A 72,089-nucleotide genomic window follows, 5' to 3' on the forward strand; every position below is an offset into this window, starting at 1 on the left:
CTCTCCTTGCATGCCATGCATTATTTTTATACTCTCGCAACAAAGTTGCTTAGGAGAGTATTATAGTTTTTTTCACATAACGGTTGTTTGTAAGTCCTAAAACTAAAAGAGTCAGATTTAGGGTTATATATACCAAAGTGATCAGGGTGACGAGTAGAGTTGAAATCCGGATGTCTGTCTGTCCGTCCGTCCGTGCAAGCTGTAACTTGAGTAAAAATTGAGATATCATGATGAAACTTGGTACGCGTATTTCTTGGCTCCATAAGAAGGTTAAGTTCGAAGATGGGCAAAATCGGCCCACTGCCACGCCCACAAAATGGCGGAAACCGAAAACTTATAAAGTGTCATAACTAAGCCATAAATAAAGATATTAAAGTGAAATTTAGCACAAAGGATCGCATTAGGGAGGGGCATATTTGGACGCAATTTTTTTGGAAAAGTGGGCGTGGCCCCGCCCCTACCAAGTTTTTTGTACATATCTCGGAAACTACTATAGCTATGTCAACCAAACTCTGCATAGTCGTTTTCTGCAGGCATTTCCATATACAGTTCAAAAATGGAAGAAATCGGATAATAACTACGCCCACCTCCCATACAAAGGTTATGTTGAAAATCACTAAAAGTGCGTTAACCGACTAACAAAAAACGTCAGAAACACTAAATTTTACGGAAGAAATTGCAGAAAGAAGCGTGGCCTCGCCCACTTATGGACCAAAAACCATATCTCAGGAACTACTAGACCGATTTCAATGAAATTCGGTATAAACTATTTTCTTAACACCCTGATGACATGTGCGAAATATGGGTGAAATCGGTTCACAACCACGCCTTCTTCCAATATAACGCTATTTTGAATTCCATCTGATGCCTTTTCTGTATAATATATAGTACATTAGGAACCAATGATGATAGCGGAATAAAACTTTATGCAAATACGGTATTTGAAAAATATGTAAATGACGGATAATGAAATCTCGATTATCACTTTATCATGCGAGAGTATAAAATGTTCGGTGACACCCGAAAATAGCCCTTCCTTACTTTTTGTATTTTGTTTTAACTGCCATGTTTTCAAATCCTGCTTTCTTGCTCACTTTCATACACTTCACTATTTTTGAACAATGCCATTGGAGGATTTTTGTTTTTTGTAAATTTTACTTTTTATTTATATAAACAACTAGCTGTTACCCTGTGCGTTTCGCTACACCTAAATCGATTAAAACTCTTAAGGGTTTTTACTTTGTGTTTTATTTATTGTTGTAAAACTGTTACTTATTTATAAAACATTTATAAAATATATTGGTATACAACATTTTTTGTTTTTCCACCTGTCGCGTAAATGAATAAGCACCTTGGTGTTGCCACTCTCGAGCATGCGACGAACAATTGGCCGTGGGAGAAGCACGGTTCTTCCAAATTGACGCCGCACACTTGAAACGTTTGCCCTTGCGATTTGTTGATGGTCATCGCAAAGGCAAGACGTACTGGGAATTGCAAGCGCTTAAATTCAAACGGCATGTCCGTTGGAATCATGGGAATGCGTGGTAAGAGTACAACTTCACCTGCTGCCTTGCCATTTAGTATTGTTGCTTCAATCAAATTTGGCCACAATTTTTTGACTGAAAGTCTTGTGCCATTACACTACACAGATTTCGTAGAAGTATAATGGGTGAACCGACTTTCAGGACCAAACGTAGCGGTGGCAGACCGGGGGGATTCAAAGAATTCAAGAATTCATTTGGATAATTGACTACTTCATCTTGATCTTCTCCTGGCAGTTTTTCTTGAATGGCAAAATTGATTTCGTTGACGTGTACATTTTTCAGTGCCAATATTGCGCGTTCACTTAAATAATCGTGGTGTTGATAGTGTTGAACAATATTCGGAAATACACTTTCAATCAATTCTTTTTCGATTGTAAAAGTGTACAAAAGTTGTTCGGCAATGTGATCAAACCGGTATCATCGATTGGTATTTTGCCTTCGCCAATGTCCAACAATTGCTTCGAAAACGCCGCTGCGGATCGATCATTTTGCAATTGGACTCGCATTTTGATGGTAAGAGTCAGCCTTTGAACGTGTCTCCACAAAATTGACGATTTTAAACATATGTTTATTTCGTCGGCAGGAGTTGATCGAGGAATGGCTGACAAAGTTTGCCGAAAATCGCCGGATAATAAGATTAATGCTCCGCCAAAAATTTGTTACTTTTGGCGTAAATCTTGCATTGTTCTATTGAATGCTTCTAATGACTTTTTGTTAGCCATTGGGCACTCATCCCATAGAACTATTCCAGCTCCTCGCAAAACTTTTGCCATTGTTGAATTCCTCGATATGTTGCACGTTGGTGTTTCAACGACTTGTATGTTCAACGGTAATTTCAACGCAGAATGTGCAGTTCGGCCGCCATCAAGTAGAGTAGCAGCGATGTCTGACGGAGCAATTGCCAGCGCAATTTTCTGCTGTGACCGTATAGTAGCAAGAATCAAAGAGATCAGAAACGTTTTCCCTGTACCACCGGGCGCATCAAGAAAGTAGAATCCACCGGCGTTATTGTCAACCGCTCGTATAATCTTATCATAAGCATTTTTCTGCTGAATATTCAATTTGGTAATGTTAGCTTGTATGAAAGCACGCAATTCATTGCAATCGTATTGTTGTTCACGTTGAAGCTCATGGTCAATGACTGGGCGCAGTAATGCCAAGTTGCGCTAATGCCTTATTCGCAATTGTAAGGCACAGATCTTCAACCAATATCAAAGCAGAATTATACATTTGTAATGTATATGGAAAGTCTGCGTCCGATGCTCGATTACGCGCCAAAATTAATAAGTCCTCGGTCATGCAGTCTTTGTACTTATTCCACAGTTATTGCGGATTTGACGGAAGGCATGTAGATATTATTATGGCGAATAGTACGCGTATTTGTTTTGGATGAGATGTGAGTGATGCGTCATGAAGTGCGGTGTCCCAATGCATATCATCTTCTAACAAATGCTATCTCTGACATGCTTCACGATACGTCGCACACAACTGACCGTCAACAGTTTTCATATCATCAAATGATCTTGGTCCGCGCACGTTGACTAATAGCAGACGCAAATAAAAACATTCGGCGTTGTTCGGATGGATGGTGTAAATGCGTCTTATGGCATCGGTTTTACGCGCATTTGGATAACCGTCAACACGCTCCCCTTGCTTTCGTCGTTGAAATGTTTTAGATGATGGATTCCAAGTGAAATATTGCGGTATTTCGGAATATAGCAATGTTCTTGCAAATTCATCGTTTTCAGACAACTCGAAAAAGGTAGTTAGTGTTGTCTCCGGTGGTCGTGCTAGAGTATGCATATTTGAAGTACATAAATAAAAATCGGAAAAATTAACCTAAAAACAAAGTCTCCGGTGGTCGTGCTAGAGTATGCATATTTGAAGTACATAAATAAAATCGGAAAAATTAACCTAAAACTACATCTTAAACTATGTATTTTACCCTCACACGCATATGCAATAAGACCCACCAACAGTGTATTTGCGAACCGCATGGAACTTGCTTTGTGTGTGTTGCACGGTCAGCAGAAAACACAAAATCGGTTCGAATAAATGTAGCAAATCGATGGAATTAAATCTGGAAAAAACACACAATGTTGAAACACTTTTTTTTACATACACCGCGCATTTTCAAGCGACAATCGAACCGCATGGCATTACATATGAAACAACAACAATACTCACTTGCTTTGTGTTGTACGCAGAATGTTAATCACGTTGAAATCTGAGAAAAATGCACACAATGTTGAAACATTTTTTTTGATACACTCAGTGCATTCGGAACAATTACGTTCTGCATGTCTTGTTAGCTTGACAGTCATCCATTGTAACGAAGCTTTTTTCTGCCCCTGCTTCTTACAAGTATGAATTGCTGAGGTATACTCGCCGTGTCCAGGGTTCGTTACAATAAATTTGTAAATATTGGGGCTCTTCTGCGAATCGTACTTTATTTCATTCAACTTATATTAATATGTAATATATATTAATCTATGTTGCAAAATTGTCTCCTGCGTTGTACTGTCGTCGCCCGAGGACCACGCTGTCAGGGTAACGGTTCTGTGTGGCCCGTTAGGACAATACCGTTTCCCGCTCTGTTGCGCTCCTGGGTGCTAGACGACTTACTGCTCTGTACCGCGACGATCACACGCGGCTACTTCTGCCGGCGCTCGCGTTGGCTTCGCTGACACTATCCTCTGATGTACGTTGACGCTCCCGTGTAGCCTCCTTGCGTACACGTTGACACTCCTCTGTTACGACGACTGCGCCCGGCTGTTTCTGCCAGCGCTCCTGTAAACTTCGATGACGATGTCCTGGCTTATATGTACGTTGACGCTCGCGTGCTACGACGACTACGCTCAGCTACTTCTGCCGGCGCTCGTGTAGGCTTCGATGACGCTGTCCTGATGTACACGTTAGCACTCGCGTGCTACGACGGCTACGTCGGGCTACTTCTGCCGACGCTCGTTCAATAACGCTGCACTGTTATACCCGTTTACGCTCCTCTGCTACGCTGGAGAGGTTCTTTCAATTACTTTGCCGCGTAAAGATCCCGGATCACGGAAGACTGCGTTAGCGACCGCGATGTTAAAGGTTGAGTTGGTCAGAGGATAAACTCACTACCAAGCTCACCCTTAACAGACGGCGTTCACAAGTCAGGGTACCAAGACTAGCCAGAGGATAAACTCACTGCGTAGTCTGATGCCAAACGTGCGTACGCTGTCACAGTCCCGTGCTGACTCCCTGATCATCGATCACCTAACTCCCCAGCAAGCCTGTGCTGCGTGCTAGAACATTCGCAACATGTTGCGTTGGGATGGCGTGTGTTGCTGGGACGGCGTATGTTGCTGGCAGTGGCGTGGTTTTACCGCTGCGTATGCATGCTTGTTGTTGTTTTATCTGCTTGTTTGATTTTTCCGTCTTCGTGGTATCCCGCTGTATTGCTTGCGTGGCGTGGTTTTACCGCTGCATATGCATTGTTGTTGTCATTTCATCTGCATGTCTGGTTTCTCAATCTTCTTGTGTTTCTAGAAGTGGCGTGGTTTTCCCGTTGAGTTGTGAACAATAGGGTGTGCCTTTATGGGTTGTGTGGGCTAAATTCTGTATAGATATTTAGTTCTCACACCATAGAAAGAACGAATGACAGGCAAAAACGATCAACATGCGATGTCAATGTTTTTTATTATTTGTAAACATCCGCCAGTTGTTTCGTTTTTTGTTTTTTTTTTGCACAACGTGCAATGATACACACATTAAATTTCTTATGTGCACCCTCCAAACAGACCCCAATCACCCCTGAAAATTTCATTGAAATCGGGCAAGCCGTCTAGGAGGAGTATGCGAACAGGAAGTTTTGCCACTTAATTTTATATATACAGATTTTAATATTAATTTTTTTTTTGTTTCTTTTGAGTGTGCTTAATTGTACGCTGTGCTGCGAATTGCATTGTTTTTCGAAAAGTTTCAAACAACGGTGGAAATTGCAGGCGTAGCGTTCCAGCAGTGCGGTTGTTTTTAGCCGCAACACAAACTAAAGTTTTTTTTTACGGCAATTCGCTTTAGTTAACCCTTGCTGTGAGCAATTGAAATTTTTAAGCTCTTTCCATATAATGCTAAATATATGTATATATGTACAGTACGTGATAAATATTCATAAGTATGTGTGATGTGTTGATGTGCGGCAAGTTGTGGCCAGCCTACGCCACAACGTTTTAAGGGGGTACTCCCATGTGATCGCATATATTTTACCACTTTTTAGGAAATTTTTTTTTATGCGACAACAAAATTCAGTCATTTTACTTTTTAATATATTTTTATTTGTATTTTGAAATGTACAAAAAAAAATTTTTCGGTTTTTGCATTTTTAATATATTTTTTTTTTTTAAATCAAAGTAGTCCCCAACAAAAAAAGTAGTTCACTGGTCATGGTGATAGCGGCTGTTCATGTTGTCTGAAATAAAAAAATCGAATGGATTATTATTCAGTAGTTCTGCGGCTATCGTCCCTACCAAATATAATCAATTTCATAAAAAAAAATGTCGAACTTCAAAAAAAAGTCTTGTTTTTTTCGTTAAAAATCGTTTCAAAAAATATTAAATTATTATTTTCGAAAGTAAACAATTCTGGACGATAACTATAAATGAGTAGAATAACATATGTAAATTTTCCTTTTTTTAGGACCATGACAGTTTCAGAAAATGATGATTCGACAGTCGCTTAAAACACGTCGGCGACTATGAGCTGTAACTTATCAAATACTATGAATTTCGGTCTGAATTTTTCACAGCATGTTTTCAATAGGTTTTACTGTCAAAATATAAAAAAAAAATCGAATTTTCGAAGTGATTACATGAGAATAGCCCCTTAAAATTATTTTATAGAAAGCAAAATTAAAGGTTTATTGGAACTTTTTTAATGCGAAGAAAATACGCGAATATTGCAGCATGAGCGTTATCCGTTTTAGTGATACCAGTTTGAGCATGCCGCGATGTCTGAATTTGGTATCCCCGCAAATCTAATACGGCTGTGTAAACTGACGTTGAGTAACACCAAAAGCTCCGTCAGGATCGGGACGACCGAGCCGTTCGATACCAAACGAGGTTTCAGACAAGGCGATTCCCTATCGTGCGACTTTTTCAACCTGCTTTTGGAGAAAATAGTTCGAGCCGCAGAACTAAATAGAGAAGGTACCATCTTCTATAAGAGTGTACAGCTGCTGGCGTATGCCGATGATATTGATATCATCGGCCTCAACACCCGCGCCGTTAGTTCTGCTTTCTCCAGGGTGGACAAGGAAGCACAGAAAATGGGTCTGGCAGTGAACGAGGGCAAGACGAAATATCTTCTGTCATCACACAAACAGTCGTCGCACTCGCGACTTGGCACTCACGTCACTGTTGACAGTCATAACTTTCAAGTCGTAGATAATTTCGTCTATCTTGGAACCAGCGTAAAAAAAAGTCAGGACAAAACGTTTTTTTTTTTCGAAAATAAGCAATTCTGGTAGGGACGATAATTATACTATAAATGAGTAGAAGAACATACATATGTAAATTTTAAAGCAATCGGTTGAATACTTTTTTTTTAGGACCATGACAGTTTCAGAAAATGATGATTCGAGAAAAATGCGTTTAGAAACGTAGCAGCTGCAGACTTGCCATGGCGCCTGGTAGGCAGTGCCAAAGGCACCTCACTTCCGCCCCCAAACCTTCACTGACGCAGCACACGCGCCGACGTTTGCTTGCAACACCCAGACTTCACTTCCGCTCCCAAGCTTTTGCTAACGCAGCACACGCGCCAACGTTCTGGCAGCGATCAGAAGGGAGTTCTAGGAATCCGATCACCAGGCAAGACAGGTGACCGGATCAGTTAAGGCTAGTTTAAGCTTACATTTAAGTTTGATAATTGTAATTATGGCAGTCCGTTTTTAGACTCGAATAAAGACGGCCAGAGCTCGTGCTCTGACCAAAATAAAAATACATTTTTTTTTATTTTTCCCGCGTAGGGGAAATTAACTGGCGCCCGAGCAGGGACCGCTCGCGAAAAAAGTTTACGCGGCCGGTTAAAGAGTCCTCTAAAAAAAGGACAATTAAAACAAGTAAGGAAGAGCTAAGTTCGGGTGTCACCGAACATTTTATACTCTCGCACAATAAAGTGATAATCGAGATTTCATTATCAGTCATTTACATATTTTTCAAATACCGTATTTGTGTAAAGTTTTATTCCGCTATCATCATTGGTTCCTAATGTATATATTATACAGAGACGGCATCAGATGGAACTCAAAATAGCGTTATATTAAAAGAAGCCGTGGTTGTGAACCCATTTCACCCATATTTCGTACATGTTTAGAAATTTAGTGTTTCTGACGTTTTTTGTTAGTCGGTTAACGCACTTTTAGTGATTTTCAACATAACCTTTGTATGGGAGGTGGGCGTGGTTAATATCCGATTTCTTCCATTTTTGAACTGTATATGGAAATGCCTGAAGGAAACGACTCTATAGAGTTTGGTTGACATAGCTAAAGTAGTTTCTGAGATATGTACAAAAAACTTAGTAGGGGGCGGGGCCACTCCCAATTTTCCAAAAAATTGTGTCCAAATATGCCACTCCCTAATGCGATCCATTGTGCCAAATTCACTTTAATATCTTTATTTATGGCTTAGTTATGACACTTTATAAGTTTTCGGTTTCCGCCATTTTGTGGGCGTGGCAGTGGGCCGATTTTGCCCATCTTCGAACTTAACCTTTTTGTGGAGCCAATAAATCCGTGTACCAAGTTTCATGACGATATCTAAATTTTTACTCAAGTTACAGCTTGCACGGACGGACGGACGGACGGACGGACGGACAGACGGACGGACGGACAGACAGACATCCGGATTTCAACTCTACTCGTCACCCTGATCACTTTGGTATATATAACCCTATATCTGACTCTTTTAGTCTTAGGACTTACAAACAACCGTTATGTGAACAAAACTATAATACTCTCCTTAGCAACTTTGTTGCGAGAGTATAAATATAAAGTGCAAGTGCAATCTGGTGAAAAGTTGAAGTTACAAATTTCAGCATTTGCAATAGCTGAAAAATGAATGAAATTTTTTTACAAAGTTGAACTAACTCAAGCTAAATAAATAATATTTAGACAGAATTAAGCAGTTATTCAATCGCAATTATCGAAGCGCAGTGCAACAAAAATTTAAACAAATTATTGAAGAAAATAGTACGCACACAATAAAGTGTATTTTTGCATATATTGAGCGCGAACGCAGAACAAACAGAAAGTTATAAGCGAAAATTTAAAAGTGCATAAAAGTAATTCACAAACTAACGGCAGTTGGAGAATTATAAAAGTGAAACAAAAATACAGCGTTTTACATAAACCTAAATGACTTATGAGTGCATCGCTGAACGCTAAGAAATTTATAAGAAAGACAGTGAATGAAAATATTTAAGCTTGTAATTTAAAAATTTACAAAGGGAAAACCAAAATTTTGAATACAATTGGATGTGCTTCCTCGTACATGTGCAAATATTGCCGCAAAGTTCGTGTATCTAACTAAGGCAGAAACAAAAAGAAACCAGTAACTGTAAATCATCAAAAGTGCTTGTGTGCATTGTGTGCAGAAATAAAGCTGATCTGCCGAAACCCAATCGCAATATTAGCGAAAAATAGCAAGCAGAATATCCACAAGAAGACTCCTCAACCCACGCTTGGAAGAGGACGACGAGGAGCGTGCGACTAGGAAGATCCCAAGTAGCCAGCAGGAGGAAAAGGAGCAATCTCCAGCGTCACCTCGTCATGCTTCACAGGATTTTTACGTAGCTATACATTTTTATTTATACCACATATACAATATTATAAATAAGGAGATATTTTTTGTATTAGAAAGAAAGAGATACTAGTATTAAGAAGATTAAAAAAAAACAAAATTATAAACAACGGCTTGTAAAATAACAGAAATCTAACAATATTTTATAATACAAATGCTCGATTCCTACCCCTCCAGAATAATTTGGAAAGGGTAAAAATAAAAACAAATAAAACATAAAAAAAGAGGTATCACATATAAAAATAAAATGTCGAACCCGAATAATTTGATACGCCCGCCTGTTCTACAGGGCACGACAGCAGGTTCTCAAGAGGGCCCCTCGACCTCAGAGGCCGCCCATAGAGTAGGATTAGGAGCCAATCAGGACCAATTGACTGCAGCAGTCATGGGTGTGGTCCAAAATATTTTTCAAACGCACGGCAAGCGTCTTGTGCAAAACGCACTAAATCCGAATTCTAATTTTGCCGATTTCTCCGATCAAGGAATCGACCCGGTATATAGAAATAACTTGACTGACATTGATAAAATTCCGGACGTAGTCCGTTGCCTTCGAGAGTTCTCTGGTCAACCAGGAGAATTTAACTCGTGGAAGAAATCCGTGGACAGGATTCTCCAAATTTACGAACCCATTAGGGGAACACCTAAATATTATGGAATATTAAGCGTTATTCGCAACAAAATAGTAGGGAACGCGGATATTGCCCTTGAGTCGTACAATACTCCTATAGAATGGAGAGCCATTTCAAAGTGTTTAACTCTACATTACGCCGATAAGAGGGACCTAGGAACGCTAGAGTACCAAATGATCTCTATGGTACAGGGTAACAGTAAGGTACAGGACTTTTACCAAAGAGTATACTCACACTTGTCACTAATACTTAATAAGATAGGATGCATGGACGTAAGTGTCGAATCGCTACACCTACTGACGCAGACCTACCGTGAGAAAGCGCTAGATACGTTTATTAGAGGTCTTAGAGGCGACCTACCCCGCCTTCTCAGTATGAGAGAACCCGCAGACTTACCACAGGAACGTCACTTGTGCCTCAAGCTGGAAAATCAGAATTTCCGTTCACATTATGCACATTATACGCAGAACGCTCCAAGAACCTTTAATACCTATCCACCAGCAGTGCCACCAAGAAGGAACGCCCAACCTTCAGCATTCTACCCAGAGCTGGCCTACATGCCACAAGCTCATGGTTATGTCCCCCGGCCGAGAGCATATAATCCCCTAGACAAGCCATTTAACTCAGCTCAACAGACGTATAGACACAACCAAAATATTAGTAACACTTCTCAGCAACAAGCTGCTCCACCACGCCCGTTCGGACCGAAGCCTCAACCTAGGCCAGAACCAATGGACGTTGACCAATCACTTCACTCCAGAAGAGTTAATTACATGAACAGGCCACGACAGAATGACTATACTGGCAAAAGGCCACCCCAAACACTTGGACCGCAGAATAAAAAGGCCCATCTGACTCATTTCATTAACCCAGCACCGATACTTGACGACGAACAAATCGATGCTAACTGCGACTCAGAAATTGAACTACCAGGAGAAATGCCTGACGTGCATTTTTTAGCTTAACGAGCTCTTCGCTTCCCTACTTACAGACTAAAGCGAAGAGCGGTGAAATTCTTAAATTTCTAATTGACACGGGGTCAAACAGGAATTACGTACACCCTCGACTAGCATTAAAACGAATAAAGAACGATACCCCATTTTTTGCCAAATCCATCGCAGGAAACGTACAAATCGAAGAACATACTTACATTAATTTTTTTAACATGGATACAAATTTCAAATTTTATTTGCTACCCTCATTGAAGACATTCGACGGAATTATAGGGAATGACTCACTTCGACAAATGGGAGCAATCATTTATACGAAAGAGAGTTTCATAAAATTCGAAAACGGAAAAAAAGTTGCATTAAGACAACTTTCTTGCCCCACAGTTAACACGATTAACATAGAGGCTAAGCATATGAGCCTTACCCAAAGGGAAGGTACGAGTAAATTAGTAAAAAAATTTCCAGGATTATTTTCGGAACCAGAAGAAAAGCTAACATACACTACCAGAGTTGTTGGTGAAATCCGAACAAAAACCGACGCACCGGTCTATACAATATTTTACCCCTACCCCGTCGCCCTGAAAACAGAGGTCGACTCCCAAATAAAGAAATTGTTAGATGACGGTATCATAAGACCGTCTAGATCCCCATACAATTCCCCGGTTTGGATCGTGCCGAAAAAAGCAGATTCGGCAGGGAACAAACAATACAGGGTAGTCATAGATTACCGTAAACTCAACGCGCTGACAATAGCGGACAGACATCCGATACCGGAAATTAACGAAGTGCTAGCACAATTAGGAGAAAAGAAGTACTTCTCCGTGCTCGACCTTAAAAGCGGATTCCATCAGATCCCACTAAGAGAATGTGATATTGAGAAAACGGCATTCTCAATTAAAAACGGTAAATACGAATTTACCCGACTGCCTTTTGGGCTAAAAAACGCGCCGTCCATTTTTCAAAGGACACCAGATGACATATTGAGCGAACATATCAGCAAAATATGCTATGAGTTATGCGCCAGCATTTAAAATCATGCTCGTTTTTATTTCCTTTTTAAAATCGTATTTGAAAATTTATTTTCTTCATAATTTTTTTTCGGAAAATTTTCCAGAATTTTCTTAATTATTCTCCTTGTTTGGGCGGAGACCTGTCCGAATTGGTGGTAATCACCGAAATCGGTCCAGGCGTTCTCCAGTTATAAGCGTAGTAACTAACGTCACTTTCTTTTACATGTATGTATATATAGATGAACAATAATTCAAATAAATTTCAAGAAAGTAATTATTTTTGAACTTCAGTTTGGGTATTGCTGCACATAGTTCGACCCTCAAGCCATCGACCTCATATTAGTGTCTCTATAAAGAGTACTTACATAAGACCCCATGTAAAGGTCGGTAAAAAGAGTACCCATGCTAAGGGTAATTAAGGACGAAAAATTATTCATTATAATTATAAAATAATAAAAATTACAACGGATAAATTAAAGTTTATTTAATTTCTTGCTGTTATTAACTTATTCTAAAACGTTTTTTTAAATCTATTTTCATTATAGCTGAAATTTTTATACTCTCGCAACAATGTTGCTAACGAGAGTATTATAGTTTTGTTCACATAACGGTTGTTTGTAAGTCCTAAAACTAAAAGAGTCAGATATAGGGTTATATATACCAAAGTGATCAGGGCGACGAGTAGAGTCGAAATCCGGATGTCTGTCTGTCCGTCCGTCTGTCCGTCTGTCCGTCCGTCTGTCCGTCCGTCCGTGCAAGCTGTAACTTGAGTAAAAATTGAGATATCATGATGAAACTTGGTACACGTATTCCTTGGCTCCATAAGAAGGTTAAGTTCGAAGATGGGCAAAATCGGCCCACTGCCACGCCCACAAAATGGCGGAAACCGAAAACATATAAACTGTCATAACTAAGCCATAAATAAAGATATTAAAGTGAAATTTGGCACAAAGGATCGCATTAGGGAGGGGCATATTTGGACGCAATTGTTTTGGAAAAGTGGGCGTGGCCCCGCCCCCTACTAAGTTTTTTGTACATATCTCGGAAACTACTATAGCTATGTCAACCAAAGTCTACAGAGTCGTTTTCTTCAGGTATTTCTATATACAGTTCAAAAATGGAAGAAATCGGATAATAACCACGCCCACCTCCCATACAAAGGTTATGTTCAAAATCACTAAAAGTGCGTTAACCGACTAACAAAAAACGTCAGAAACACTAAATTTTACGGAAGAAGTGGCAGAAGGAAGCTGCACCCAGGCTTTTTTTAAAAATTGAAAATGGGCGTGGCGCCGCCCACTTATGGACCAAGAACCATATCTCAGGAGCTACTAGACCGATTTCAATGAAATTCAGTATATAATATTTTCTTAACACCCTGATGACATGTACGAAATATGGGTGAAATCGGTTCACAACCACGCCTTCTTCCAATATAAAGCTATTTTGAATTCCATCTGATGCCTTCTCTGTATAATATATACATTAGGAACCAATGATGATAGCGGAATAAAACTTTACAAAAATACGGTATTTGAAAAATATGTAAATGACGTATAATGAAATCTCGATTATCACTTTACCATGCGAGAGTATAAAATGTTCGGTGGCACCCGAACTTAGCCCTTCCTTACTTGTTTAAGTTGGGCTTCTTCTAAAGCTGCGACGCCTTTTTTAACTGATCCTTTACTGGTCCAGTTCTTGGGACTAAATTTATTGTATCTGGGGATAAAAAATATTAGAAAATGCATATCAGCTTAAACCAAGAAAAATAGTAAAATTCGGCTGCACCGAAGCAAATGAGAAGTTTCCTTACAAGCCCTTGATTCTGATCGTTCGGTTTGTATGGCAGCTATATGCTATAGCGAGCCGATCTGAGCAATTTCTTCCGATATTACGTTATTTCTATGAACAATAACTCATACCAAATTTCGTGAAGATACCACTTCAAATAAAGGAGTTTCCCATGCAAACATTTGATTCTGATCATTCAGTTTGTAAGGCAGCTTTATGCTATAGTTAAAAATTCTGAAAAATTTCTTCAGAGATTTCATTGATGTCTTTCCAACTAAAATCTATACCAAATTTCGTGAATATATCTTGTCAAATGTGAAAGTTTTCCATACAAGAACTTGATTCCGATCGTTCAGTTTGTATGGCAGCTATATGTTATAGTGGTCCGATGTTACAAACTTCCTGTCAAACTTTATATACCCTCTTCAGGATATAATGAATAATTTTCAACAATTGCAACTAAATTCACTACACAAAGCTGCAATTAATTCACTAGTTTCACCACCGAAAAAATTTATTTTATCTTTTAAGGCAGCTTTCTTTTGAACCTCATCGATATTATACGCCAAAACTACTGGATTGGTTTTAAAGATTTGTTTAAAATTTCGGCATCGGTTATAATGTTTTTATTGAATCAATCTGTGAACAAAATAAATGAGAAATTCAAGAACAATTTTAACAGAAGTAGTGCTCTCGATTACTGGTGTTTGTTATACTCTCGCAACAATGTTGCTAAGGGGGGTATTATAGTTTTGTTCACATAACGGTTGTTTGTAAGTCCTAAAACTAAAAGAGTCAGATATAGGGTTATATATACCAAAGTGATCAGGGTGACGAGTAGAGTCGAAATCCGGATGTCTGTCTGTCCGTCCGTCCATCTGTCCGTCCGTCTGTCCGTTCGTCCGACCGTGCAAGCTGTAACTTGAGTAAAAATTGAGATATCATGATGAAACTTGGTACACGTATTCCTTGGCTCCATAAGAAGGTTAAGTTCGAAGATGGGCAAAATCGGCCAACTGCCACGCCCACAAAATGGCGGAAACCGAAAACCTATAATGTGTCATAACTAAGCCATAAATAAAGATATTAAAGTGAAATTTGGCGCAAGGGATCGCATTAGGAAGGGGCATATTTGGACGTAATTTTTTTGGAAAAGTGGGCGTGGCCCCGCCCCCTACTAAGTTTTTTGTACGTATCTCGGAAACTACTATAGCTATGTCAACCAAACTCTACAGAGTCGTTTTCCTCAGGCATTTCCATATACAGTTCAAAAATGGAAGAAATCGGATAATAACCACGCCCACCTCCCATACAAAGGTTATGTTGAAAATCACTAAAAGTGCGTTAACGGACTAACGAAAAACGTCAGAAACACTAAATTTTACGGAAGAAATGGCGGAAATCGGTTCACAACCACGCCTTCTTCCAATATAACGCTATTTCGAATTCCATCTGATGCCTTCTCTGTATAATACATATGTATATGTATACATTAGGAACCAATGATGATAGCGGAATAAAACTTTACAAAAATACGGTATTTGAAAAATATATAAATGACGTATAATGAAATCTCGATTATCACTTTATCATGCGAGGGTATAAAATGTTCGGTGACATCCGAACTTAGCCCTTCCTTACATGTTTCATTTAACTTTCTAAAATCCATCCATCCAAATGCCATCTTTCTTCGATACCAGCACCACTGGTGACGCGTACTCTGAATTGCTTGGTTGAATTATGCCATCCTTCAACCACTCAGTCACCTGGGAATCTATCACTCGTTGATCTGCATATGACATTCTTCTTGGGGTTTGGTAGATAGGCAAATCATCACTCAAGATGATTTTCATTTCAACTGGTGATTGGGATTGTTTTACCGGAGAGTATTGAGTAACCATATCAATTATAGGCGAGCGATAGTCTACAGTCAAATGAGTTAAGTTCAAAAGTAGATTGTCCTCAACTTTTTCTAAACTATTCTCTAGGCAAAGAGACGTAAATTCTGATAAGAGAGTGATGCATTCCGCATCGAGTGCTTTCTTACTACCAGTATCCTCTTTTTCTCTACTTCGATGGATTTCTTCTCTTTCTATCTCAACTGCCCTGGTTTTGTTTTGAGTTTTTTCTTTAAACTCTACATTACCCTCTGAAAATATAACGTCCGCAAACTTTAAAATATCATTCCCGAGAACCGCTTCATATCTCAAGTCATTACTTGTGGTAATATGGAAAGTGACCTGTGTTGTAACCGTATCTAATTCAATATTTTCTGTAAAACTGCCTATAGTGTTCAACTCGCTTTCTTTAATGCCCACTAATCGTCGTTTTTCGAAACTTGATAGAGGACAATTAAATTTTTTGAAAATATCATACCTAAGCAAGCTTAGGTCAGACCCGGTGTCAACCATAGCATCAACTTGTACGCCTCTCATCTTGATCTTTTTGAAAATTAGTCCACTACATTTACTATATGGACAATCAAGCATCACATTAACTGTACCCCTCTCGGTTTTTATCTGCCTACCTATGTTGCTGCCACACTCAAAACTGCGATGTCCCATTTGACCACACTTAAAACATTTATATTGCTTGTTATCTATACCACAATCTTTCGCTAGATGGGAGATACTTCCACACTTGTAACATTTCCTTACTGTCCCACTATTTCCTTGCCCATCAGAGGCCTTTCGCGGATTTTGTTCACATTGAGTTCTGTTCGAATACTGTCGCACACCATAAACTCGTTCGTAAACTTTCAAATTTTCCTTTAAATCTTTAATTGTCTGTACCTGGTACAGTATAGTTTTATTAGGCTTAGAGTCGGGAATACCTTCCACAAAATACCCTATTAAACTCATTTCGTCTAAATTAATTGGCTTAGCTATATCCATCAAAACGTATAAGTATTCCCTAAAAGATTCGCTACTCTTTTTACGGCGATTTTGTAACATCCTATGAATCTCTAATGCAGATAATTTGGTGCCAAACTCATCAACGATAGCATTTTTTAACGAAGACCAATTTTTTATGCCCACCTGACTGCGCAAGAACAACTTAGCAGCTCCTTTAAGCAGTTGCTTTGCATACACATACTTTTGAAGCTCATTCCAACCCAAAGTAACAGCATTATCTTCGAACTCTTGTAACCATTCACTAGCTTCAAAGGAATCAGTTCCACTAAAAGAGGGTAAACTGCCTTCGATATCCTTTAAGGTAAAGTTGGATCTGACCATGACGGTGTCCACTGAGGGATTAACTATATCTTCATAAGTACTTTCATTTTCACTCCCCTCGTCATCACTTTGTATGAGTTCGTAATGTCGCAAAAGTCTATCTCTCAGCTCACTCTTTCGTCCTGTCTGGTTTAGTCCAACTCGTTTTAATTCTTCTCTCAAAGCCGTTACCGTCATTGCTAAAATCGTCTGACTGTCCATGTTTTACAATATGTTACAAGTAATAGGTATAGTAAAATACAATGTTTTCAAATTAATTAAGTGATAAGATATGTGTACTTAAACATAAATATTAATATACATTAGATATTGTTCTTTCGTATTCGTGTTTTTTTAAGGTAAGCTTTAAACGTTTGTTATGTTTTCACAGTAGAAAAATTAAATCAATACTGCAATACAAATGTTACATACATTTATTCCAATTGGCCTCTAATACATTGCTACATACATTTACTCCAACTGGCCTTTAACACATTGCAAACGTGCTTATTTGTACGAATAAGTATGGTTATGTTCTAATATTCTGTGAATCTGTGAAATGAATACATTAAAAATTATTATTGTTTGATTAAAGTAGATAGTAATATTAGGTAATAGAAATATAATAGCAATTAGTCTTTCAAAATATGCTTCAAAATTTATTTACTTTTTGTTTTGACTACAGCTTTCTTACAAAAATGACCAGCTTTACTAAGCCACGAACAATAGTAAAGAATTCTTTCTTCCTTTTATTTTTCTACTTGGATTTGGATTTGTTTTTCAGTTTTAACTTGCTTAACGTGCTATATCGCTTAAATCTAATACGAATACCTGCTCCCACTGCTGTTTTTCAATACGTCGCTGTGCTGCGAATCCTAAATCGATTTCTTAAGCAATTCTGCTAAAATTTTAAATTTTTCTGGTACTAGTTGAATGCTGCTGTTTATTTCGTTTTCTTCTCCGTAAGTTGCTGTGCTGCAAATACTGCTCCGATTTCAAATTTCACGTTAACTTGTTGATTTCTGTTGTCTCTTCTCAACTCTACTCGGTATATTCCTGTGCGGCGAAATATATACTTTAAATTCAAATTTCTAGTTAACTCTTGACCTCTGCTGTTTCTTTTCCTCGCTACTCAGTGTGTCTGCTGTGCTGTCTCGTTGATTTCTGGTGTCATCATTCTTTTCAGTTCAGTATATTGCTATGCGGCGAATTATACCTCAACTTTAAATTCCTTGTTTATTTCTGTCTTTTTCCTACTTTAGTCACTATTTCGTTTTGCAGCGAATTACACTTCCATTTTAAACTTAAAATCACTCGTTGATTTTTGGCGTCTCTTTTCTATTCTTTTCAGTATATTGCTATACTGCCAATACTACTTCTATTTTAAAATTCAAATTAGCTCGTTGTTTTTATTAACTGTTGCTGATCTCCTTTAACATATGTATTTATTGTCTTCAAGGTTTCAAAATTTCGTATGTAACCGTCACTTTACCAAATTTGAAAGTTCTAGAAAAATCGTATGTTCCCGATGCAATAAGTTCGTATCAACGCACATACTCCAACATTTACATATTATTTTTCATTAATACTCTCTTTATTTTTTCAAATTTCCACCTTTTCACGGCCTCTTTGTACACAACCCCATTCAATACACATTACAATTTTAATTTTTAAACTTTAAAAATTTTCTCTTAAGCGAGTCAATTCTGTTGCCTGCACTTACACGCACCCAAACACAAGTTTTCAAATCAATCAAGTTTATATTATTTGCAATCGCACCACCAAAACAGTTTTTTACGCTCAAAACTCTTAAATTTTAAAACCTCGTTTCGGCTGAGCCCCCAAATTTGTAGGAATTATTTCCTTATATGAAATGAAACACTTGCTTAATTGGTGCAACGGCACGTCTTTCCTTTATTAATTACAATTTGCAACTGTACGTTCTCGTTCAGCGTCAGTAAGCGTTCTGCTTATTCGGAGTTGCATTTTATTCAGAGTTGCATTTAATAGGTCTGTCCGGATCGTGCTGTCCGCAATTCTCCTACATGTATGATCTGTGTTCGAATTGTTTGCTCCAGCACAAATCAAGATACCGAAGAACGAATAAATTTCGGGTATCGTAACGGGCTTCCATTGATGCTGTGAGCTTGGATGGTTAGCATTGTACTCTTGGAAAATTGTTTCAGCTTTTTTATTAGTGTGACGGACGATTATGTCAACCATTTCGTAGGTAAAAATTTGTTTGAAAGTCTCGCTAATTGACAACGTTTCCGTACTGCGATGATTCCCACTCCGATGGCGTACAACATTATGAGCTGCGGTCTGATGCTGAGTTGGTGGAGTTTTGTTCCACACTGTTTTATCTTTGGCAATAAAACACCCAGATAGTTCTTGAGCTTTTCCTAAAATAATAATAACATTTATTAAATATTTAAGAAAAATAATTATTATTTCAATCATTGCTAAGAACAAATATTTTACTACATTCAGGCTCAGCATCCTCACTGTCGCTACTCTCAAATTCGTCTTCTTCTCCTTCCACTGCTGATTTCTCTTCAGCGATTTCTTCTGTGTCTTCAGAATCTTCTAGATCGTTACGCACTAAATTATCTCGTTGATTTTGATGCTTACCTCTATTTACTGGAATCCAGTCTTCGTCATCGCTATCAGAAACCCTACTCGAATCACTGTCGAGTTCTCCAAGTAGTTTCCTCAAGTACTCATTCCTTTCAGTTGCACTTAACCTAATAAATTAAATATTATGTGATATACGTCGTACATAATTATATTACACAAAATTCTAATTAATATATCTACAAATGTTAAATATATGTAACGCTTACTTACCGAGCATAGTAAGCTCTCGATAATTGTTCCATAGCTTTATTTTTCACAGTCAAGAGAACACCAAATGAAACACGTCTGATCTCACCAAAAATCTGTTATGTACGTACTAAAAAATTCTCGAATATAGTGCGCGAAAGAAAACTTAGAAATAACCTTGAGCTTTTCCGGCATCTTCTCGGCTACGAACAATAAAAACCGGCCGACTACCTGGGGTTTCCCAAAAAGGTTTCAGATGTTATTCACGATTCTACGTTGTTATTATTTTTTGTTTCTTTAAATTGTCACCGACTAATAATATTTGCAGAAGACATTTTTTTAGAAAGTTTTAGAAAACTTTTTTTTAAATAAAACAAACAAAATTTGTAATACTCATATTCTGGGTACCCCGGTACCCGGTTGCTAAACGCCGTTGGTAAAGTTGGTTACTAACATAAGGGTTAACCAAGCTATGCATGATCTGGTAAGCTGTATCACAAGCTTGTATGACAAGGAAGAAAGGCAAGATAATCCGTCGAAAAGAGTTATGGTAGGAAAAGCATCGCAGGTATCCCCTATCCAAAGTGATAAAAATGCCCCAAAGAGATCTCGCGAGATATTGGGATATTTGCCACCAACGAAAATGCCGCAAAACATGAGTCATAAAGTGCAAGCAACATATAGTGAGGTCACTGAATGCATGCACAAAGTCAGGTTGGGAGACAAGCCTGCAGTCGAAAAATGGATAAACATTGTTAGAAAGAAGAAACCGATCAAGAAGAGAATAAGATCGAAACCAGACGATATTATCTTAACAAACAAGGAGGGAGCGTCGTATACAGATATCCTGAAAAAAATAAAATGTGACAGAGGCCTTGAAGAACTTTGTTTAAACGTGAGGCTTCAAGTGATTTCTTATGTGCCATTGTGCACTCATCCCAAACAATGAGCTTGCATTACATCAACAATTTTCCCATTGCACTGGATCGGGAAATATTGCATGTTGGAGTATCAATTGTGTTTAACTTAAGCGTAGAATGTGCAATTCCAGATGATGCTAACGCCAAAGCTATGTCACATCTTGATCGAATAGTGGCCAAAATCAATGAAATGACAAATGTTTGCCCTGTTCCTCCAGGTGCGTCCAGGAAGAATAGGCCACCGGTACTACTGTCCACCGCTTGCATTAATGTCTCGTATACTTGTTTTTGCTGTTCATTCATTAATATAATTAATGTAATATTATAAATAAATATTAATAACTTCAAATTAAAAAAGAAAAATAAAGTTGCAAATTTGATAAAGCAAGGTGGACTAAAAAATCTCCAGTTAAAATCAATTCATTGCCGTTTGCAAAAAAAACTAAGTTAAAGCAACATTTTTATAATTTTTAATTTGTTTAAAATCATTTTATTACTAATTTTACATAGTTATTCTAAAAGAATAAATAATGCTTAACTAAATACATACATTTTTTAATTTTTATTTTTACTTTATTTTCTTTTCTTTTGCGTTTTATTTTCATATAATTCTAGTAGGGTTTTACAATTTCATTCTTAATTCAAAATTTGGTTTCATACTTTCAATACCCACATTGAATGTGTTTTGTTTTGGGTTTATGCCTGTATTTCCGAAAATAAAGAACATATGTATATTAACATACAATATATTAAAGTGATTTCTTCTCATTTCCTCTCACTCTGTGAGATATTTGCCTAACTGGGAGCCAACATTATTATCTTTTATTTCAAACAATCTTTGTTGATCACGCTCTTGTCCTTGTAATAAGGAGCTTTACGATTTTTCATTTACTTTGTATAAGTTAGTTTCAGCTATGGAAGCGTACCTGTCCTAAGCTACTCTAACCAGGGCACAAAATAAACAAAATTCACGATAAAGAAATATAACAGGTTGCAATGAAATTAATTATACAAGTATTCTAATGTTTTTCGAGAAGATTAATATCATATTCAGACAGACTGCTACACTTGTGCGCCTAATGGTTTGCCATGTATCCATTACTCGTACCTCTAGTGTCTGAGGTGATAGGCGTGATCAGGCCCCCGCCACATGCGACATAATATCAGTTTGCCACATGGTAACTCGCTTAGATCTTAGCCAAATTCCCGATGACTCCTCGTGCAACACTAAATCTTTGCAAGCGTGTGCGCGATGCAGCAGAGTTTCTCCAAATTACACTCAATGTGACGCTTTAGTTGAGTCGTCGTTGTGATGTGCGCCAATGCAGCAATGACGATGTCAAACTACCGTCGGGATCCCATGACAAATGGAACAGTTCGGTCCAAACTAAACGGAACGCATTTTTACCCGGGTGTCCGTCGCCGGTGTATTGTATCAGGACCGGAACCGAGAGCACCCAGATCTACATCGGAGGGTATAGACAGATCACGTGCTAACGAAATGTTTTCCGGACACATTATAAAGCGAGGTTCGAGTCGCCCGTCGAGATATATCTCAATTTAAGCGCTCTCATAGGTGGGATCACCGAAGCGCAGCTCTTCAAGATTCAACCATAGATGGCGCTGTGCCGCTACTTTCTGTTTCCAAATGAACTTTTCGCGACGATAATGATGCTGAGGCACAACGCTGCCTGCCTGTCGCAATCGCCAATGCATTCTTTTACGGAAACACCAACTCACCATCAGGCGAGGGCGCTAATGCTATGGGACTACATAGCGGACCGTGAGGAAACTCATAAGACGCCTCGAATAGTGGATTGGGATTCTTGAAATAGGACGTGATGGCATGTTGACCCTGTACGATCCTTTCCAGGTTCATCTGATCTGCAATTTCTATCGCTCCTCCAAAATGACCAGCTTGTCAACACGTTTTTCATGACAACGCGTGCAGGTATTGTTATTGTACATACATGTAATTTCGATTACTGTGCGTGCATATAGTCGACGATCAGTCACGAACTATTATTGGCAGCTTACGTCAGAGCTACCGGTGCGTTTGAAGATTAAAGAATTCATTGGTGAGTGTATGCCGAAGCATGTATTATTGAAGAAGTTATAATGCGCCCAATAATAGAGCGATGAGCCACTATAGGATCTTGTTTTCGAATCGAATTGTTCGTACAGCGAAGGACTAATGCTCATGAAGTCCACCTTCTCTATGGGGTGTGAAAATGTATAGCAGAAGGTTTTGATAATACGCGCCGGATCGGGACGACCTGAATCGGAAATGGTCAGGGATTCAGCGTCATATTTGAGTTTTCGTCATATTTGAGTATCTGTGACTCGATTCGATTAATGCGAAAGCTGCAGAGAAGAAAAAAATACAAAATTAGCTGGGGTTAGGAAGAAGAGAGCAAAATGTTTTTCGTTAAGAAATATCTAAATAGAGTGTACTGATTATGTAGCGGTGGGCAATAATGGAAAAGAAATACGAGGTAAGGCGAATGTAAAGCATCAAAGAGATGCTAGCATATGTATCAGTGGAGTCATTGGGCTATGCCAAATCAGGCAGGCTTTCTTTCTACCCAATATGTACCACGAGTTTTCGAAATTTTATATTATAGAATTTTATGGAATTATACTTAAATTGTAGAGAAGAGTAGAAGGTGAGGTGAACAGGGACACAGGATACGGATCTATACGGATGTACCCGAACTATATAAGCGTCCGTCCGCATAATTTCCACTTGGTTAACACTGCAAAAGCCATTTAGCAAGACCGAACGTTAAGGGGGGGGGGGGGGGGTTAAGGTTTGAAAACTTTTTTTTTCCATTTTTTTTTATTTTTTATTTTCTGAACCATCAACATCTCAAGAATATTGTGTTAAAGCTTTAGGTCATTCGGAGAAAAACTAATGAAGTTACAGCAGGTTGAATAACGGTACCTCTAACTACCTGCGCTGAGTGTACAAAACTTTGAATCGATTTTCCCAAATATGTCATTTTTAAAGTCGATGACCAGCCTACAGAAAAAACTACTCCATCGATCGTTTTGAAATTTTGTACAAATATTCTACTTATATATAGCTCTCGAATGACGTCGAGTTTTTCCAAAAATTTTAATTTCTAAGAATTTTACAATAGCAAATAGGACGATTTTTTCGTCCAAAATCGTCATTTTGGCTTGAAAATGGTACCAAAAATTGAAAAATTGAAAAATTAAAAAAAAAAACTCGACGTCAATTGAAAGATAAACTAATAAACTAAAGAAAGCATTTTAACTTTTTGGTTTCAGATGATCCAGTGATGCTGTAGGCTGGTCACCGCACAACAACTTTTTTTCGAAGTGCCTGCAGAGATCGACGATAAATCCGTTATTCCTCGCTATTTTTCGATAAAACTTTTTTTTAAGTATCCTTCAAATGTTGTATTTTCATTTAATAATAAGTAAAATAAACCTACAGCAATAATTTTTTCTAAAAAAATTCACGAAGAAAGGTCTTTTTTCGACGAAACAAACCTTAACCCCCCCCCCCCCCCCCCTAAAGTGTTAAGGATGTGGTGTGTGTTGAGGAAGCGTAAGGAGGAAATTTATATATGTATGTATAAGCATGTACATAAGTCGGAAGTTGGCTTGCGGCATAATGATCATTTGCGTTTGCAGCACAAAATTACATTTATACATTTTGTTTAAGCCTTAGCGGTACGTGTGGAATATTTGAAATACGCATATTTTGTGACCACTAATTTGAGCGCCATGGGATAAATCTAATTTTTTAACGTTTTTAACAATAATTCTCTTAGGTGGAACAGCTGCATCTTTCGAAATAATTGTGTTATAAAAGAAATTTTATTAACAATATTATTTCTGAATCTGAATTTGAACAACACCGAGAAGACACGAATGGAATTTTAGAAACAATTATATATTGTCTTGAAATTTGTTCCGAGTAGGAAAGAATGGGATTATAGAAACTTTTGCATTTTTTATGAGAATAAGTTTTCGTTGACATTTCACTTTATACGTAAAATTAAATTTTAAATTTATTATTTTAATTTATAGTAAAAGTAAATACTTGGTGCATAGGAATATGTAAGCATATACATATTACCTATATCCTAATATCATTATTACCATATCTTTATTTACGAGTGGTTCCATTAAAATCTCTCTCAAAGCCGATCACAGAATATTTTTCGTTTGAGTAATCGTAAGTATGAAATAAATAAAATGTGAAACACGTAGGACAAGACTTATAGTATACGCGAATTTAAAACAGATCAGTTCACTGAACTTTTTTCAATCAATAAGTCTATTTGAACTTGCATTACGTGCATTTTAGCTTTGTTTTTTATTTTATATTTTGGCATATTTGGATACTTCCATAAGCTTAGGCATGAAATTGAAGCGCATAATAAAATATTATGTCAGATTTTGTTAGGCAACGATATGTAATTGTATGAATGCCTGTTCCCACAGCTACATTACCCCATTCACCGCAAACATTCGCAAAGGCTTGCAGAATACGAGGCATTTTTACAAATGTGCGGGTGTTACGGAACATTGCTTGAGCTTCGGTTGTATTGGCTTACGAAATATGACATTTTTGTGGTTGACTACTAGTCTACCTTGCTAGCCTGTCCTCATTACCGTGGATCACCCGCAGAAATTGGTTTAAACTAAGTTACTTTTATTTTTATTACTTTTATTTCATTACGTTTACTAGTTCCATTTCGTGCCATTTTTATCTGCATTGTGATTACGTTTTTTCAGTTATTTAGTTAGGTTAGCTTGAGTTTTCCGCACAGCAGACTACCTTTTTCTAGGGCATTGGTAGTCTCGAGCTCGTTCTCTTAAAAACTTCCTGTTACACCTGCCACATGTGGCATATATTATATAATACACGTGCCGTATACATACGCATATGTATACTCTCAGATGTATACGTGGTCCAAGGATTTGGCTGCAAGTCTGCTCCATAATGACTACATAACTACAAGCGACAACTTCTTTCCTCCATTGCTTTATCCGTCCCTAGTACTCTCGTTTGACTTCCATGCTCGCAATTGAAAAAGTCTTTGTCATCTGAATTACTGAGTTGTACCGTTCGCTGTTCACATACCCGCATACAAGTGGATTTTCAAAGTTCTGACTTTATTTTGTGACGCTTCAATGCAGTTTTGCTAATAATAGACTTCGAATTTTCTATATACCGTACGTAAGTATATTATATTTATGATATTTTTCTATTTGGAATTTGTAGTAATATGCGAAATCACATTCCCCATTTTTCAATATTTTTTGTGTTGAACACGAAAAGGAAAAGATGAAATTCAGAAAAAAATTCTTTGTAGGCAATTACAGAATTATTTTAATAATGATAATTAGTTTGTATTGAAAATGAAACGCTTTACAAAAATGTCGATGCAGTGGGTTCCAAAAATAACACTTTTCAAATCGCGGAAAACTGCTTTTAAATTTATTTCAAATTCATTGTTCAATTACGATTGCTAACGATCTTCTTAGGGTGTTGCCCCGTGACGTGAAATAAGAAATTTAGTGTTTAGTATAAGAAACTTTTGGAAAGGCACCAGATGGACTATTGTGGTGGTCTAAACATTACGAAAAAATTGGAAACTTAGATGCCAGGAAGAGGGAGGAATCACGCAACTTCCAAAACTGAGGTCAAAGCTATTATTCCCCATATTGGGAAGAAACCACAGTTCAATTTAAGAGAAGTTAAAAAAATGTTTAAAAAGGGATTAAATATACAGTGTCGGACAAAACATATTGGACTGATGACTATTATTGCTTAAAACTTGACGTATACTCCAAATTACAATTTTAGATATAAAAAAAGTACTTAAATATAAAGGGATATTGTTTATTTAGTGAAACCATGAAAAACCTTGTAAATTTTTTTAATATTTTACATTTTATACGAAAAAAATTACAAGTACCCAATATTCACCGCGACAAAACATATTGGACTAGTCGCAGTTTTTCGTGATAACTGTCGAAAATCCCGTTATTTTCTGACGATTTTGCATTCTTTGCGCAAATTAAACAACGACATAAAAATTCAACATCATTTTAGTTGTACCAAGTATCTTCACATAAAAGGTTGTGACGCGATAAAAATTTTACTTTCTTCGAAGAAATTAATAACAAAAAGTGGCCATGGCTGGAAATAAACATTCAATTCAAATAAAATAATTAATTATTAAAGACTACAAGAATACGATATGGCGATTCTAGAATACTTAGAGAACTAAAAAAGTTTCCTGATAAGTCGGCAGCGAGTGTGGTTAAAGCCTTAAATTTGAAAGTTAGCAGCCGTACAGTACAAAGAAGAGCGTGTGCAGGTGGGCTGACAAGTTATAGGGCAGCTAAAAAACCTTTTATATCAAAAAAAAATCGAATAAAACGATTACAATTTGCTCGGGAACACATAAACTGGTCAGTGAAACGATGGAAAACAATACTTTTCTCAGATGAATCAAAATTTAATATGAAATATTCAAACGGAATGAGAAGAGTTCGCCGACCAAAAAATAAGAGGTTGGATCCCCGATACTGCCAAGGCACGGTTAAGCATGGAGGAGGTGGCATTATGGTATGGGGATGTTTTTCCGGGTTTGGTATTGGACCTCTTCAGCGAATCAATGGTATTATGGATCGATTCATGTACAAGGATAACCTTGAGAACGTCATTCTTCCCCATGCCGATTGGAATATGCCACTTTCATGGTCGTTTCAACACGACAAAGACCCAAAGCACACGTAGAAACTAGTGGGAAATTGGACCGTAGCTCAAAATATTAATGTCCTAAAGTGGCCAGCTCAATCGCCGGATCTCAATCCTATTGAGAATCTTTGGGAGATAATAAATAGAAGGATAGACAGAGAAGGAGTGAATGGAGATATAAACAAATTCTTCGAAGTTGCAAAACAAGCCTGGTTAAGCACTCCACAAGAAGTTATTAACAATCTAATAGCTTCTATGCCAAATAGATGCAGAGAAGTAATTAAAAATAATAGTTATGCTACAAAATATTAAATAACAATAATTATTCCAATATGTTTTGTCGCACTGAATATTGAATATGTTTAATTTTTTTTGTATAAAATGGCATGGAGTCAAATAATTTCTACGGTTTTGTATGTTTTCATAAAATAAATAGTTATTCTTCATATATGAGTGATTTGTTTATATTTAAAATGATAATTGCGAGAATAGGGAACGATAATGTAATTCGTAAGTCTGAGTCCAATATGTTTTGTCCGACACTGTATGTACCTGTATTTTCAGAAATTTGGTATCAAACGTAGCAGTACTGTAATCAAACTCCTACTTTCAAAAGCACATACTGAGAAAAAGGTGCAGGCAATGTCCGTGATTGGGGCAATGTAAAATTTACAGTTGAGTCAACTTTGGTATTATTCGAATCCTTGAGAGATGCTTAGCTAAGAGAAGGACAAACATTTAATCAATGAAGTGTTCAGCACTAGCAAAAAGTGCAAAATGTTTATGAATACTTCTCTGTTCATGTATTTGAAATTTTGAAGTGCTTCTTTGGAAACCTAAACGCCGTTTGAACGATAAAATTACATAAAGATGCTTAGATGTCTAATCATGATTGTTAACCATTTTGCAAGAATACTATTATCTGAAATATAAGAGCAGACTCTATACTCAATGGAAGCAAGAAAACTATATTATTATTTTAGATTGGCCTTTACAGTCACCAGACGGCAATCAAATAGGAACTTTTTAGACTTCTTTTTCTACTTCAATACAACTGAAGATCGCTTCCTGTGAAATAAGCTGAAAATTTAGTTGCAAGTTGTCATCAACGATGTCTATAATTACAACATTTTCCCCATTAATGCTATCTACACTTAAAAAAAATTCCAGCTGTTGCCATTCGAAAAGATAGCACCATTTCATTAACTTTTAATCCGGAGAAGATTTCTCTCGCATATTTCTTTTAAAACTATTGCTTAAAAATAAATATTTATTTACACACATAACATAATTTGTTTTTTTTTTTAAGTTATACTTCTTATACGAGTTCGGAAAAGGTTGCGATAGATTCAGGTTGCGCAACCTTGCTCAATATGAATCTACGCAACCTTACTCAATATGTATCTACGCAACCTTGTTTGTGAAGATGTTCGAGCAGCAAGCGAAGCGGTGACAATCGGCGATCGTTTGTTCGTTTCTTTCGGCACAGCTCGGCTTTTCTACCAACAACACAATGTTGCCATGCTTATGCTGTTGTTGTTTTTGTAGAACAATGTTTCAATTTTTGTTTGGTGACACATTCAATTAAAAACCAGAAAAAACGTAACTTCGGTTGCACCTAAGCTAAATACCCTTCACAGGTGCATTTCTGTTAGTAACTATCTGTTCAGTTTGTATGGAAGCTATATGCTATAGTTAACCGATCTGATCAATTTCTTCGGAGATTACATTGTTGTTTTAGAAAATAATATATACCAAATTTCGTGAATATATCTTGTCAAATGTGAAAGTTGTCCATACAAGAACTTGATTCCGATCGTTCAGTTTGTATGGCAGCTATATGCTATAGTTAACGGATCTGAACAATTTCTTCGGAGATTACATTCTTGCCTTAGGAAATAACATATACCAAATTTCGTTAATATATCTTGTCAAATGTGAAAGTTGTACATACAAGAACTTCATTCCGATCGTTCAGTTTGTATGACAGCTATATGCTATAGTCAACCGATCTGAACAATTTCTTCGGAGTTTACATTGTTGCCTTAGAAAATAACACATACCAAATTTCGTGAATATATCTTGTCAAATGTGAAAGTTTTCTATACAAGCATTTGATTCCGATCGTTCAGTTTGTATTGCAGCTATATGTTATAGTGGTCCGATATCGGCCGTTCCGACAAATGAGCAGCTTCTTGAAGAGAAAATGACGTTTGCAGAATTTCAAAACGATATCTTAAAAACTGAGGGACTAGTTCGTATATATACAGACAGACAGACGGACAGACAGACAGACAGACGGACATGGCTAAATCGACTCAGCTCAACATACTGATCGTTTATATATATACTTTATAGGGTCTCCGACGATTCCTTCTGGGTGTTACAAACTTCGTGACAAACTTAATATACCCTGTTCAGGGTATAATAAATTCTGTTGGGATTCGAACCTACATGCTCGTCGTAACTTTTGAAGCGCTTACCACCAACACCACCATTGACACTTGAATTGCGTTGTCCTAATTATGGTTTGGTTATGCATGAAAGAAATATACAATGGATCGCCGATTGTTACCTCTTTCCTTGCTGCTGCTGCGCATATGTATGTTTGTATGCTTGTGCATTATTGAAGTTATGCTTCTTTTTTTTCGTTTGTCTTTCATTTCTGCGAATTCTCAACTATTTTGCGTATAGTTTGGTTGAAATACCCTGCGTTGGCCGTTGAAAAATTAAGGCTATACTTTACAGGATCATTTCTCTAGTTAGTATTCATTTAAATTTTTTGGAAATCGACCCGCGATGACGAGGTATATCGTTTTATCTGACAGCGTGAGGTTTATGAACTTCATTTCTAATATTGTGTTGTGGCATATTAGAAATGATGTTTCTTCGAAAATCGCTCGCTTACAACGGATAAAACGACTTCTGAGTGGTGATTTTAATGAATAAATTCCAAGGTTTTACGCAACAATAATGCGGTCAATAAGTACAGTACGCTTATGCGCATTATTTTTCTTTCGTTTGTCTTTCATTTTTGCGAATTCTCAACTATTTTATGTGACTTTATTTCTTTCGTCTCTCTTTTTTTTGTGCGAATTCTCTGAATTTCTGAACGCTTTTGCTTACTAATAGAAATTAAATTTATCTCAGCAATATACCTAATATACATATACATAATATTGCTGTGATAAATTTAATTTCTATTAGTAAGAAAAATATTTATTAGTATAGTATTACGATGTTAAAATGCAAAAATTAAAGACTAAGTCCGTTGAGGTTCGAACCTGCGTTCACATTGTGACTTTTTATGTGCTTACCACCAACACCACTATTGACACTTTCGTGGCGTTGTCTTAAGTATGGTTTGGTTATGCATGTAAGAAATATACGATGGTTCAAATAATTTTGTTTAAGTATAGAAATATGCTTTTGTAGAACATTTGCTTTCGCAAACATACAGACAAATGTGCAAACGACATAATATATGTATGATTGTTTCGCATTTTGCTTCTACGCCGATCAAATTTCTATACAAAAATCGACTGAAATGCATGAGAAAATAAAATGGACAACTAGGGCAAATAATTTTAAAAAAATTAATTGATAATTAAATATAAATGAAAATACATGTAAATTTACTTAAATTTATTAAAAAACTTATTTAAATTTATTAAGAAACTTATTTAAATTTATTGAAAAACTGCAAAAAAAATATAAAAGAAAATTCATTTTACTCTGGCCCAGTTTTGTGCGCAATACAAATGCAACGCCAATAATGAAAAAAAAAATTGACTTAACACCATCATATAAGATATAAAAATTATAATATGACAACCCAATTCGAAGAGTACAAAAGAGAGATGGCTACGCTGCATATTCCCTTCCGCAACGAAGAGACAGAACTACTTTCCGAGTCAAAATTCCTTCATTTAGACTTTGCTTTATAAAATGTGCATAATGAATTGAAATGTTCTAGTTTTCTTTCATACAAAATGATATGCATTTCTAAATATCACTAAGAAGTATAACTTCTTCCGCGCGTAGGTACTCTACGCACCTTTTTTTTTTTAAGCGAGAAATTTCTGCCAGCAGCATTAAGTTTTATAACCATGAAATTTCTGCTTCTTTTCGATTTCTCTGATATTTGGAAGCTGATATATGTCGATGCCAATTTCGCAAACCTAATCTTCGCTGCTGACGAGTTTGGTTCTGGTGAATTTGCTTTAATTCGCAATTAAGCTTTTTATCTATCAGTAGTGAGTGGAAGATTTAAGCGCGAAAGAGAAGAGAAATGAAAAGTGTGAAATTAAAAACTAATTTATGGCAAATAAGTAATCTTATTTGCGGACTTACGAAAAGTGCTTGCTAGCAGAAGCTAGTATTGGTATGTACAGCAAATTTTAACATAATTATAATTTGTTCGAGGGATTTTAGATTTTAATGTTAGCATGACGCCATGGAGGGATGTTAAAGTGACAAAATCCTTGTTTGTAATTTTGAAGTCATAAATTGCAAACTTGAAATACTGAAATTAAAAATACTTAGTAAATACCGGAGTCTGTAGCATAAATATTAGTGAAACAAATTGGAGTAGCATAACTGATATAATAAATTTTACTGTTGATATTAAGCATTTGGAATTAATGAAATTTGCGAAACGCTAAGAAATAAATTAATAAAATTTCAGGGCTCTGTAACATCTAAAAACTTCTAAAATACATATGCACGATTACCTGTTAAATAATGGAAACGGATGCTGCTGCTTTTGTAGGTCCTCTAGGACATCAGTAAAACATATACTAGATGCATGCCCCCAATTTACCAATACAAGGCGAAGGATGTTTGGCACAGCTCTCCCATCGAAACTGCTAACTAATATAACACCGTCGAATATAAGTACTATATCTAACTTTCTTATAACATGTAATAATAAATAATAAAAAATTTAATATAAACTGTACAATTTATATATTAATGATAATATTTATGTATATCCGTTATTTAGACATAACATCCAATTATTACTATCATATTAAATTATAAAGACCAGCTGATGGCCTCGAGCTAGTGCTGCTAATTTTGCTATTTTCTGTATATTTATATGCTTAAAATAAATATGAATCTGAATCTGAATCTAAAATTCATATACATATATTTAGTATAAATCTCTTTCTAGAAACGAGTGGATTAGTGAAGGACATTTACACCATCGAATTGGAGGGAGTTTTCGAAACACAATTCCTTTTTTATTTGCAAATTTTTGTAGATTCAGATTCATGTAAATATACAAGTAGATTCAGTATTGTTTTTGGTATACTTTTTGAATTATGTAAGTATGTATCTTTATATTTTTAACTAGCCTAAAAATTAAAAACAATTAACTTGAACAAGATGTAGGTTACAATTTTGATTTTAGTAAGTGATCAAAATTCCCGCTAGTGACATATTCGAGATGGTGAGTTGTTTGTTGAACAAAAGCGGTATCACTCTACGTTAGGAATATACATATTTTCATAAAATAATATTTTTGAACAAACCTTAATTGTAGGATTTTCTTAAAAAAATGATATCGACCATTTTGGTTCATATTTGTAAATTAATATCAATAGACATTGAAATTCTCCATTGCGTAAAGTTCTCATCGTTTCATGAATAAAACGTTTTGATTATAATTTTTAGCCAAAAGCACAGCTATAACCAGAAATGAGTACGTTGAAATGACCGGACACGGACTCCATTTTAGTAATATTTCCTTCAAATTCTCTCTGATAACCGACAAGGTTTTATCAAAATTTTCAAGATAATTATGAACCATTCATAATGACCGTTTTTTTTAATTCTTATTGATTGTAGGTATTTTGAGACTGTGTCTTTGAGAACAATGTCTAAAATGATCATGTGGCTCAACTGAAATTAATACAAGGCGCATTCCAAAGTAAACAGGACTTTTTGAATCTAGCGCCTCTGGTGGTGCCATCTTTATGTCGACTACTGCGTTAGAATCTGTTATCTTTTTCGATTACTCAGTGAGAATTTCATGACATTTCAGTATGTTTATATTATCGGTGCAAAAATGAGCTTCGAACAAAGATCAAACATTAAACTTTGGTTTAAAATTGGTAAAACTTTTACCGAGACGTTTCAATTGATGGAACAAGTTTATGGCGATGATTGCCTATCCTGTAGCAGAGTGCACGAGTGTTTTCAACATTTTCAAAGTGGTCGTGAGGACATAAATGATGATCAACATGTGGGCCAATCAAGATCCGTGATAACCGGAAATTCCATCGAAACTGTGGGTGAATTCATCAAAAATCAGCCGAAATCATCATTGAATTTCATGGAACTGGAATTGACCATCTCCAAAACATCAACTTATCGCATTTTGACCGAACATTTTGGCTTACAAAAGGTGTGTGCACGGTTTGTTCCGCACAAATTGACTCACGACCAAAATTTGCTCAGAATCCAACATTCGAAGGACATCAATAAAGAGGTCAAAAAGGACAAAAACTTCCTTTACAATATTGTGACTGATGACAAAACGTGGTGTTTCCAATATGATCCCGAAACGAAACGCCAGAGTGCTGAATGGAAGGCACCGGACGAGCCGATACCCATAAAAACGCGCATGGAGAAGTCAAAAGTGAAGGCAATGCTGATTTGTTTTTATGATTCCAAGGGTATTGTCCGCAAAAAATTTGTTCCACCCGGCCAAAACGTTATTTCGGTATTCGGTTTTGAAGCGTTTGGTGCGCCGTATTCGACGTGTTCGGCCCGAATATCGCGAAGATGAAAGTTGGCGTTTGTTTCACGACAATGCGCCGTCTCATCGATCGATTATTTGACCAAAAATCACCTTTTAACCATTAACTACTCCCCGTATTCACCTGAGATGGCACCGTGCGACTTCTTTCTTTTCGGAAAAATGCATTTGCCCATGAACGAAAAGCGTTATGCAGACCTAGAGGCCATTCAAAAGAGTTACACCGGCATACTGGCGGCCATACCGGCCAACGAGCTAAAACACTTGTTCGACATGTTTTTGGACCGTGCAAAAAACTATATTGAAGGAGATAATTTTGAATAAAATAAATTGATTTAGCCAAATAAACCATTTGTTCTGTTTTTGTTCCTGTTTACTTTGGAACGCACCTTGTAGGATAATTGTCATTCATTCACAGCTGGCAAACATTGGCCCGAATTTCTTAGATCAATTAAAATATAATTCTGACTTCCAGTTTCTGATTCAAAGATTACATTTTAAACACACGTGTGTGGGTGAGGAATTTCACTGTAATTGTTTTTAATCCTTTTCTTAATTCTTATAGGAGTCACCACCAGAACTTCTTACCAGTAGCCATAACCATAAAACCAAGCCGGCAAGCTTAAAAAATTAGAGCTCAACTTGTGCGGTGATTAAAAAATGAAATACTTGGTGCCAACCGACGCAATACTAGTATATAAACACAGCCGGCGGCTGAAAATATTTCTGGCAACGAGCAGCAGTTTTGCCAGCCGGCAACAATTGTTGTTTACAACAAACAACAGTAATGAAAAACACTAAAATTACCAATTAAATTAGTGCAGCTTTTAGCTAGCCAAATGTACAAATAAGCTAACAAGCAGCTTTAACGGCGAATGCACTTCTTTCTTGAAGAAAATTATTTAAAGCGTCTTGACTGTAAAGGAATGAGCTACGAGATATAGATAAATGATCAGGATGACGAAACGAGTTGAAATCCGGGTGACTGTCTATCTGTCCGACCATCTGTTCGTGCAAGCAACAACTTGATTCTTGGTATTGCACATGGGCGTTATCTGCCTAAAATACTTCATTAAAAGAAATAATAGAAAAAACCATAAATAATAATTTAATTAATACAATTTAGTACAAGGAGTAGCGAGAACACCTGCTCTTTAAAATGTAGTTAAAGTGGGCGTGATCCCGCTCCTAAATGGTTTAATGTATCTTCCAAACCGCTAAATCTTATTTAGTAAACATTCTGTAAAATCGGTATAGTCGTATAATAACCACACTATTGATGTTGTGGTACTTTCCAACATAACTGTTATACGGGGAGTGGTATAACAGTTATGTTATCCCCGTAAAACTATAACTACCATTAAGGTTTCGCAAGAAAAACTGAACATGTAAAGGGTATTGTAGTTCGATGCAGCTGAAGTTATTATTTTTTACTTGTTATAATGAAAACAATGTATGTATGTATAGCCATAACTTTGTTAATATTATTACAGAAAACTTCGGTCATAGTGTTACTACTGTGTCAATTTTGGTATTTGAAGTAGTAGATTAACCCTTTCGATCCGAAAAGCCGTTGAAGTAAATAAAACACATTTCGCATAATAAATCGAGATGACAGGTATGGGAAAAACATATTTTCCGTTAAAAAACGAAATCAATGAATCAGGGGCGGGGGGAGGGGCTGGGACAAATATGTCCCGTCAGTATTTTTTGATGGGACATATTTATCCCGATCAGTACTTGATGCTCCCAAGGCTTACATATTATTTCAACTGGTTTTATATGAAAGCTAATTTTATTTGTAATCCAATAAACATTTTCGGTAAATAAAAGTAAAATACATATTTCATATTAGATTATAAAATAAAATTAATTTGAAATTAATGAAAATATTTGAAAATATATAGAAATAAAACGATAACAATAAATGTGTGCGTCGGATCCTGACTGGGACATTTTTAGCCCAACAAGAATACTGATGGGACACATATATCCCACAAACTTATAAATATCAATAATTACAAAAATACAATATAAAATTAGTACTCACCAACTTCACAATATGTCAAAAACACTAACACAACTATTTATTAAGGTTTCAGTCGATTTAAAAACAGTAAACTTACAAATATCAAAAAAATTCACTGCGAATTATGAAATACGCGTCCAACCATTCGTTCTATTTTGGCAAATGAACACGTGTTTCTTATTTAAAATACCACGAATGTAAACAAATACCGTTAAGAATAGTATAAGCTACGAAAAGGGACTAATTTCAACTTTTTAACCACTTATTTTCTACGCTAGGTATCTTTGAAAATACAGCGGGACACATAGGACCCGTTCGGATCGAAAGGGTTAAAACTGTACAATGCTGAATGATACGCAGATATTTAACATCTCCGTACGAATGTGTTTTGATAGAATTTCACTGCTAACTGTTAATTTCAGTAATAAAACTACTATAATTGTACATTCTATATGTATGTAAAGAAGAAATAATATGAAAGCTTAGAAATTTAGGCACATAATTTCCATGTAAGTCTATGCCAGTACTAATACTACCGCATTTCTATGTATAACGAAGCATTTGTGATATTCGATATATGTACATAGAAACTTTCAGTCACTTCTCAAATTAAGGACGAAATGTCATATAAATCTTTGTAAGAATTCCAATTAAAATACTTAAGATGGAGTAACATCCAATGCTGGCAAACAGGCGGGCGAGCATCACTCTCAGCGTCATTAAAGAGCCGCATTTAAACCAGTGGTCGGCATTTCATAGCAAAATTTTGCAAACTAACTTCACACGTACGTTTACGCTCTGTCGTTCAGTCGTTGTCGAGCCAGCAACGAATTAACATCACGTAAGACTATAGCGCAAAACCAAATATGCCCTGCGAGAAATATTTTATGATTCTAAATGCCTTTGGTGCCATGCAATGCCTTTTATGTTCCAAGTCTTTTAAAGATAATAGGGAATATATCCTTAAAAGACGTTTTGTTAATGTCATTATACTATTAATTATTTATAAAATTTGCTTAATTATACTCTCGCAACAATGTTGCTAGAGTATTATAGTTTTGTTCACATAACGGTTGTTTGTAAGTCCTAAAACTAAAAGAGTCAGATATAGGGTTATATACCAAAGTGATCAGGGTGACGAGTAGAGTTGAAATCCGGATGATGTCTGTCTGTCCGTCCGTCCGTCTGTCCGTCCGTGCAAGCTGTAACTTGAGTAAAAATTGAGATATCATGATGAATCTTGGTACACGTATTCCTTGGCTCCTTAAGAAGGTTAAGTTCGAAGATGGACAAAATCGGCCAACTGCCACGCCCACAAAATGGCGGAAACCGAAAACCTATAAAGTGTCATAACTAAGCCATAAATAAAGATATTAAAATGAAATTTGGCACAAAGGATCACATTAGGGAGTGGCATATTTGGACGTAATTTTTTTGGGAAAGTGGGTGTGGCCCCGCCCCCTACTAAGTTTTTTGTACTTATCTCGGAAACTACTATAGCTATGTCAACCAAACTCTACAGAGTCGTTTTCTTCAGGCATTTCCATATACAGTTCAAAAATGGAAGAAATCAGATAATAACCACGCCCACCTCCCATACAAAGGTTATGTTGAAAATCACTAAAAGTGCGTTAACGGACTAACAAAAAACGTCAGAAACACTAAATTTTACGGAAGAAATTGCAGAAGAAAGCTGCACCCAGCCTTTTTTGAAAAATTTAAAATGGGCGTGGCCTCGCCCACTTATGGACCAAAAACCATATCTCAGGAACTGCTAGACCGATTTCAAAGAAATTCGGTATATAATATTTTCTTAACACCCTGATGACATGTACGAAATATGGGTGAAATCGGTTAACAACCACGCCCTCTAATATAACGCTATTTTGAATTCCATCTGATGCCTTTTCTGTATAATACGAGTATAAACATTAGGAACCAATGATGATAGCGGAATAAAACTTTACAAAAATACGGTATTTGAAAAATATGTAAATGACGTATAATGAAATCTCGATTATTACTTTATCATGCGATAGTATAAAATGTTCGGTGACACCCGAACTTAGCCCTTCCTTACTTGTTTTTCTTTATTATACTCTCGCAACAATGTTGCTAAGGATCTCGGAAACTACTATAGCTATGTCAACCAAACTCTATAGAGTCGTTTCCTCGAGACATTTCTATATACGGTTCAAAAATGGAAGAAATCGGACAATAACCACGACCACCTCCCATACAAAGGTTATGTTGAAAATCAGTAAAAGTGCGTTAACCGACTAACAAAAAACGTCAGAAACACTAAATTTTACGGAAGAAATTGCAGAAGGAAGTTGCACCCAGGCTTTTTTTGAAAATTGAAAATGGGCGTGACCTCGCCCACTTATGGGCCAAAAACCATATCTAAGGAACTACTAGACCGATTTTAATGAAATTCGGTATATAATATTTTCTTAACACCCTGATGACATGTGCGAAATATGGGTGAAATCGGTTCACAACCACGCCTTCTTCCAATATAACGCTATTTTGAATTCCATCTGATGCCTTCTCTGTATAATATATAGTACATTAGGAACCAATGATGATAGCGGAATAAAACTTTACAAAAATACGGTATTTGAAAAATATGTAAATGACGTATAATGAAATCTCGATTATCACTTTATCATGCTAGAGTTTAAAATGTTCGGTGACACCCGAACTTAGCCCTTCCTTACTTGTTTTAATTCCAATTTCTCACTGGGCTACTTTTTTTCGTGCTCACCAACACAGTGACAGATCCTATATCTGCCGCTTGGTGAAACGCTCGCTAGACTCTAACTTAAAAGGCTATCAAATAATCTTGCTACATTATTTCAGTACGGTCTGAGACATACTTTTGGTTGTGACAGTGAATTTCTGCATTCGCTATTTGTATACATAATGTGGCTATTTCTGCTGCCTCGTCTTCTTTTGTTCTCGACTTTATTAAGAAATTGCATAATAAATTCCTGTCGAAAAGCGTAAAGTTATAACTAACAGTCACCACATTGCCACAAAGCGAAGATTTATAGGGATTTCAGAGCTGTTGACGTGCCTCTCGGCTAACTCTAACGAGTCGACGGACATATCCATATGCCCGCTGGGCTTGTAACATGAGTAGCGGCAAAATATGTGCGCGTTATGGAATTTTTCCCACAACCCAAGGCGTCGGAATAATCAATGCTATTTTACTTGTAGTGGTGTGAAATTATTTGGAGAATTACATTTGCTAGGTGTTTAAGTGAGGAAATGTATTAATACAAAATCAGTACAAGTGAGACAAAGTGTGCTTGTGGAAAATATATGTTAACATAAAATAAGCATAGTATACCAATGTGGCTTGTTAGATATCACAAAAAATTTATTCCGATATATAAAACAGCAATCTCAATATAAAAATAAGATTTGGCTCAGATATGCATATTAAAATAATATATTTTGTTTATATACTTGTGTGTGTATTTGTAAAATATTCTTCTCTTGAAGTACCAATGTTTCGAAAATTCCATCCCTTCCTTCCGAGTAAAAATTATAAGAAATTATAAGCCCTACCCTATAAGAAATACAGTATTTTTATTATCTTCGAAAAAAATTGTTGACATTAAAATAACTTGGTATGTTCCTATGCATACAAACATAAGAGGCTCGCAGTCGCAGTCGAACGCCTAACTTAATAGGTTAATATTCATATGAAAGGTTAAAAATCGGATATTCGAATAATCAGTTTTCAGGTTATTCAAATAATTTTAAGGACCCTACTATATGAACTGTACACACATTCATAATGATTTTTTAATATTTCAGTTCTACATGTCAATACATTAGGCTTGATTAATACTAGCCGACCCCGCAGCCGTTGCCTGTGTGAAATTATGTGTTTGGAAATGAAAAGAAAGTTTAACTTATATTGTGTTGAAAATCATTTATTTGTGATTTTTCTACTTGTACATTTTTTTCATTGTAACGCAGCTTGATAAACAACATTTTTTGGTTCCTGTTTTGGAATTCGTAGAATCAAGTATTCTGCCCCTTGTATTCTGCTGCGTGCACTCAAGGATTCGCAGTTACGATAATTTGGCCAATGTTCGGATAAACAACATTGATATCAAACCACCGGAAGTATCAAGGAATTGACCCATTTCCAACTCTTAGCGAATACGATGTAAAATGTCTTCAGCAATGTAATTTTTGTTCGTATTCCATAATTGACGCGGATTTGAAGAGTGGTATGTCGAAATGATCATCGCGAAAAGTGTGCGAACTTCATTTGCATTCGAAGTAGCTATCGCGTCGTCCGTCGCCGAGACGCCCTTTTTCTCCTTAATTGGCGTAGACACCGCTTACGCGATTATAGCCGAGTTAATAACAGCGCGCCAGTCGTTTCTTCTTTTCGCTACGTGGCGCCAATTGGATATTCCAAGCGAAGCCAGGTCCTTCTCCACTTGGTTCTTCCAACGTAGTGGAGGTCTTCCTCTTCCTCTGCTTCCCCCGGCGGGTACTGTGTCGAATACTTTCAGAGCTGGAGTGTTTCCATCCATCCGGACAACATGACCTATCCAGCGTAGCCGCTGTCTTTTAATTCGCTGAACTATGTCAATGTCGTCGTATATCTCGTACAGCTCATCGTTCCATCGAATGCGATATTCGCCGTGGCTAATGCGCAAAGGACCATAAATCTTTCGCAGAATTTTTCTCTCGAAAACTCGTAACGTCGACTCATCGGTTGCTGTCATCGCCCAAGCCTCTGCACCATATAGCAGGACGGGAATTATAAGCGACTTATAGAGTTTGGCTTTTGTTCGTCGAGAGAGGACTTTACTTTTCAATTGCCTACTCAGTCCGAAGAAGCACCTGTTGGCAAGAGCAATCCTGCGTTGGATTTCCAGGCTGACATTGTTGGTGGTGTTAATACTAGTTCCTTAATAGACGAAATTATCTACAACTTCAAAGTTATGACTGTCAACAGTGACGTGAGAGCCAAGTCGCGAGTGCGACGACTGTTTGTTTGATGACAGGAGATATTTCGTTTTGCCCTCGTTCACTGCCAGACCCATTTTCTGTGCTTCCTTGTCCAACCTGGAGAAAGCAGAACTAACGGCGCGGGTGTTGAGGCCGATGATATCAATATCATCGGCATACGCCAGCAGCTGTACACTTTTATAGAAGATGGTACCTTCTCTTTTTAGTTCTGCGGCTCGAACTATTTTCTCCAGAAGCAGGTTGAAGAAGTCGCACGATAGGGTGTCGCCTTGTCTGAAACCTCATTTGGTATCGAACAGCTCGGAGAGGTTCTTCCCGATTCTGACGGAGCTTTTGGTGTTACTCAACGTCAGTTTACACAGCCGTATTAGTTTTGCGGGGATACTAAATTCGGACATCGCTGCATAAAGGCAGCTCCTTTTCGTGCTGTCGAAAGCAGCTTTGAAATCGACGAAGAGGTGGTGTGTGTCGATTCTCCTTTCACGGGTCTTTTCGAAGATTTGGCGCATGGTGAATATCTGGTCGGTTGTTGATTTTCCAGGTCTGAAGCCACACTGATAAAGCCCAATCAGTTGGTTGACGGTGGGCTTTAATCTTTCACACAATACGCTCGATAAAACCTTACATGCGATGTTAAGGAGGCTAATCCCACGGTAGTTGGCGCAGAATGTGGGGTCACTTTTTTTAAGGTGGGCATGCATTCGTCCGACTTTTTTTTTTACTAAGAAGCTGATGCATGCTCCTTACCAGTTCTTCGCCGCCGTGTTTGAGTAGCTCGGCCGGCAATCCATCGGCCCCCGTCGATTTGTTGTTCTTCAGGCGGGTAATTGCTATTCGAACTTCTTCATGGTCGGGCAATGGATTCGGGTTCGCCTTCTCCTGGCGGTGTGCATTCACCGCCATTCAGCAGGCTGGAGAAGCGTTCCCTCCATAATTTAAGTATGCTCTTGGCATCGGTCACTAGATCACCTTTGGGGGTTCTACAAGAGTATGCTCCGGTCTTGAAACCTTCTGTAAGCCGCCGCATTTTGTCATAAAATTTTCGAACATTACCCCTGTCGGCCAGCTTATCAAGCTCTTCGTACTCACGCATTTCAGCTTCTTTCTTTTTCTGTCTGCTAATGCGTCTCGCTTCCCTCTTCAACTCTCGGTATCTATCCCATCCCGCACGTGTTGTGGTCCATCGTAGCGATGCGAGGTAGGCAGCCTGTTTTCACTCCGCTGCGACACGGCACTCCTCGTCGTACCAGCTGTTCTTTTGCACTTTCCGAAAACCAATGGCTTCGGTTGCAGCTGAACGTAAAGAATTTAAAATGCCGTCCCACAGTTCCCTTATACCGAGTTGTTGACGAGTGCTCTCAGAGAGCAGGAGTGCAAGCCGAGTAGAAAATCGTTCGGCTGTCTGTTGTGATTGCAACTTCTCGACGTCGAACCTTCCTTGTGTTTGTTGGCGTGCGTTTTTTGCTGCACAGAGGCGGGTGCGAATCTTGGCTGCAACAAGGTAGTGTTCCGAGTCGATGTTATGACCTCGGAGCGCACCCACATCTAAAACACTGGAGACGTGTCTTCCGTCTATCTCAACATGATCGATCTGGTTGGTAGTTTTTCGATCCGAAGACAGCCAGGTAACTTGATGAATCTTCTTATGCTAGTACTACAGATAAGCATATTTCGGGACCCGGCGAAGTCAATTAGTCTCAACCCATTTGGGGATGTTTCGTCGTGGAGGCTGAATTAACCGACCGTAGTACCAAAGATACCTTCTTTGGCCACCCTGGCGTTAAAATCGCCAATCACGATTTTGACATCGTGGCGGGGGCAGCTCTCACAAGCGCGCTCCAAGCGCTCATAGAAGGCATCTTTGGTCACATCGTCCTTTTTTTCCATCAGGGCGTGGGCGCAAATCAGCGATATGTTAAAGAACCTCGCTTTGATGCGGATTGTGGCTAGACGTTCATTCACCGGAGTGAATGATAGTACTCGGCGAGGCGCCCAACAGTTGGAATACGTCCATGAATTGTAACAGTAAATATCCTACAAAGCGCTTTATCGACCGTATTGTTCAAGACCAATAACCGCCATGTTGCTTCCTTTATTGACGTACTTACAAATGCATTTTAACGATTTTACCAAACTGCAATACTCAACTTGATATGAGTTTTGAATGTAAATTAGACAATTGTGGTGAATATAGTCAATATGTAATGGTGAATATGCCAATGTATGTTGATGCCAAAAAGAACACCGACCGATATTAGCGCGACCTCTTCGTGGCATCGTAGCAAAGTTCAGTCTGTAATTGATCACTTTGTGTGAAATAATTTTTCTTTTCTTTGCCGGTTTGCACATAAAAGATCATAACCGATGATTTTGAAGTACGATTTAGTTGTGAAATGGGTTTCAGACACTAAGAAAATGTCTATATTGTTTGTATTTAGGAATATTACAACAGAGCCTATGCTGGTTCCGCCATTTTGATCAAATCCAGAATCAAATATGAATGTCTGGAAGAAGTTAGAGAACAATATCTACAAGCAGCAGGAGTAAAAGTTAAATGTGACAACCATGAGTGACCAATATACTCTGTATACTTTCCTCCAAGATTTAACCTTAAAACAGACCAATACGTTGATATTTTTAGACAGTTTGGTTCAGTTTGGTAGGTGGGGACTTCAATGCAAAGCACCCTTGGTGGGGCTCTAGGATCATAAATCCAAAGGGCAGAGAACTCGAAAAATGTATTACCTAAATAAATTTTTCCATTTTATCAACAGGCACTCCAACATATTGGCCAAGCGACCCAAGAAAAAATCCGGATCTTCTCGATTTTGTGATATACTCTGGTTTACCCAGACATAAGTTAAACATTCAAGACAGTAATGAACTAAGTTCAGATCACTCGCCTTTAATTGTTTCATATAATGAAAATGTTTACCAGACTTCCTAAAAATATAAGATCCTTACCCCGAAAACCGATCTCAAATCCTTCCAATAGTGGATCGATAAACATATTGACCTTAACGTGCCCTTAGAAAATGGTGGTGAATTGGATTCAACCGTAGAATCATTTACAAACCTGGTTCATGAGGCCGCATATCTATCTAGCCCGATAAGAAACCAGCCGACTTTTACTGATCATTTACAGGTTCCTGCTGAAGGGTTGGGTCTTATTAAAGAAAAAAGAAGATTAAGAAAAGCCTGGCAGCTAAATAGATACCCAGCTGAAAAGAGAGCACTTAATAAAGCAACCAAGCTACTAAAATTAAAGCTATCCGAACTGAAGAATGAATCCTTCAGTTTGTTTATTAAAAACCTTGAACCCACTAAAAACAATGAGCACAGACTCTGGTAAAACGACTACCAACAGTTAGGGACTCAAATTAAACGACCAAACACCTCAAAAATTTTTCAACCTAATTTCTTAGGTACTAGTAGTGAAACCCAAATCAGCAAAGTTGCTAGGGACTCAAAATAATAGGGGTATTTTGCAGGAGTGATGAATGCCAAAACAGAGGATATGTGCTACTTTCATGGTCCCAAAACCAAATAAACGCACCTCAAGTAATTGCTCAAACTTACATTATTTCTCACCTAATTGTGAATGATCTACATTAGAAGAGCAAGAGAGAGATAAACAAAGATGAAACAGATGTATATGGTAACATAAATATTTTCATTTTTAAGAATGTTGTTGATGATTGGTAGGTTTTATACAATATTTTAAAATGGAATATACTTCATAATATGATTTCAACAATTTAGGATCAATTAGACGATTGCTATGAAAGTTCAAGAAACAATTGTAGATTAAATAATAGTAAAACCAGGTTTGCTATATTGACAGCAAAGTTGTTAAAAAAAAGTCTTAAAAATTATCTAGATTTCTCACATTAATATACAATGCTATTTTAAATATAAATCATTACCCCACGCAATGGATATGTGCTACTATGGTCATGGTCCCAAAACCAAATAAGCCTGAAAGTGCTAGTGCTTAAATCTTATTTAAGTGACAGACACTTTTATGTAAGGCACCGGGATGCTTCATCAGAAATCTACAGCATTAATGCAGGTATACTGTAGGGTAGTGTTTTGGGTCCAGTCCTGTACACAATATTTACATCAGATATGCCCACATTACGAGAAATAGAGGTAGCAACTTTTGCTGATGACACAGCGTTTACCGCTTCTAGTGGTACCCCTATAGAAGCTTCGTCTCTACTTCAAAACCAACTGAATATGCTGGAAGTTTGGCTCAACAAATGGAAAATAAAGGTTAACTCTGAAAAGTCTACACATGTCACATTTGCATTAAGAAAAGAGAAGTGTCCTGCTGTATTTTTAAATAATAAGCAGATTCCTACTAGGGACAAAGTTAAATATTTAGGGATGCATCTAGATCGACGTCTTACATGGAAAAGTCATATTCAGGCTAAACAGCAACATTTAAAAATCAAAACTAAACGCATGTACTGGTTGCTCGGTCGAAAGTCTCAACTTAGCATAGAAAATAAAATACGGCTCTACAAAGCTATTCTCAAACCCGTATGGACATACGGCATACAGCTTTGGGGTACTGCCAGTAAGTCCAATGTGGAGATTTTGCAACGTTATCAATCAAAAACATTGCGGTCACTTATTAACGCCCCATGGTTTGTTACCAATGAATCTATCCATAACGACCTAGGTATTCCCTTTATAAAAAATATAAAAATATAGTGCTAGATATCTTGCACGTCTCTCAAACCATATAAACCCAATTGCTGTTTGTCTGTTAGATACAACTTATGAAACTATACGGCTAAAACGTTCTCAAAGCTTAGATTTACCATTTCTCTATAACTTTCTTAGATTTAAGTCTGGCAAAAAAAAAAAATGATTTTTTAATGGATGTATTTAATAACCTAAGTTAATTATATTTTACTTATGTATATGTAAAAAAAATAAAGTAATCCTTTATGTAGATTTGCTCAAGGACAAATCTTCCTCTGCCATTACCTACTAGATCTAATTTACTGAATATCTTAATGTAGATAGATTGTAAATAAAGTAAATAAAAAATAATAAAAAAAAAATTGCCGAAATAAAGAAAACAAACGACAAATTTGAACGATTCAAATAAGTGAAAGAAAATAAAAAAATTTAAAAAATAAATTTTTATGAAAAAAAATTGCTTTTTGGAAATGTTCAAATTTCCGACTTTTCCTCACGAAGAGCATACGTTTTTTTTATTTCTAAACCTTTCCTGATTCACAGCAAGCAACCTCTGAAAATTTCATTAAGATTGATTCAGCCGTTCTCGAGCCTTAACGTTATTAACAGACACACATTCATTCGTTTGGATGGGAAAAAGAAAAGGGCATTTTTAGGGGTTTTCCAGCAATTATTAGATTGCTCATACGCCTTGTTTTACTCAACATAATTATGTTTATTTATTCTGTAGATTTTTGTTTCGCTTAAAAATAAATTAAAAATTGTTAAATTTAATGGGTATAAATATTTTAATTTAACTTAATATAAAAATTATTATTTTTAAAAATACAATTTCAAAGTTTTTATCCCAACTAAAGAGTAAATGCTGAAATTCACTGCTAACAATTACAATTTTAATTATTTAAAACAACATTTTGTTAATCGCCGACGATTAAAGTATTCTGTTATACCTTTTGAAGGAGCAAAGTTTAGTGAAAAGTTGACTAGAAGCATAATCTTTGATGAGTTGAAAAAAATGATGAAAACGATCATAAACCCTGCACTAATTTGATCATTCAGTTTATATGGCAGTTATATGCTATAACATTCCGATAACGGAATATGCTACGTATACTATATGCACCGTTAATTACATTGTAATATTTTCTTCCACTTACATGGGAAAATATAACTGCACAATTTTGCCTATTCGCCCTTTAATGTGATAACTGAACGACATATTCGCGGATACCAATGAGCGATACTCAAAAATATGCCCTCACTGACACTACTATTATTCTTCAGCGAGTCGGAGCTGAGCAGCCAATAGCAAATGCCATGCTTGATGACCGCTGCATCGACGAACCGGGCCAATTGCCGATATTGAAATGCAAACCAGTGTTGAGCAGTGGACCCACCGGTAAGGTGACAAACTCGACCTACATGTACTGCGAAGTGCCTGTGAAACCGAGAGAGAGAAAAAGCTATGATGAACAAAAGGAGAAGAAGTAGGTGCAGAATATATGAATGTAGAATGAATTGAGACGCGTACGTGCCCCTCTTCCCCTTAGTATACATTTAGAATTTTGCCGCAACGATTTTGTATGTGTATGTGTGACTGCTACGTGAAAAAGCATCGAACACGTGAATTTATAAATATTAATTGCATTAGTCATACAATAACCGAGCCTGGTAATCAGGAATAAAGGGATGTCCAACTTATTCCAGTGTGAGAGCGCTTCAAAATTAGCGTTTTTATAACATTTTCCTATACGGCCAGATTGGTCAAATTAATACTTTATTGGCATTTAAATTAAAATACCCAACATTTAGTACGAATAAAAATTACTATGTAGTGATTAATTAACATGTAGAGAAACTACTTTAATCTTTTAATGGTATGTTAATACAACTCACTTTTGACATTTCAATACCCAATAAAAGGATTTAAGCTTTTTAGCTCCCAATCAATGAATGGTTTTAACAATTTTCTATTGAAAATAATACTATGATGCTTGACATTACAAAATGTTTCGTTAAATGCATTTAAATTTCACAACTTCATTTAATTTTCGTTGTTTTGCATTTTTTATAAGAGGTCTTGAACGATGCAACAAATCCTTCCGTTTACATATTTTTTGGTAAGATTTCAATCTGGCCATCGCTCGTTTCCAATTGCTAAACGTCAAAACCTCCTGAACTCGATCAACTGTCAAAGTTCAGGAGGTTTTGACGTTTAGCAACCGGAGTTGGACATCTCTTTACCTCTGTAGTGTCGCTCTCTATGTTTTCAGCACATGAGAGCTTAAAAAATACATATTGATGTGGAAAGTAACCGTGACAAAAAAGGAAGACACGACAATATGATAAAAATAATAGTTACAGAAAAATAAAATTGAAATGGCACATATAATGTGAAAATAATGCAAAGCGGTAAATAGCAAAATTAAAGGAAAAACTGTTGATAAAAACAGAATGTGGAGCATCGAATAAAAAGCAAATGAACATAAGTAGACTAATCTTACGGAAAGTATTTGAACGTTAAACCAAAAATTCCAAAAATCTATATACATATATAAAATAAAGTTGTTGTTAGTTACACCATTTATAACACAAGAACGGCTGCACCGATTTGGCTGAAAATTGTTGGGAATGTAGCTTAGAACCAGGGTAAGGACATAGGATACCTTTAACTCTTTATGTCAAAATTTAATACAACTCATAAATACAAAATTTATGTTTCAAATAATAAGTATTTGTTGAAAATTCATGTTTGTAGAAATCAGTTGAATATATGCGTCCAATTTTAAACAGATTCTTCTTCAAAAATAATACATACAATTGCTAAGTATTTGTGATAGTAGAATAAAACTGCAACCAAATTCGCTGTGCAATGGATTATAACTGGCGCAGAATCAGTTGTTGAGTATGCATTATACAACATGCATACGAAAAGACTGATGTCATAACCTTTCCAGTCGACTTTTTGTCTTTCTACGCCTGACAACCGGTTCATCATGTGCAGTTCACTAGAATGACAGTCGATTGGACTTCAGTAGGAAATGATGGAGCTATGTTTATATTGTCACACAAAGACGCAAAAATTCGGTTTTATTACGATTAAAGAGCACTCCAAACACTTCTCAGAATCAGTTATTCGTTGTTTTTGTTGGATTATGAACGTGCGCGGCATTCACTTTGCACAGAGCCTCTTTACCATTGTCCTCGGTGCTAATTCGCTTGTTTCCAGCTTAGCAAATATCTTTTCAACGCTGGATTTCCCTGATCCCAAATTCAACGGTATTTTCCCCCAAAAACAATGCTTTATTAACACACGAAATGCTTTACGATCAATTTTTTTGTAAACTAACACATGTTGATTCACAAAAATGATATATCTCTTTTACTAATAGTTATAATCCAACTAATAGAAATCATACAGATCAGTGGTTCCCAAACTTATTTTGTCTACCGCCCACTTTGAGAATAAATAATTTTTTAGCGCCCCCATTTTTCCATCTATTTAAAAACCACTTTAACTTCAAATTAATTATTGTGACCTATATATGTATATTAACGGAGAACGAAACGAAACTTTTACTATAACCAGCAACTTGAAACCTGAGCGCAGTAAGTAACATACAACGGTGCTTAGGTCTCAAGTTAACTCTTACGGGCTCCACCTGCCAATAAGAATGATTATTGAAACACAACTTTATAGTATTAAAACAGAGAATATTTTATTAAAAAAAAAGGTGCGTGGAGTCCTTACGCGCGGATGAAGTTATACTTCTTAGTGATATTCCAAGAAATGCATATTATTTTGTATGAAAGAAAACTAGAAAACTTAAATTCACATTTTATACATTTATTATAATTTATTATCTCCCCGAGTATGCCTTTGCCAACAAGTCGTCTTTTCGCGACGATACATACATATTTACGCATGTTTAAAGGCGAAGCTGCTACAGCGGCAAGAGGTGATAATCGGTGGCCATTACTTTACTTATGCCATAGAAATTCTATTGCTACGAATATGGAAATGATAACGAAATAATGCAAATATGCATTTTTCTAAAGGTCATTAATTTCTTTGAAGAAATGAAAGGAATGAATGATCCTGAGAAGTATAGTCTTAACTTTTCAACGGCCAACGCAGAGCATTTCGACCAAAAGGAATTCATTCATTAAAATCACCACTCAGAGGTCGTTTTATCCGTTGTAAGCGAACGATTTTCGAAGAAACATCATTTCTAATATGCCACAAGACAAAATTAGAAATGAACTTCTTAAACCTAAAGACTAACTACAGAAATAATCCAGTAAAGTATAGCCTTAATTTTTCAACGGCCAACGCAGGGTATTTCAATAAAAGGGCACATAAAATAGTTGAGAATTCGCAGAAATGAAAGACAAAGGAAAGAAAAAGGAGTATAACTTCAATAATGAACAAGCATACAAACATACATATGCGCAGCAGCAGCAAGGAAAGAGGTAACAATCGGCGATCCATTGTATATTTCCTTCGTGCGTAACCAAACCATAATTAGGACAACGCAATTCAAGTGTCAATGGTGGTGTTGGTGGTAAGCGCTTCAAAAGTGACGACGAGCACGTAGGTTCGAATCCCAACAGAATTTTTTATACCCTGAACAGGGTATATTAACCCATTTGCGCCCGCTGTACTATAAAAACGACACCAATTCAACTCAAGCGTAAAAGTCTACTATTAAAGTTGAAACGAAAATATTTTAATTTTTAGATACCCTGTAGTTTTATCTTCGATTTAGATAAGATTATAGATAAATAGATGCAACAGCTGATGTCTAATTTTTACATTTTCAATTATAGTTTTCACATCAGAAGTGGTCCAAAGAAAAAGTCGCGATTTTTAATTGGATTTTTGCATTTGGTATTTCATTATTAGCGATTTCAAAGTGTATAAGGTAAAAACTAATCAATTTAAAAACGCTCCGTGTAAGTAGTTGTTATTTGCAGCATTGGTGATACAATTTTGTTAGGTGTCGTTTTTTTAGTACAATGGGCACATGTGATATGTAAATGAAAATATATTTCCTTCTTAGTCTCTATTAAAAATGCTAAGATTTAAAAGTGCTAATAACTTTTTGGGGCTTGAGGAAGCCTTGGACGCTATAATGGAGGAGCAAGGTGACCACGAATATGACTTAATTATTTTGCCGCCCGATCCTGATGAGGTAACCGACGAAGAAGAAGAGGAAGATGATTTGCAGACGTCAAAATTACCCAAAGATATTCCTGGGACGATTGTGGTAATGTATCACAATGAGGATTTTAGCGAGGTATCTAAATGGGAAGAGAGTGATGAAGAGCCATTGTGCAGCAAAAAAAGGCGTTATAATCAATGTACCTCACAGCCGAAGTGGAAAAAATGCCCACCATCTTACCCTTTTCGGTTGGCCAACAATGAATGCTCATCAAGAAAAGACTGGGTTATTGAACAGCTAAGAAACCTCTCACCGGTGGAGATTTTTTAAAAAATGTTTGATGAAGAGGTATTGCACATGATCAAGCATAATACGTTTTTGTATGCTGGCCAAAATAATAGGCATGACGATGATGACTTACGCAGTTTCTTAGGGATCCTTATACTATCTGGATATCATAAACTACCACGTGAGCGCCAATATTGGAGTTATGATGAAGACCTTGGAGTTCCTGTTGTATCCAATTTTATGTCACGAAAACGGTTTCTGGATATCAAGAGGAACTTGTACTTAGTTGATAATAGCCTTGCATCTATTTCCAATGATAAAATGTTCAAAATCAGGCCCCTGTGTGATATGTTGATTCAGAAGCTTTGTCAAAAAGGCATTTTTCATGAGGACATTTCGATCGACGAATCAATGATAAAATATTATGGTCACCATTCCGCCAAACAATTCATTAGAGGTAAGCCAATTAGATTTGGTTACAAAAACTGGGTGGCAGCTATGTTATGCCTTTGATGTATATTGCGGAAAACCCCTTGTGAGCTCAAAAGAACCTCTTGGGCATAGAGTTGTCAAATCACTGTTGTTGAAAATGGCTGCTTAACCTGAGGAACATACAATTTATTTCGACAATTTTTTTACAAACTGTGATTTACTGCGAGACTTAAAACAAACTGGGTACAAATCAACTGGAACAATGCGTGAAAATAGAACTAAAAATTGTCATTTACGTTCGGTGAAAGACTTAAGAAAGTCAAATAGAGGTGAATATGACTACAGGTTCGATACCAATAATGAACTATTGGTGGTAAGGTGTAAAGATAATAGTGTGTGCACAACAGGAACCAATTTTGATACAATTGAACCTATGCGTAAGGTAAAACGCTGGTGTTCGCAGAATAAGCAGAAAATGGATGTGAATATACCACACTTATTTCAAAACTATAATAAGGGCATGGGTGGTGTTGATGTAATGGACGGTTCTATCTCATTATACCGCGTTGGTATTCGTGGTAAAAAATGGTGGTGGGTTATCTTCACATACATGATTGATATGAGCATATCTAACGCATGGCGTCTACATGCTTTAGTGGGAACAAATAAGTTTGACCAATTAGATTTTAGCAAACATATTGCTCGAAGCTACCTGAAGTGTCGCGAAAACACCAAAACCCGTCCATCCGGTTCTATTGTACCAGGTCCGAACGGGAATAATGGACATAACACTGGGAAGCTACCCAAGCAGTTAAGGTGTGTTTTGTGTCATCAGCGTATAAAATGGCAATGTACTAGATGCCAAAAATCGTTATGCATTGACAAAGATTGTTTTAAGAATTATCACTCATAAGTGCCCGCTGTGCTAAATAAAGTACACCCTCAAAAGTTAACTCTTCAACTTTTTTCGTTAATTTTAACTACTGAACTTGTTTACAATGGTTATTATGTTTACACTAATAAAAACGAATATAATAAAATTGCAATGGTTTTGGTTTGGGCGTAAATGGGTTAAGTTTGTCACGAAGTTTGTAACACCCAGAAGGAATCGTCGGTGACCCTATAAAGTATATATATAAATGATCAGTATGTCGAGCTGAGTCGATTTAGCCATGTCCGTCTGTCTGTCTGTATATATACGAACTAGTCCCTCAGTTTTTACGATATCGTTTTGAAATTTTGCAAATGTCATTTTCTCTTCAAAAAGCTCTTGCTCATTTGTCGGAACGGCCGATATCGGATCACTATAACATATAGCTGCCATACAAACTGAATGATCGGAATCAAGTTCTTATATGGACAACTTTCACATTTGACAAGATATATTCACGAAATTTGGTATATATTATTTTCAAGGGCAACAACGTAATCTCCGAAGAAATTCTTCAGATCGGTTAACTATAGCATATAGCTGCCATACAAACTGAACGATCGGAATCTAGTTATTGTAAGGACAACTTTCACATTTGACAAGATATATTCACGAAATTTGGTATATATTATTTTCTAAGGCAACAATGTAATCTCCGAAGAAATTGATCAGATCGGTTAACTATAGCATATAGCTGCCATACAAACTGAACGATCGGAATCATGTTCTTGTATGGACAACTTTCACATTTGACAAGATATATTCACGAAATTTCGTATAGATTATTTTTTAAGGCAACAATGTAATCTCTAAAAAACTTGTTCAGAATGGATTACTATAGCATATAGCTTCCATAGAAACTGAACACATATTTACTAACAGAAATGCACCTGTGAAGGGTATTTAGCTTCGGTTCAACCAAAGTTAACGTTTTTTCTTGTTTTAAATCGAATATGACACCAACCAAAAATTGAAACATTGTTCTACAAAAACAACAACGGCATAAGCATACTAACATTGTGTTGTTGGTAGAAAAGCCGAGCTGTGCCGAAAGAAACGAACAAGCGATCGCCGATTGGCACCGCTTCGCTTGCTGCTCGAACATCTTCGCAGACAAGGTTGCGTAGATTCATATTGAGCAAGGTTGCGCAACCTGAATCTGTCGCAACCTTTTTCGAACTCGTATAAGGAGTATAACTTCAATAAAACTAAAATAATAATCGATCTATATAAGTTTGTTAATATCAGGTTCCAATTTACTCAAGAACAGTCGCAAGTCGCCACGTTCGGTAACAAGCAAACGATTTCTATTTTTAGTAAGCAGTGTTGTCACAGCACTAAATCCACGTTCACACAAATATGACGATGGGAATGCTATCAAGAATCGTTGAACGATTGACCACAATCCAGGGTACAATTGCGACATCGGTTTTTGTAGCCAAAATTATTGGTAACCATTTTTGAACTTGATTTCTAGTTCCTCGTTTGTTGTCAATTCTATAAGTTCTTCTTCCAGCTGAGGTGACATTGCTATGTTGACATTTTGAAACGGATCCAACACCCAGTCTTGTATTTCCAAGTTCAAAATGTCCTGGTATCGTTCGGTGAAGTCAATGTGGAGGTTTTCCAAATGTTGGCAGTAGGCAAACAATTCGTCGTTAGTACATGATACTGATAAATTCGGAAAATTGAGAAACTCACGTCCGCCCAGATTCTTTTTGTGTAGGAGCAGTTTGGCTGCAAAAGCAGCAACGACGTTTTTTGTTTTAATTAAATTTAGTTTATCGCCTTGCAGTTGGAGTTTCATGTCGTTGAACAATTTATACAGGTCTGTCATGTAAGCTATATCATTCTTTGATGATATGAGCTTGTCTTGAAATTCTGTATCTTTAGTTTCCAAGAACTCTATAACAGAGTAAAACAGGTTGTAGGATCGAGTCAGACAATTGCCTCTTGATAGCCAACGAACTTTAGTATGAAACAACAAACGATTGAATTCCTCGTCATTAGTAACACAAAGCTGATGAAATAATCTATCATTCAAAGAGCTGTTGCGAATTTTATTGACTGCTTTGATGACATATGTATTTCAGTGATTGAAATATTTTTTCACTTAAGTTTCTAGCAACTAAATGTTGTCTATGAATAACGCAATGTACACCAAGGACATCTGGAATTTAATTTTTTAAGTGCGCTTTTAAGCCTTTATGGCACCCTATCATAGCCGGAGCGCCATCCGTAGCAATTGAAATAATATTTTTCAAAGAAATCTCCTTCTCATCGCAAAACTTTTCCAATATATTGAATATGGTTTCGCCTTTTGTATCGGTCTCTAAATTTCTATCAAATAATAGTTTTTCACATATTTTCTCATTTTTAATAAAACTCACGTAATACCCGAGACAGACATGTAGTAACAATACCATAGTAAAGGTATCATGGTATTCTGTTTACTACGTTGATTACACACATGGCAATGTAGTAAACTCAAATACTACCTTTGTTTCATAGGCATGAAATATTTCAAAAAAATTGTAAACAATAAATATGTAAATGTGTGTTATGGAGAAAATAAGTGCAATTATTTAAAATACTATAAAGTTAATGTATTTTCATCACAAAAAAACGATTTGCTAAAAAACTCCCTAAAAATCTGACATAAAATAAAGCATTTCTTGCTTTTCCGGAAGAAAAATTGTGAAAAATATTTTGTTTTCCATTTCAATAATTAATTTTTTAAGTCATTTTGTCAGAATATTTCGAAGAGCTATTGTGTAAAAGCTTTTAGCAAAGTTTGTTACTGTTTTTTTAGCTGTGTTTATACAAATACCACAATGAAACATCATAGTATTGTTACCAGCAAAATACTACATTGCTCATATGGTATTTTGCTGGTATTTGATGACACACATGTGGTATTTGTACCATATATGGTATTGTTACTACATGTCTGTCTCAGGTATAAGACAACAACAATGCTTCATTAGTTGGTAAAGTGGACTCATCGAGCTGAATTGAGAATTGGCTTGTCCTCAGATGACCGCACAATGATTCTTCAATGTTTTCAGCCATTTCATCAATTCGTCTTTGCACAGAATTATTACTCAAAGGATTTTTTCGGATAATATCTGCGGCCGGTTTATGAAGCACAGTAGTTATTACTTTATTTATTGCTGGCAATATTAACTCTTCTGCGATGTTATGTGGTTTGCCTTTTTGAGCAATTAACAAAGAGATATTGTACGAAGCTCGAAGTCCGTCGTCATCTTGCTTAGCAGCCGCCGCAAATAGTTTTGCCAGTGAGCTTAAAGCCTACATACCATAATGGCGGGGCGTCAAGAAAGAAGCTAAATTTTTCTTCTTCCATTCTTACGGCTGTAGATACTAGGTAGAACAAAGAAAATCGGCTGCATTTGTTTTGAAGATAATGCATTTCCTTGGTTTACCGTCGTTTGTAAGAAATGTTGAAGCTACTATTATTTAGTTCTTTGATCGCGTTCTTTTTCACCCAGTTCACTTGAATCAAACTAATGTTGACGCCCCTCCAAAGTAAGATTGTTGTAAAATTGCCTGTAGCACTTTTCGAATGCTGCATACATCTGCACGCATTTCAATTTGTATGTTCTTCGTCAGCCGCTTTGTCGCCTTGGATCTTCAACCCCGCGCGGATACTAAAGCTGATTTTATTAACCACTTTCGATAATTATTAACTGATCTGCCAGGTATGATTTTATTTTGTGGGAGCCAAATACGAGCACAAGGTCTTCTGCTTTTACTAACCTTGAAAATTTAAGTCGTGAATCAGCGCGCTTTATAACTAACTTATTTTATAGAGCCGAGTACCTACTATAAATCTAGACTCGGTAATCTGATGTTTATCACCACTCACTTCTCCTATAAGGTCCTATGTGAGGGGGAGTGCTCATCTATGACAGTCACCTGCAGCCTATCTTTGGCCACATCACTCAAGTGCCTTGCTGTTGGTACAGATATCTTCGTCGGACTCATTGAGAGGTTCTGGAGTCCTATATTCTGTTATCAAGATCGTCCTAGCGTTCATTTTTGTTCCGGAAAGAGTTGGTCACTCGTACAAAGAGCCGATATGCGTAGAGAAATGTACCTCGACACCTTGGCCTAAGGTAATGTTGGTGCGGGTATCGTCATACTCCCATAAACAGGAGATGGGCGTAAAACCGAAGTTTTATTCATCCATATTCCCATTGTGAGTATTATAAAATATGCCTGTTAGTTGGTAAAAGGAATATGTATGTGTTACAATTTGCGTTCCGCTCATTACTATTATTATTTTATCTAATCCAATTTGAACCTAAAAAGTCACATGACACATTCACTTGGGTTTGCGTGCACCCTATTTTTATTATTATTTATTTGCATTTCTAACCTACTACTATATCGCACACCAATACTACTACGCGAATGCCACACGCGGTTTTCAGTCTGTCTCTCTACTTTTTACGTATTATGGAATGGATTTTGTGGAAGAAATCTAATATTCACCATACTTCCATACGGAATAAATTTTTCAATTGAATTACAAATAACCGAAAGCCTTCGAAGAATATTTACAATGCTAATATACTCAACCGATGATGAACCTAATGAATACCTCAACCGATCTGCGCTCACACACATACATATGTATATACATGGACCTATATCTACTCAGTTGCAAGTAACAATACACATTTTCTTGTGAAAACGAACATGAAATTTCCATTAGAACTGAAAAGTACTAACGTTTGCCATGCATTTATTGAGCTCTGCCATAGCTGTCGTCTGTCAGCCGTTCTACTGGCGTCGGTGCTGTCGCTTCCACAATCCGCAACAGTTTGCGCTTCGCCGCCGTGACGTGATTGCCGCTGTTACTGCTGCTGGTTATTGCTACCAACGACAAGCCATTAACTCCCCCCTTCAGCCGTCTACCACCCCCACAAATCTCACCCGCGATACGCGATCAGGCCAGCAGCTCAGACAAAGCTTTGGAATTAGCGTTGCCGACTAACACCGACAATTGATAGCAACCGCGTTGCTTTCGCAACAGCTGTGAAAATAATCACCGAGGTGAATGGCTGCGCGTTCGTATGCGAATAATATCGGTCAAAGCAATTACAGAATTGCCATTATTTAGTTTGAAAAGCACCGTTACACGCTTCGATGTGATAAAGCCAGCAATGTAATGCAGGAAACAGAGCGCTCGCCTTCAGGTGTTAGCCTTGTGCGTTCACACCATTGAAGTGCAAATTGCTGGTAGCGATAAGAATCTAATGTCTAGAAATACATTTCGCTGTTTTTAGTAGTTGAAAAATAGTTTTCTTGATTGCAATTGCTGTCAAGCTCTCAAAATCCAGGTAAGCGAAATGCACACATGGCGCAAACAGCTTTAGTGTGTGCACTGTGCTGTGGTTCTTACTTAATTGCCAATAAATACCTTGCGTCAATCTGCCTATTATGAAATTACAATAGAGTGACCAATGAATGATTACTGGTAATTTAAGTCTTAACTCTTTGAGCAGCGCCGGTCTAAAATTTTTACCACTTATTTTTGATAACTTACGCCCAGATGGTATATTTTTTGAACAACAAGCATTTTCATATATATTCCAAGTGACTTACAGGTTTAAATGGCGCCATTATGTCAGATGTTCATCTGCAGTTTCTCTGTTTCTACCCGTTTTGTCGTTAACCCATTTACAACCAAGGAGTCAAAAAATAAGTTTATTTAAAATTTTCAGTTTTTTATTGATTTATACCATCGCAGAGACGAACAAAAAAAAATTTTTTTTTTTTCTTACATATACGAAAATTTTGCTGTACCCACACGAGTACAATGGTCAAAAGTGTATAAAATATTTATGAGTGGGCTATTTTAAAACAGTCGCGTTCCACGCACAAAGCAGTACCACATAGCTCGCAAATCCACCTGATTCGTTTATGGCAGACTCTGCATCTAAGAGGCTTGAGGATTCTCTTTGGAAAATGTGCTCCTCCAGCTGTAGAAACACTTGGAGCTAACGCGCGCTTAGAATATCTTTTCAATGTGTAGTGTCGTAGGTTGTATCGCGTAATGTCACGTTGAAACTCAAGCAAATCTTTGGTACTATTATTCACGTCTTTGTACAGCTTCCAAGCGTTTACCATTGTGGAGCACATCATCGAAATAAACAGCGGCCACCACCATTTTTTCCCTCGAATCCCAATTTTGTATACATTTACGGCCTGATCATGTAGATCAACACCGCCCATACCGTGGTTGTAATTTGAAAGTAAATTTGGCTGAGGTATACTTATCTTTTTTTGTTCCAGTTTTGACCAACGCTTTACGTATTTCAACGGTTCAACCGTATCAAAATTAGTTCCCATAGTGACGACATTATTGTCATTCCACTTGACAAACAATATTTTATTATTGTGGTCGTATTTGATCTTGAAATATCCTCTTGCTTGTTTTTGGAAATATTTTTTTGGATTCAAAGGACATTTTTTAGTTCTATTTTCTCTCGTTGCTCCTACGGCTTTATCAAACAGTGTCTCAAATACCTCAACGGGACTTCTACCATCCAAATCCATTTTCATTTTCATCTTATTTTCTATATATGTATATAGTAGTCGAATCCATTGTCAAGTTGCATGCTTCGTTGTTCCAAATAGGGCTTATAGAACGTATTTCAACCCATTCTTTGTAGCTGGGCAAGCGGTATTTCAACTTTGCTGTCAAAGTTTATGCTGTTATTGAATACTTCAACGCATCCAGCAACGTCGCCAGGCAAGTTTATTTCATTTATGTTATCTTCATCACCTTCCTCTTCGTCAGTATTGACATCGACATCAGGAGGAATCATAACGATATCGACGTCATCTGCCTCATCATCATCCGCGATGTCAGCTAAAGCCTGTGAAAGTTGTTTATATCTTTTTCCATAAAAACACGAAGTGGAAATAGCCATCCTAACCAAAAGATACAATTTTTTATTTCACCTACACATTTTGCCATTGTACCTAAGCGGGTATACAACTTTTAAAAGGCACATACATACCTCAAATAAGAATAGGTTTTTCAAATGGGTTTTTTTTTTTAATTGATCTCTTTAGTCTTATCTCACACAACACACAATTTCAAAACTAACAATTCACAGATAATAGCTCATCAACAGCAAAATAATGACTAAAGACACAAAATCACACAATATGAAAAAACCTCACAGAAGTTGACGCCACAAAAAGTGCCGTTATGAATTCGCGTGAAGCGAATGTATTTTTTTTGTTGTTTCTAGGAATAAAACTACGCATATGATCAAAAATTTGTGTGCAAATACTTAGCATTGAGTTACGCCACATGCCTAAACTTGACTGATTTTCTGTACACAAGCGAGTACAATGGTTGTAAATGGGTTAATTTTACCTTATTAATCTGAAAGTTGTGCATGCGAGTAGAATATTGCGTGAAAATGTGCGGAAGTTCTTGTCGCTCAAGGGGCTAGAAAATTTCTGAAATATTTGTCGCTCAAAGAGTTAAGATATATGACCAAACGCTCAGGTCATTTAAAACTCATTCTAAGTGTGAAGGAGTTACCGTGCCTACATAAAATGGAAAAATTGTAAAATTTTGGTCTCAAATCATCAAAACTGAAGAAGAGAAATAAATTAGTGTCTATAAAATTCGACAAGAAAGTTTGTTTTCTCATATCTCTTCTTCTTAATTGGCGTAGACACCGCTTACGCGATTATAGCCGAGTTAACAACAGCGCGCCAGTCGTTTCTCCTTTTCGCTACGTGGCGCCAATTGGATATTCCAAGCGAAGCCAGGTCCTTCTCCACTTGCTCCTTCCAACAGAGTGGAGGTCTTCCTCTTCCTCTGCTTCCCCCGGCGGGTACTGCGTCGAATACTTTCAGAGCTGGAGGGTTTTCGTCCATCCGGACAACATGACCTAGCCAGCGTAGCCGCTGTCTTTTAATTCGCAGAACTATGTCAATGTCGTCGTATATCTCGTACAGCTCATCGTTTCATCGAATGCGATATTCGCCGTGGCCAATGCGCAAAGGACCATAAATCTTTCGCAGAACCTTTCTCTCGAAAACTCGTAACGTCGACTCATCGGTTGCTGTCATCGTCCAGGCCTCTGCACCATATAGCAGGACGGGAATTATGAGCGACTTGTAGAGTTTGGCTTTTGTTCGTCGAGAGAGGACTTTGTTGTTTGTTTTCTCATATAGTTTGATAAAAAATGTAACTTACATTAAATTATTAAAAACGAACAGTTTATCGAGATCTGGTAAAACTCTTAAGTCTGATACATTTGTGTATTGAAAGTCGTCTCATCTTTTAATGACTAATAACTTAATAAATACCTTCTGAACAAAAGAGACAGTAGACTCCTAGACAGTAGCAGATACATACTAGTGCAGAGTTAAATTCTGCGAAATTCATTACAATCCAGATTGCACATTCAAGTCCTCCAGCTGCTAAAGTAAAAGCCCTGCCGAACGTTTCGTTTGGTACGGAATTATTTGACCACCAACTGACTCCAACATGCCAATACGAGACTTGGGTGGAAATTGGGCTCGAAGTGACGAGGAAAAGGCTAATTGTTTTGCAAATCACCTAGAAAAGGTATTTCAACCCAATTTGCCAAAGAATAACTTTAAGCTGTCAATCTTACCCAACACAGCTAAAGAGTCGATAGAGTCTCTTAAGACCTCACCTTCTGAAATTATTTGTATCATCAAAGAACTTAATTCAAAAAAGGCGCCGGGATATGATAATATTTCCCCAAAAATGCTAATTGAGTTACCAATTATTGCTGTAGAGGTGCTCTCTTTGCTCTTCAATGCAATTCTTAGTTTCGGATACTATCCAATTTCATGGAAAAAGTCGCAGATTATCTTGATAGATAAACCTGGGAAAGACTTAACACAGCCGTCTTCATACAAACCAATCAGTCTTCTACCCTGTCTTTCAAAAGTATTTGAAAAAGTATTACTATCAAAGATAACTCCTTTCCTCCATGAAAATAATACAATACCCATGCATCAATTCGGTTTTCGTGCGAAACATGGCACAATAGAGCAAGTAAATAGAATTACTAACGAGATAAGGAAAGCATTTGAGCACAGGGAGTACTGTTCAGCAATATTTTTAGATGTAGCTCAGGCGTTTGATAAGGTGTGGCACGAAGGTCTTTTATACAAGATTAAAAAACTTCTACCTTTAGAACTGTATAAAACATTGGAGTCTTATTTAAAAAATAGACGATTTGTGGTAAAAGTGGGAGATTTCATATCTGATGAACGACAGATAAGGGCTGGTGTACCCCAGGGCAGTGTGTTAGGCCCAACACTATACATCATATATACAGCAGATCTTCCAACAGCTAATAATGTATTAACTTCAACTTTTGCGGATGACACAGCTATAGTGAGCCGTAACAAATGCCACATTTTAGCATCACGAATATTAGCGAAGAATTTAAGTTCTGTCGAAGAGTGGCTAGCGAACTGGCGTATAAACGTGAATGAACAGAAGTGTAAGCATATTACATTTTCGCTAAGACCAAAGATGTGCCCGGCAGTAAAAATAAACAATATATTAGTACCCCAAGCGAACGAAGTAACATATCTTGGTATTCACCTAGATAGAAGGCTCACGTGGAGAAAACACATCTCTAGTAAAATAACATGTATGAAGATTAGAGCTGCAAATTTAAATTGGCTTTTAAATAAAAACTCAAAACTTAGCCTAGACAACAAAGTGCTTTTGTATAATGCGGTCATAAAGCCGATTTGGATGTATGGCATTCAACTGTGGGGTACGACCTGTGCAACCAATATTGATATATTACAAAGGTTTCAATCAAAAATGCTTAGAACAATCACGTGTTCACCATGGTACATGCGTAACGAAAATATCCATAAAGACCTTGGTATCCCTATGGTAAAGAAAGAAGTAGAAGACAGCAGAATTAAATATATATCTAAACTCCGAGATCACCCAAACCCTCTGGCTAATGCTTTGGTACATTCCTGCGATCAAACACGACTTAAAAGAAGAGATATGCCAGCGTACTAAGGAGCAACGTATCACCAAAACAGCTCAATCACTTGCTTGAGCCTGTCTAGTTTTTAATTAGATTTAAGATTCTATAACTTATTGTTAGGCTTTAAGAAAAAGCAGATTCAATAAATAAAATAAAATTTTGAAAAAAAAAAAAAAAAAAAGCTTTAATGATGTCAATCACTGCCGCTATCAAAGTCCTCATAAGCAGGGTGATAAATGAACGGTAACTCTTGTTTGACACACATAGATTTCTGAAGATACCAAATCTTTTGATAATACAGAAAATACCGAATTCGAGTAGAGAAATTTCGGGATTATGACGTCGGGACTTCGAATTCTTATTAAACTATAAGTAAAGGTTTTTAATAAAATTTTAGAGTTCAAAGCTTTCAATATCTAAGCTCACTAAGTCTCTCGGGATTCAGCGACACATAGTAATGCCAAAAGAGGGCAACATTATTGCCAGCAACCAGCTAAATAGGATTCTGTAAAATTTGACATTTCAACAATACCAGTTATCCGCCAGCCGTAAATTTGGTCATTTAGACATGACATGCCATGCCACCGCCGTTAACGTGCGATGCGGCAAAAATGAATTAGCGCTATTTCATTAGACGTACGACATTGAAATGAGCCAAATCAGCGAAACGCGTATGCAACCGTGCTAGTTATTGCTTCGTCGCGTTGCATAGCTTACCATAGCCACCACAAATGTTTAGAGGTATGTAGGAGGAGAAATTTTAACATTACCGTCGGAATTCGAGTTGCCAATAACTGTTTTGCAGGGCAGTTGTACTATAACGCACCTCCAACGACGTTAAACAGATGCGTCTGTTACCTTTCGCACTGATATAGCATCCGTCGCGTTCGTATTGATTCCAATTATACGCACAACTGGCAATTTTCTTTTGCGCCTGGCTACATTAAACATATTGAAGTACAAGGATTTAGGTCATTACACTTAGCTCGTTATATTTCTCGTTCATATTTCTTTTATGCAGTATGCAGTTATTGCAGACTTGTTCTCTTCCAGCTTATTTGTCTGGCCGTCGTTCAATACTGTACAACTGCGGAAATGTTTACACCAAACAACTAACTGAATATATTCATACTTATCACTCGTGAACCGCATTGCTGCCTTGGTACTAGCAAAGGAATATCGGTGATTCGCAAACTCGGCTCCCTTTGGAATCTTTTGCGAATTATCGCAGCTTAAACTAATTGGATAAGCGTTTGCATTCAGTGATCAAGCTCACACAAGTGTGGTTATTACCACCATGACCCACAACACCAGCTGCTAACTAACCTATAATGCGCCAAATTAACAGCAGGCGACTGACGAATGGACGCGTCGGACTAACTTCCCATCAAACAATACGGACTGTAGCAATTACCGTTGGGCCATGCGTCTGCTCCCGTTGTGTGGGTTATTATTATCAGTATATATTTCGATGTTTATACATAAAACAGCGCAATTACCTGCTTGCGTTATACTTGGCAGCAGCCGGACATGGACGTTAACTAATTAATAGATTTCCATAAAACTAATTACCAAGTCAACCAACTGCTCATACTCGTACTTTACATACGACTGGCACTAAAGCAAAAAGTTCACACTCGTGATACGAACTTCCCGCATGCCAAGAGCTCTCACCCACACGTCGAGCTCTCTGTTGTGCCACAAGCTCTGCCTCATTTCAATAGTTTGCTCCTAAATTCTACTTTATTTTTTTTCGCATCACAAATCTTTACTTCTTTACATTGCCACTTCGTCCCTTCCTACTTATATATAACATACTCAATCTGAAAGTTTAGTTATCTCTGATAACTATCACTAACTCAATTACTATACCATCAATTTCTTGTGTTAATTAAATGCAGACTTTTGACACTCAGGCAAATTATTGTGAAGGTTAAATATTATTGAACATTGCGACATATCTATATACTCATTGTGAGGCCGACTAACTTTCAGCCTAGTGTAGATATACAGACTCAGTCTCAAACTTGGTTTTCTTCAAAAGAATTTATAACTGTAACGGGTGTTGTTTTAGACGAGTGCTTTTCAATGATGCAATACTTTTTTCGAAGCTAGTTTTTTTGATAGCTGTTACTTGTTACAAAGTTTGGTTTGTTATTTCATAATGAAAAAACTTATTCGGGAACAATGTTTGCACATTATAAAAATTTATTACCAAAAACATGGTTTGCTCGACATAATCGCCCACCAGATTGGGTTAGGTTAGGTAAACAGGCTGATATTCGTGAGACCACGAATAATCCCAATTGTACTGCTATAGACGCATCCATTCCAGATCATTTAAGTGCGGATCATATTTTTACAAAAAGAAAACAATTTTACTAACTTGGCTGATATAGGGAAAACTTTAAAATTCCGTTCCAGGATCGGGTATGATCGGAAAGAAGAGGTCCTCTAGCGGGGTCTTTCATCCGAGGCTATCGATTAGTTTTCATTGGTACTGTTTTTTACGTGGCGGGTCCCAAACCCAACGCACAACTCTGTAGAGGGGATGTTTCACCTTCTGCTTCAAATGGATGTTCCTAGGCTACCCAGAGGATACTTGGTAAAAGTCCGGAAGTCGTGAGCTGCTTGAGCCATATGTAAAAAAAATCGTTTCTGGTCACTCCCAAGTGAATGCGATCAGATAACTTTCCTCACTTGCGGGAATTTCTACACATGTCTCCATCCTCTATCTTTTATATGTTTACTTAATATATAATTTTATAGAGGTCTGATTTACCTCATTTTATATAAATTCGAGGCTATGAAAATGCAGCCCAATCGGCATAAATGTTTTTTTAATACGAAGAACTGAAAAATGGGCAAACATGAAAACATAGCTGTCATTGTCGTAAGATTATCGACTGACACAAATTTTCTCAACTCCGCGTCGACGCCCACAATTCGACATCAATTTGTATTCAAACTCGTACGTATGTTCTATATGTTTATCGACAATGTTGTAGTTTGATTTTTTCAACGTTGTCTCAGAACTAAATTTTTTTACCAGTTACACAATATTACTCCACGCCATCTCTGCGCCATTACTTCCATTGCAAGCCACCGTGCACAGAGGCGTTTCAGCTGAGGATTTTTGATTTGTATAGCGGAATATTCATTGGAACAATATGGAGTTATTTTCCTAATATAATAATATTCACGTAATAATATAAAATCACACATATTCATACCATTTTGTCAATTTGTCAAATAAAATCGATCAATTCCGGTGCGTAGAACCGGCTGTCGAGGGAATTGCATTAATCTCCTTTTTTAAAGGAGTAGACACCGCTTACGCGGTTATAGCCGAGTTAACAAGAGTGCGCAAATCGCTTCTTCTTTTCGCTACGAGACACCAAGTGCAACCAAGTCTTTCTCCACCTGATCTCTCAAACGAAGCGGAGGTCTTCCTCTTTCTCTGCTTCCCCCGGCGGGTATTGCGTCGAATACTTTCACAGCTGGAGCGTCTTCATCTATACGAACTAAATGACCTAGCCAGCACTATGTTAATATCGTCATATTACTTGTACAGCTCATCGTTCCATCGAATGCGATATTTGCCATTGCCAATGCGCAAAGAACCATAACTCTTCCACAGAACCCTTCTCTCGTCCATTCCTTTGTACCATATAGCAGGACGGGAATAATGAGTGACTTGTAGAGTTTTAGTCGAGAGAGAACTTTACTTCTCAATTGCCTACTCAGTTCGAAGTAGCACCTGTTGAAAAGAGTTATTCTGCGTTAGATTTCGCAGCTGACATTGTTGTTGGTGTTAATACTGGTTCCAAGTTAGGCGAAATTATCTACGACTTCGAAGTTATAAATGTGAACAGTGACGTGGGAGCCTAGTCGCGAGTGCGACGACTGTTTGCTTGATGACAGGAGATATTTCGTCTTGTTCACGTTCACAATCAGACCCAGCAGTTGCACATACTTATAGAAGATTGTACCTTCTGGATTAAGCTCTGCACCTCGATTTAATATCTCCAACAGCAGATTGAAGAAGTTGAATGATAGGGAGTCGCCTTGTCTTAAACCTCGTTTGGTATCAAACGACTCGGAGAGGTCATTCCTAATCCGGATGGAGCATTTGGTATTATTCAACGTCAGTTTAGCAGCCGTATTAGCTTTGCGGGTATACCAAATTCAGACATGGCGGCGTAGAGGCAGCTCGCGGGTTCGACTTCTACTGGTGCAATGTTTTCACTGCCGTTCAGCAGGCTGGAGAAGTGTTCCTCCATAATTTTAGTGTGATCTGAGCATCGGTTAATAGATGACCTCTGCGGCTTCTACAAGAGTCTGCTCGGGCCTTGAAACCTTCTATTTGTCGACGTATTTTTTCGTAAAATTTTCGAGCATCGCCCCTGTCGACCAGCTTGTCAAGCTCTTCGTACTTAAGCATTTCAGCCTCTGCAAATGCGTCTCGCTTCTCTCTTCAGCGCTCGGTACCTATCCCATCCCGCATCTGTTGCGTTCGATCGTAACGTGCAGTGTGTTATCTCTCCGCTGCGACACGGCACTCCTCACCGTACCAGCTGTTCTCTTTCATTTTCAGCAGTACGTATGCAGTTTGAAATGCCGTCCCATAGTTACTGAGTTACTCGAAAGCAGGAGCGCATGCCGAATAGAAAATCGTTCGGCTTTCTGTTGAGCAGGTTTTCGGCGTCGATCCTTCCTTGTTTTTGTTGTTGTGCGTTTTTTGCTGCACAGAGGCGGGCTCGTATTTTGGCTGCAACATTATAGTAATCCAAAACGGTGTTAGGATCTCGGAGCGTACGGACGTCTAAAACAGTGGAGACGTGTCTTCCGTTTATCACAACATGATCTATCTGGTTAGTGGCTTTTTTTCCGACTGTTGTGCCAAAGATACTTTCTTAGCCCATCCTGGCGTTAACGTCACCAAGCACGATTTTGGCATCATGGCAGGGGCAGCTCTCATATATACGCTCCAACCGCTCATAGAAAGCTTCCTTGATCACATCATCATTCCTTCCAAATTAGCGATATGTTGAAGATCTGCGCTTTGATGCGGATTGAGGCTAGACGTTCATCCACCGGAATGAATGTCAGTACTCGGCGACGGAGTCTCTCTCCCATTACGAATCCTTAAACAAATTTTCGATATTTTATATGGCCACTGTTGTAAGTGTAACAAGGACTTACTCGCCTCAGTCCTTGTCCCATACATTGCATTTCTTGGACGACGGTGATGCCGATCTTCACTCTAACGAGGACATCATCCAGCTGGGTAGCGGCACCTTCCCAATTAACGGACCGGACATTCTAGGTACATGCCCTTAAATCGTTATTCTTAATATGTTTGCAGGGGTCGTCATCAAAACTCGGGTCTCTCATCCGAGGCATTCACGTACATCTAACAAACATATGTATTAAGATATTTTCTTGAAATATTTAAATTATATTAGTAATTTGATAAGATATTAAAATAACTGGACAGAAATCTGCCAATTATTAAAAACAAAAATTAATAAAATTAAAATTCATGATTTCCAAGATTCGAACGTAAATTTGTATTCGCGTTGCGCTTAACTCGTTCACGCTTACGACTTCAGATACCTCAAAAGTGGGATCGCGATTGCTTTACAAGAATAACTGTGGGTACTCTTTTATTGTTACCCTTTCCTTATTAGATACTGATCACGCAATTTAGGTAAGGTTTTACATATGTCTGCCGAATTGTAGCGAATATGTTAGAAAATGGTGAATTGCCTACTCGGTGGTTTTTCAGATCTGTTACCAGTCCAAACGAGCATCACACAAATTTCAATTTGTACCTGATCATTCTCTTATGTTGTCTGCTTTTCTGATATAGCCAACTGTTTGAAACAACTGAAATCAATAATATTTTTTTTGCAATTTAAGAGCGAAACATTTCCTGTTCTGTTTACTAGATGGCGCTATTGTTCACTGTTGATAATATTTCAACCCACATTAGAGGGCGCCGTAAAAAAAACTGTGACTTATTAGTTCACGACAGGTGGCGCTAAAGTAACCGTAAGCAGATAATGGTAGTTAAAACTTTTGTGAACTAAAATACAGGAAATTAATGCACACATAAGTAATATTCGTAAACATACATTGCCGTTTTTGATTTAGTAAACCATGTTTATTGCAAGTTCTGCCAGTCAAGCGCGATAACCACAATTTTATTGTTGCTATTTTTTTTATACTCTCGCAACAAAGCTGCTAAGGAGAGTATTATAGTTTTGTTCACATAACGGTTGTTTGTAAGTCCTAAAACTAAAAGAGTCAGATATAGGGTTATATATACTAAAGTGATCAGGGTGACGAGTAGAGTTGAAAGCCGGATGTCTGTCTGTCCGTCAGTCCGTCCGTCCGTCCGTGCACGCTGTAACTTGAGTAAAAATTGAGATATCATGATGAAACTTGGTACACGCATTCCTTTCCATAAGAAGGTTAAATATGGGCAAAATCGGCCCACTGCCACCCCCACAAAATGGCGGAAACCGAAAACCTGTAAAGTGTCATAACTAAGCCATAAATAAAGATATTAAAGTGAAATTTGCCACAAAGGATCGCATTAGGGAGGGGCATATTTGGACGTAATTTTTTTGGAAAAGTGGTCGTGGCCCCGCCCATTACAAAGTTTTTTGTACATATCTCGGAAACTACTATAGCTATGTCAACCAAACTCTCTAGAGTCGTTTCCCTAAGGCACTTCCATATACAGTTCAAAAATGGAAGAAATCGGATAATAACCACGCCCACCTCCCATACAAAGATTATGTTGAAAATCACTAAAAGTGCGTTAACCGACTAACAAAAAACGTTAGAAACACTAAATTTTACGGAAGAAATGGCAGAAGGAAGCTGCACACAGGCTTTTTTTGAAAATTGAAAATGGGCGTGGCGTCGCCCACTTATGGACCAAAAACCATATCTCGGGAACTATTCGACCGATTTTAATGAAATTCGGTATGTAATATTTTCTTAACAGCCTGATGGCATGTACAAAATATGGGTGAAATCGGTTCACAACCACGCCTTCTTCCAATATAACGCTATTTTGAATTCCATCTGATGCCTTCTCTGTATAATATATACATTAGGAACCAATGATGATAGCGGAATAAAACTTTACACAAATACGGTATTTGAAAAATATGTAAATGACGGATAATGAAATCTCGATTATCACTTTATCATGCGAGAGTATAAAATGTTCGGTGACACCCGAACTTAGCCCTTCCTTCCTTGTTTTATTTCTTTTGTTTGCATGAATGTATAAATGCCTGTACATAATATGTTCATATAATCTGTGCTACATTTTACAACTAATACTTCAATTTACAATCTATTGCATTTGAGGCATGTGTGCGACTGCAAAAAAATATGTTGATGTGTATATGTACAAATATAAGTATGTGTGTATGAACGAGTATTGTATTGATTTGCGAATTGTTTATTAGATTATATTAGATTATTTATACTTTCTGTATTTAGCAAGTCATATTTACAGAATTTCAAAGTGAGATGCATTAATCTGACAGCATTTCTAACCTGATGTCAGAAGACCATAACATTTCAGAGCGGACTCGATTTTCGTTTTACCTTGGAAGTGTAACAATTTGATAGAGAAAGTCGAAATGTTTCGAAATCTACTACTTTCTGACTTTCAGGCTAATGATACACATACTAAGCACTTCGACTGCGACTGCAATTGCGACTCCGAGATCCTTCTAACCTAGAGTAAAAGCTTGGAGAACTACTTGCTCTTCGGAATTCTTACTGTAGACTATCCAATAGACATTCATACGCCAAAAAATCGAGTACATGCCAAAGTTACATATATAGAATGTCCAGCTATTGCAAGACAGCGCGCCAGTCGTTTCTTTTTTTCGCTGTTTGGCGCCAATTCAAGATACCAAGTAGTTTTGATGAGAAGAGAGAATGTTACACTGACGTTAATTAGACTTGACCTTCATAACTTCATCAGCCACTAGATTACCACTTTGGGTCCTACAAGAGGATGCCCAGATCTTGAAATTTTCCATAAGCTGCAACATATTTTCGTAGAATTTTCTAGAATTACTCATGTCGGCTAGCTTCTAATCGATCTGGTTTCCAACTTTTCTATTCAGAGACAGCCAAGAAGCTTGATGATTTTCTTGTGTTGAAATCTATTACTACAGACACATATACATATTTCGGGCTCTGCGAAGTCAAATCATTTGGTTTCCCCATGAAGGCCGAATTTTCTAACTGTTGTAGCAAAGATGCTTTCTTTGCTCACCCTGCGCAGTTGTCATTAGCGCACTCCAGCCGCTCATAAAAGACATCTTTGGTCATATCGTTTTTCTCTTCTGTCAGGGCGTGGATGCAAATCAGGGTTATGTTGAAAAATTTTGCTCTGATGCGAATTTTGGCTAGACACTTATCCACCAGAGTGAATGCCAGGACTCAGCGATGGAATCTCTCTCCCACCACGAATCCCACACCGAAATTGTGCTCCTTTATATGTCCGCTGTAGTAATTGTCACAAGGACCTACTCGTCATCGTCCTTGTCCCGTTCAGCGCATTTCTTGGCCTCCGGTGATGTCAGCCTTTACTTTTACGTGGACATCGGAACCCTCCCAATATAGGGACCGGGCATTCCAAGTGCATGCGCTTAAATCATAATTTTTACTACGTTTGCTGTGGTCGTCAACAAAAGTGGGGTGTTTCCTCCGAGGTTGTTGTATTTTTTGCATTGGGGTTGGTTTCTACGTGGCGGATTTTTAACTAAGTGAACTTCACTTAGATGTTAAATAATTCAAATAGTTAAAAATTTGATCAACCGGATTCTAGGATCAAACAAAAAAAAAATATTCTCACATTATTTGAGCGAATAATTTGATCGAAACGAAATCACATGGGAGCTGTCAAAGTTCATAACAGTTACCAAAATTCTCAGTGCACTCTGACAGCGAACGAGAAACTTTTACGGCCAACTGACAGCGCACTGAATGCATGGACGAAAGCAACAGTTCGCTGGCAGATTCAACGCACCAAACAATAGAGAGGGAGGTACGCGCAAACCACTCTCAAACAAACTTCCGGCGGTTGAGGTGGACTCCAAAGCATAGAGAAATTGAAAGTGAAATAAAAGTGGAAAGTGTAGAGCACGTCGAAACAACGTGCTCAGTTTTAACTAAGAAATCAGCAGCGCCTGGAAAT

At 37.2% G+C, this 72,089-nt stretch overlaps 1 protein-coding gene and 2 pseudogenes across 1 annotated transcript; 2 read left to right on the forward strand and 1 right to left on the reverse strand.

The window, feature by feature from the left end:
- Positions 1–21,855: 21,855 nt before the first annotated feature.
- LOC126755774 (uncharacterized) lies at positions 21,856–49,334 on the reverse strand (annotated as a pseudogene).
- On the forward strand, positions 30,200–30,402 carry LOC126757721 (small nucleolar RNA U3; annotated as a pseudogene).
- Positions 49,335–52,127: 2,793 nt separating the features above from the next.
- On the forward strand, positions 52,128–57,832 carry LOC126755775 (piggyBac transposable element-derived protein 2-like). The gene is made up of 2 exons (XM_050468507.1): positions 52,128–52,681; positions 57,733–57,832. The coding sequence occupies exons 1-2, from the start codon at positions 52,128–52,130 to the stop codon at positions 57,830–57,832; spliced, it is 654 nt and encodes a 217-aa protein (XP_050324464.1).
- Positions 57,833–72,089: the final 14,257 nt, after the last annotated feature.

The sequence above is a fragment of the Bactrocera neohumeralis genome, chromosome 4, assembly GCF_024586455.1.
Source record: "Bactrocera neohumeralis isolate Rockhampton chromosome 4, APGP_CSIRO_Bneo_wtdbg2-racon-allhic-juicebox.fasta_v2, whole genome shotgun sequence".
NCBI classification, from domain to species: domain Eukaryota; kingdom Metazoa; phylum Arthropoda; class Insecta; order Diptera; family Tephritidae; genus Bactrocera; species Bactrocera neohumeralis.

What these genes read in the sequence shown, in the direction of transcription:
- LOC126755775 (XM_050468507.1), top strand. Translation starts at nt 52,128, where the DNA reads ATGCGTGAAAATAGAACTAAAAATTGTCATTTACGTTCGGTGAAAGAC. An exon ending in AAGCTACCCAAGCAGTTAAG is followed by an intron (nt 52,682 to 57,732) that starts GTGTGTTTTGTG and finishes TCCCCCCTTCAG; the next exon opens with CCGTCTACCACCCCCACAAA.